The sequence below is a fragment of the Sceloporus occidentalis genome, unplaced genomic scaffold (assembly GCF_023333645.1).
Source record: "Sceloporus occidentalis isolate IW3139 unplaced genomic scaffold, rSceOcc1.0.p SCAF_62, whole genome shotgun sequence".
NCBI classification, from domain to species: domain Eukaryota; kingdom Metazoa; phylum Chordata; class Lepidosauria; order Squamata; family Phrynosomatidae; genus Sceloporus; species Sceloporus occidentalis.
Genome location: NW_028317042.1, coordinates 223838 through 295926, shown reverse-complemented (window position 1 = coordinate 295926; position 72089 = coordinate 223838). Strand labels below are relative to the sequence as shown.

General features: G+C 41.3%; 3 protein-coding genes and 1 non-coding gene across 6 annotated transcripts; 1 reads left to right on the top strand and 3 right to left on the bottom strand.

Moving 5' to 3' along the window:
• Positions 1-1169: 1169 nt before the first annotated feature.
• Positions 1170-15176, bottom strand: LOC149287243 (cytoplasmic FMR1-interacting protein 2). Of its 3 annotated transcripts, none has more exons than XM_089493124.1 (30): positions 15060-15176; positions 14510-14599; positions 13901-13978; positions 13450-13551; positions 12842-13023; positions 12565-12661; positions 11983-12111; positions 11639-11743; positions 10897-10988; positions 9526-9643; positions 9218-9337; positions 8943-9068; positions 8599-8765; positions 7957-8137; positions 7266-7419; positions 6679-6835; positions 6108-6204; positions 5848-5924; positions 5648-5756; positions 5399-5518; positions 5035-5234; positions 4601-4688; positions 4232-4375; positions 4032-4122; positions 3632-3762; positions 3178-3250; positions 2974-3068; positions 1944-2182; positions 1617-1764; positions 1170-1337 (listed from the first exon to the last, which is right to left on the bottom strand). In XM_089493124.1, exons 1-30 carry the CDS (start codon positions 15174-15176, stop codon positions 1170-1172), a joined length of 3795 nt encoding a protein of 1264 aa, XP_089349250.1. The 3 variants fall into 3 exon arrangements, with proteins under 3 accessions (XP_089349250.1, XP_089349251.1, XP_089349252.1); XM_089493125.1 differs by having other exon boundaries at positions 7990-8137; XM_089493126.1 differs by lacking the exon at positions 13901-13978 and having other exon boundaries at positions 7990-8137.
• Positions 15177-23277: 8101 nt separating this feature from the next.
• LOC149287242 (tyrosine-protein kinase ITK/TSK-like) lies at positions 23278-33588 on the bottom strand. The gene is made up of 17 exons (XM_089492985.1): positions 33424-33588; positions 32147-32251; positions 31873-31954; positions 31513-31641; positions 31192-31232; positions 30000-30145; positions 29234-29299; positions 28531-28585; positions 28296-28375; positions 27685-27818; positions 27282-27356; positions 26729-26900; positions 26108-26324; positions 25962-26026; positions 25607-25725; positions 23766-23923; positions 23278-23364 (listed from the first exon to the last, which is right to left on the bottom strand). Exons 1-17 carry the CDS (start codon positions 33586-33588, stop codon positions 23278-23280), a joined length of 1896 nt encoding a protein of 631 aa, XP_089349111.1.
• A 2067-nt stretch (positions 33589-35655) lies between these two features.
• Positions 35656-36333, top strand: LOC149287241 (mediator of RNA polymerase II transcription subunit 7-A). Its single transcript, XM_089493121.1, has one exon. It carries the CDS (start codon positions 35656-35658, stop codon positions 36331-36333), a length of 678 nt encoding a protein of 225 aa, XP_089349247.1.
• Positions 36334-38439: 2106 nt separating this feature from the next.
• TRNAS-UGA (transfer RNA serine (anticodon UGA)) lies at positions 38440-38521 on the bottom strand. The gene has a single exon. It is a non-coding gene; the product is annotated as a tRNA-Ser (tRNA).
• Positions 38522-72089: the final 33568 nt, after the last annotated feature.

Genomic DNA, 72089 nt, shown 5'->3' with positions numbered 1-72089 from the left:
AAAAAAAATGAGATGGATATAATTTTTTTTATATTTTACCTTAGTTTGCAAAATAAAAACAATGGCTGATTTTTGAAAATTTATTTTTCATATATATGTGTAAGTGGCGATGACATCGACGTAGTAAGCGATGCGATGACACCGACCCCCACCACACTTTTATCTGCTCATTGTAAATAGCCCCTGTGCATTTTGTGCTAAATATATAGGCTGAGCTTGTATGCACAATGAGCATGTCAATAACATGTATACCTGTGGCCCCTAATTGACATGTTACTTGAATCTGTGCCTAGGGGCACCTTGGTTATAAACCCAGCCTATGAGGTCATCAATGACATAAACAGAGATCCGAAGATAGCGATTATACATTTATTTTGTTCTCCATTGCATTCCTTGGGAGGTAGAGAGCCACTTAAACAGGCCATGGGCCGTATGCGTTCTCCAGGGTCCCCGACACTGGAGAATTAAATTGGGACCACGGAATCCCAGTGTCCTGCTGAGCTCTACCTCTGTCCCAAAAGGCGAGTGCCATGGCGAGTACCTTTATGGAAGATTAAATAAATGTATGTTTTCCGATCTTTTTTTATGTGATTGATGTCCCTGTGGGAGGTTTCTGCCGGCCCCTATGGCCTTTCAGCATAGCCTTGGTTCCCAGACCGTTGCCACGCCGAGCACCGGAAGATAGCGGCGGCACGAGGAGCTCGGCTTACACAATATTTATAGTGCCCTCCCCTGTTAGCAGATAAAATAAACACAACACTGTACTGAGGTACAATAAATATGAATATTCAACACATGTTATGAGGTGAAAGTTCGGCCAAATGCCCAGTTCCATGTTTGAGAGAGAGATTTTGCCAGTAGATGGATAAGGATTGGGGGCGTCAGGGGGGAAAATACTTAAATATTTGAAAAACCAATATAAAACCATCCACCCGGAGCAGAGCTCACCAAATTTACATGGGCGGCCATTTTGACCTTGGAATTCAGACGAAGCTTGGGGCTAAAAAAAAACGGGCAAACCAGAACCCCTTAACACGGCTACACCCCATTTCGTGTCCTGAAGTTGCCACGGTCTCCGGGGCATGTAACTGTATGGTGACAACTGGACAAGCATGCGCCACAATAACATGGGATCCGTCGAAGTGCCACGGCTGATGTTTGTGTCCTTCTCAGCAGGTGGTGGCCAGAGACTGGTGGATGGGTGGCTGGAAGCAGCGCACGTGTTCCACCGTGGAGCTGTCGCTTTCCACCGATTTCATGTACTTGTTCAGGACCGCAAAGATCTCGTTGTTGAGAATTTGGTATTTCCGGATTCGGTCGGCCATTTTTTTCAGAGGCTGGAATTTAATAACGAAACAATTATTAGTATCATGATTTTTTTTTTCTCCAATTGAGGGGGAAACAATTTTTAGTTGCACGCTTCACTTCCTCACCATCTGAAGCCTAAAATGTGGAAGTAGAGCGCAAAGAAAGATGGCTTCCCTCAACATGTTAAGGATATAATGCGGTCAATATTTGACAAAATTAAGCAAAATTACATTTTGGTTCAAAATCCAGAGCGAAGAACTAAGAGCCGAAATTTGGGAGACAAAGGGTTCGTAGGAACAAAAACGTACCACATTTTTTATGATTTCGTCTTTGCCGTCCTGGCGTTGCACTTTGAGGAGATGGTAGCAAAAATCGAAAAGGTCGAAACGACGCTGCTGACCCAGCAGCACGATAATGGCGCAGCCGGCCCAGTTTAACCCGTCTCCGAAACACTGTCTACAAAGCGTAGGAACGGGAAATGGGTAAGAAAAAAAGAAAAAAATCTAAATAAAATGAGATAAAATATAAAGAAACAAAAAGTCCAGAGGAAGAAGAACCTGCCTACTCATTCAGTAAGGGAATGAGATAAATAGAAGGAAATTAAACTCCTTAGACCCCTAAGGAACAACACTTACTCTGCTGTAAACTCATTGGTCCCCACCGGGATACAATACACAAACTGCATGGCGCTCCAGAGCCGGTGGAATTCCACACATTCGTCCACGTGCATGACACCGTTGGTAGGTGGTGGACCCCGCCAGATCGGGTCCTGCAGGTAACTTCGGATTCGGGTCAAGATGACTTCAAACATGGACAGTCCGCAGCACAGCCTCTCCTTTGTCAGGAGGTCTCCTTCCCGAGCGATGGCGATTTGCTTAGAAGAAAACAAAATGGTTAAGAACAGATCATGTGGATCATGAATTATAATCTCAAAGGCTCAACAAGAAGAACACAGGTCATTCATATCGTCTCTTAAGGATTAATTCGCTAACCAAATTTTGTCAAAAGTCAGAGGGCATCCCTGAGCCCCAGGATTTTACTTAACAACAAAATTCTTTATTTCAGTTCTATTGGTTTCCCCCTCCTGTAGTCCTAAATCTAATGTTATAACATCTTCAACAATATTATGAATGTAGTCTTCAAAAAATACCTTAAGTGTAGTATCAAAAAGGGAAGTCGATTGGTAAAAATATGTTTCTCCCCCAGTGCTGTAGAGAGTAATAACCCCGCCAGTCCTGTATACAGTAATATAGGTCGGCATTGACAAAACCCTGGTTTTATCTCATTTTGTGTCAATAAATCTTTATCTTCTGACCTGGAGGCCGCTATTGTTGTCAGTCATGTGATATTTTGGGTGACTTTCCCTGTACCACATTGAGCTGATGCTTTATGGCAATGGTAATGAAGTCCGTTCCTCTATTGACATTCATTAGTCTCAGTTTCTGGTGATTAGTGATTAGAAACTCTGCCTTTCTATTGTTTACAGCAGAACAAATGGCTAATATATAGCTGCCTGAAAACATCATATTCTGCAAAAACTGATACAGTTTAACGGATGACCACAAGAGGCCTCTGCAGTAAGAGTCCCCAATAAAGAGGCAGTGTGTACACCGTGGCTGGATGTTGCCTATGGTCACTATATGATTGAGATCTGAGCTTTGGTACCTGTGGTGTTCCCAGTCTCTCGATTAATGGGACCAGGTGCAGTGGGGCATACTTGGCTTCAAGTCGTTTCATCCTCACCTCCAAACGTTCCCCTTCTACAAAATAAAAAAAAGCACAAAGGTCAACCAAGATATTGTGATTACGTGGAATGGGTTCCAAATTCCAATGGTTTGTTGGCCCACTTCAGGTGAAGTTATCACTTGCCTTTGATGTAGACACGGGGTAAGATATTCTGGAAAGGAGCCGCATGAAGAAGGTCACAAACTTCTTCCTGAGACTGGGGGAGAAGAATCGAGTGTGATGGAGGTTGTGGAAACCATGGACCATGTTTACGCGTTCATCCCTAAACCTGAGTCTCATTTGATCTTGAGACACAACTTGGGGGGATGCCTAAGGTCTTGGACAGCAAGCAACCCTGAGGAAGGTTGTGTTGGCTAAGAAAAGGAAACTTCTTCCCAGTGCACAACCTTGACCAACTTGGACCTTGGTGAATAGACCTCTCTATTTACTAGCTAACCTTGATTAACTCAGGATCTGTGAAAGGATGGAACAAAGGCTACAACATCACCATTTTTTAACCAACGCCCAACGAATGTATGACCTTAATATTAGTGTTTCTCATATTGTTTTTGCAAGAGAATTTCTACGTGTATCTTACCAACGCCTGCTCAATAAGCAGACAGAAGAGTATGGCATTCCCAACCTCTCGCAGGCTCTGGAAAACATCGGTTTTTAACTCTGCGTATTCTATTATGTCTTTCAGCTGGTGGTGAAAGAACTCAAGGATCCCTGATAGAGAAAGAACAAAGTCACACACGGAAAGCAGAAGGATTTCAACAGATACAAGGAAGCAGGAATCGAGACTGATCGTCTATACTGTGGCCACCTAGCTTCTAGTTTCCAAACAAAATAAAAAAAAAAAAACACTTGAAAGATGGTAAGTAGATCATCATACTGAAAAACTATATATATTACCGAAATAAATGTTATTATACAAATTATTTACCTTATTATCTCCATTGTATTACCTTTACCGGTATATTATATTCTCAGCTTACCCGGGGACCCATACTCGTGCCTCGGCAGCCGGCAGATTTTTGGCATGACCTCAATAAGTGTTTTGACGTACTGGAGTATCGTTCCTTGGAGCTGCAAATGAAAATAAATATATAATATATATATATATATATATTTATAATTACAGTTACGTTTACAGAATCTTATTCTTGCCACCATATATTTTTCACTGCCTGCTTACCAGGCTCTTGACGATTTTTAACAGCTCCTCCATCACCACGGCTATACCCTGATACCCTAGGAGGCGGCAAATGGTCTTGAAGTGTGGGGGTCCAACAAAGTTCCGGTACGAACTGTATATGTGACTATAGGCAATATTGAGGGGCTGTGAGAGAGGGGAATAGAAGAAAGGGATTTATGAAATATCCATCTGCGTTATAATACAGGTAGACAGACATATATTGTAGATGGACATAAATAAGAAATGATTTACAGGCGAGAAGCTCCATCCTTAACACCATTAGTGAAGCAGTTATCCAACTGTTGGTCTACCGGTGGAATTCTGGTACCTCCAACAGTACCCATGGTCACTTATATGACATTCACTGACCTTTGACCCATACAGGTAATATGGCTGGACATTTGCTGGCTTGTCTCTCTGTGGCTCCTGCGTAAAGGGAATGGCAGTACGAACAAACCTGGAGATAATTTGAAATATTATGTCAGGATTTTAAAGTGGCTGGTGCTTCCGTGGAATCAAAGGCTCTGCTGTTCCTTATGTTTGTCCTCACCCCATTCCCTCAGGATTGTAAGCTTATGAGCCGAGCCTCTCCGCCTAATGTATCAGTCTTTCATACCCCTTTAATATATGTATTGTAAGAAGCGCTGCGTAAATTGTTGGGGCTACATAAATAAAAGATATTAATAATAATAATATGAATTAGGATGAATTTATTCATTTATGATGTCATATAATAATTAAAAAAAACTACTAAGTAGAATAGTATACAAGAGGTAGTCTACGTAGACTATCATGTTGCCCACCTGTTGGTCGAGCCGTTGTAACAGTAGTTAGGCAGGAAGTCGAAGTTCAGCTCCCAGAAGACGTGGAGCGTGTTCCTGCCGTAAGGGGCTGAGACATTGTGATTAGCCTCTCGAAACATGGCGTCAAAGCTGTCCAGGGTCAAGTGCTTGGAGAGCAGGCGATGAGTCAGACGATTAATATCAAGAAGCCATTCCAACTCCTAAAACAGTGAAGACAATTTAAGGAATTGGAAATAGGAGAGAAGAAAAGTCTTTATATCCGGAAACCCCAACCAACCCCTAACCAACTGTGGGTTCCAGAATGTCAACGTGTCCATCGACTCACATGAAAAGGCCAAGATAACTACTCTTTGGACAGACTCACCACAATAGACGTCAGATCCTCACTTTCAAAGCGGCTGATGGCCTGATCCAGGGACTTATACATAGCAGCCGAGATCCTCTGAGTGATCAGCCTGTTCAGGTCTATGGATCGACCCAACAACTGTGTAAAAGACAAAGCGTGTGAATAAACAAAGTATATTTCTCACAACCGTTAGTGGAGCACAATAACCAAGATAGACAATTTACCCAAACCTGTACTTTCCAGTAAAAAAGTCGAGCAGCCACCCACCTGCACGTGACGCTGTTTGAGGAGTGTTTCATAACGATTGGATGGCGGATATGGAATAATCACCCCGTAATTCTTGCACTCGGCTCGGAAACGTTTATCTAGTAAAACACTGTCGGAAAGATGAATGAGTTTCCATTCCCTAATGTTTTACCTCTCAGTAGATCTCCCGTTACATCAGATGGATCCGTGCTTAGTCTTACCTGCCTGACATGGCCTTGTAATAAGCAAAGATCTGATCCGATAGTTTGTATACAAACTGGTCAAAGCACAGGTTGACCTGTAGGAAATAAATACCAGAATCAAAATTCTTACCAACAAAGCCTTCAAACTTCAGAAAATCTACACACCAACAATGACCAAACTTTCTTTGATCACCTCTGTTATTTTATAAATTATTTTTTTAAGGTGAGTAGTGTCTATTATATAGATTTATTAGCATTGCCGGAATTGTAATGCTTACCTCGGCTTCAATCTCGTCATAAAGAAACTGCTTCTTGAATTTAGTCAGAGCATAATATGCGCTGTCGTTATACAGGTCCAGGGGATACAGCACATACCTGAGAAGACAGGAAAAGAATAATCATATATTATCATATTTAGAGCCTTCCAGGTCTGCCCTCCGAGGAGCTTTCTCTTTCTCGCTCCTTATTGGAATCGAGAAGGGAACATGGCCAAGACAACGGGCAGCGTAGAAAACTCCAAGCCTTTGGCTGGTGAAACAAATTGCAAGGATGGACTTTAAAGGGTTAATAATGATCAGGTCCTCTTGTAATACAATTATATATTATGTTATATATATAATTAATTGCTAACATATCTCAGAACACTCAAATGCTTGAAGGTGAACTGCTTTGGGAAGGCACGATCATTCAGATCCTGAAGTTGACTGCCCAATCAATTCATTGTTTATTTGGTAATAATGACAAATCTGCTTTCATGTACGATCTGTTTTTTTGGGGGGGTTTTTTGGTTCCTTAAGATTGAAAAATATGCTTAGAAATAGTAATATGAACAGGATCCCCATCTCTTACTCCATCATGGAAGGTTCCTTGGTTTCCAGGATATGGTCCGTAAGGATCCAAGGCATCGACATCTCAATCGGGAACTGGATGCGCCTTCCCATGGTGAGCTCCAGGAAGAACTCACGGAACCACAGCTGGGACAGGTCACAACACTGCTGCAGCGCCTCTGCGGGTCAGAAGCACAAGCCAAGGGCTCAGCAACGGCAAGGTGCATTCACTTGTTATGGTAGACAATCGGGATATTTCGTAACAACGGCTTGATTTACTATTTTGATCTTAAATAATTATTTTTTTTGTGATAAAGAAAAAAGACTCGCTATCCTTTATTTTTTTTCTCTGCAGAGAAACATAGAAAAAAAAACTATCCAGAATTTGTGAATTTTTTCGAAAGCCAAAAACGGGACTAATTGGATCGTAAGCTCGTTGGAGCAGGGCTCTCCTCACCTCTTGTTTCTGTAAGTTAAATTGTTATGTTATAAGCTACTAGTTATGTCCTGTCTACCCATTGTACAGCGCTACGAAATTTGATGGCGCTATATAAAACAATAAATAATAATCTTTAAAATGTCCTGCACTCAATGTGTCAGACTACGCACCGCTGAAGTTGAGGAGGTGAGTAAAGAAGAAGGAATGCTTGTGGAACTCTTCAATGGCTTGTACAATAGGTCCATCCAGGCTGCTGCGTAATGTCTTCTTCGAGCCGCTTTTATCAGCGATCAGAGACTCTAGCATTGTGCGCACCATGTAAAGCTGTTTGAGATCATAATACGAGAGTGTTCTTATTAGAAGACGAACATACTTGTGAAGTACAAAGCAATACAGATATTACATCATTTTGTAGACCATGAGAAACCTTCCATTATGTCTGGAGTGGAGGGGTGCATCTAGTAGTAAGAATAACGATGGGAAGAAAATGTAGAAATATTTATTTGAACCTTGGAGGGAGACCCTTAATATTTCCCAGTAAGAGGAGCTTCTTGGATTGGCAGGAGCTTTCACAACCCAACTTTCCATTGCTTTGTAAAATGTACCCAAAACTACTTGTGACCATTATAGAGTTAGTGAAGTTCTTCTAACTCGGTTATCGGATGCTATCAGTGCTTCAAAGTATAATTCCAACAATAAAATGATGTGGAATTATTTCAACCTTCTAATGGAAAGAGCTCACCTGTGGTATCAGAAAGGACAGTTCAGGCTGGTTTGGGGTTTAGACTACAAATGGGTGAAGCTCTTCTCCATTATAAGCTGCTGTGGCTTCATCATACTCCATGTTATGTGCCACGAGACAATGTGTGATGTGAGCTGATGCATTATACAGACCTGAGTACTGGAAGGTCCGACTGCTCTCCGAGGAACTTTGATATCAAAGCCACCTTTTGGATCTTTCTCTCCACGCAAACAAGGATCATTGGGGGGCTCGCGGCCAGCCTCCCAATCACATATGGTTTTACGTATTGCCTGCAGGACACTGAGAGACGGTAGGAGAGTCAATACCCGTAATAAGAGGCAATACTGCGTTTCTGTAGGGCTGGTTTTACGGGGACCTGCTCCTGACAATCAGCCACTAATAAAGTGCCCATATGCCCTGTATAAACTGTACTATTTAAACCTAGAACCAATGCAAGCAGGTAAAAAAAATATTGTTTATATAAAGGTATTAGACATCCATTTAAAAAAGCATATTTGGGAATAATATTTTGACTACCTAATGATACAATGTAACTGGAAGAAAATTTTTTAAGACAAAAGACAGCCAAAATGTGCTTTTGATCCACCTATGGCTCACTAAATCCTTTGCGTATTGGAAATTAACCATTTTATTCTCGAATATACCCTCAAGAATGAAAACAACATAACCGAAATCTATCAGTGCCATCAAAGCAGCCGCTTGTTACAGATTTAGAAGTAATTTGCAATCTCCTGGATTACCTAATAAGAACGTTCTTCTTCTTGCGCACCGCCTGCCGGAGGGGCTCCCGTAGGGCGCTTTGAGCAAAGTCCTGTAGCGCGGCGTATATTGTATTACGTATGGCTTGGTTAAACACACTCTCCATTCGGCCCATCAGCACTTGCAGACCCTTCACCATCGCAATCACCTATACAAAACAGTGGAATTTTGTAAATATATATATATATATAATTTAATATTTATTATTATATATTTTTTTACAGTTTGGTAAAAATTATTTACAGGGGGTGGTTATTCTCTTAACATCCCGGGACATTATTTTTTTTTGAATATTCTATTTGAAGTTCTTCTTGGATTTCCCTACCTCCACAAAGGCAAATTTCTCTTCGCTGGTGTAATTGTACCGTGTGGCTCGTTCATACTCCTCTGCTGTTCCAGGACAGTCTTTGTTACAGAACTTATCCGTCGGGTGGACCAGCTTCCACGAGTACTGGACAATGAAAAGGTTCCAAACATATATCATGCTGAGAAGGACAGTCGCGATGGCCGATGACCCCCAAAGTGATTACCCACAGGGATGAAGATTCTCCATTGGATGGTGGAGCGATAGACTTCAGAGATGGATGTATGGTCACTTACCACTTCCATGACGTGAGCGCTCCACTTTGACAGCAACTGTAGACCCCTGAGGGCCAGGTCAAACAGCTCCCGGTACTCCTCGTCGGATTTCTGGCTGTCAAGACCTGAGCCGGTAACCACCTACCAGCAAAACGAGACAAGAGAATAAACCGTCTTCCAAGACAAAATGTACAGTATAACGCACTGCCCAAATTACGAACTACATGGAAACCCACCGATAGAAACTGGAGTAATAATAGGCAATAGGCAGCTGCCTACTTTATAGGAAACAAAACCCAGCCCAGAAAGCAGTCGGCGTCGGCGCTTACCTCGCTGTTGCTGTAACGCGCGAGCTCAGATATGAAACGGATGTGGTCGTCTCGGATCTGAACCATCTGCTCGCAGATATTGTACTGAGGGCTGATGCTGCTCTGAGTACACGTCCACCTGGGCAGGAGACAGCCGCTTAAGCCTGTGGATTCTCGTTAAGAGGACAAGCGGAAAAACCCAAGTACAGCCCGACGCGTATGCATGGGTACAGGTGAAAAACATGGCATAGAACCGGATATCGCAAAACGTGGTGGTCTTAAAGTCATATCAACCAATTAAATGCTACTACTGATTGAATACTTCCATTGGTTGCTATGGTGATAAGACTACATTTCAAATTTTGCACTGGAATCACTTTTTTTTTAATCCATATCCTTCAGTGTGTTAAACTACTACATAATATAAAGTAATGTAACACAAACTCAAAATATATCTATTTTTTTTTAGATGTAATTTCAATATAATGGGTTTATTTTAAAAAAAAAAAAGGCTTTGGATCAAAAACACAGGTAGGAAAAGTATAGATCAAATACCTCTATCACTTCCATTTAACAACCCTCTCTGTAAAACGTATCTCAACTATAAGGGTGTTCATTGGATTACAGCACAACTTTAAATTGTATTAACACGAAGAAATGAATAATACAATAAGAAGTTCATAATAGTTCATGGAAGGCAAGAATAGTAGAAAAAAAGCATTCAGAAAGAGACTTAACTCTTATACAGGGCACCAAGCAATATGAAGACTTTTTGAGTAGGGAAGAGCAAAATTAATTCTCTTATACATATTAGTCCATGCTCCATAACTTTTACTCACTTTGGAATTTCATAATTTAGACTGATATCATCTCTCAGTCTGGGTGTTTCGAACATTCGCCGGTCATGACCTGTTGGGTCAAACTGAGTCTCGCAACAGCATGAAAACGATGAAGACGAGCTAAGGCTTTACTAAACGCAAACTGAGTAATGAAAAGCTTGGTCTTCTTGGTCATCTTGAGTTTAGTTACTGCTCCTGACCATTTTAAGATGTCCAGACTCTGACACTGCCCGGGATCCAGAAGAAAATATTCGGAGACGTCTTTCTCTCTGGCGCCCAAGTGTGTATAAGAGCCCGAGTACCTGACAGTAAAATGTCCAGGAGCAGCAGCACCTGTCCAAGTGGCCAAGAAGGTTTAATACTCTAAAAACCACAGGATTAAACAGCTCATGGCAGCAAATCGAGGTGTGCATTAAAAGCGGTTTTTACAACCATAAGCTGTTTAGCTCTGCAGTTAACGTTTCCCCCAAATATTCGCATGATCCTTATTCCGGCCTCAGCCTCTCGTTCTTTTTTTCCCCCAGCGCCGAGAGACATTACGGCACGCACTCACTTTGATTTGTTCTCCTCATAGTGAGCACTGGTCTTAATGTATCTGGCCAGCTCTATCTGCATATCTCCAAACAGCGGCACCACCTGTAGCTGCTGTAAGAGAGGACAAAGATGCACTGAACATTTAGAAAGACTTCATGATGGAACCTTGAGGTAACCACATGGAACTCAACGGTGTAAGGACAACCACAAGGAAATGGGGCAGACTCACAAAACCAGTGGAGAAGACATCAACACTCAACACTTTAAAAACAAGAGGACTGTCGTAGGCTTGGGTTAAATAGATAACTACATTGACTTTATGGAGTGAGGAACAAATTATATTTGTAAGATATCAGGTACAGAAAGGGCTATGTAAGCATCTTACATGATCTCCTTGAAGTGTCCAGGCCCTGGGACCATGGATAGGTGATGGCATTCAAGCATTATCAGTAGTAAACATCATGGTGTTTGAACTACACTTACCATAATGCCTGGTCAACCAAGGACATCATATTAGTTGTAGTTTAATAGTTTGGGTGGTCTAAAATACATATCTTTTTGGGAAATCTAACTTGCGTGAAGAGAACGTTTTTATGTCTCCATGGCAGGCATTCTTGTAACAACAGTAACATATAAAAAAAATCAGTCAATCTAAAGAAATTCTAACTCAATGAATAATCCTAAAGGGAAACAACAAGAAGGTCTATTAGAAAATGCCAAGAAGGTGAGATTTTTAGAACGTCTGGGATTTTCAACATCACCTTAAAGAATTTGTCGATTTTGCTGAGGTTAATTCTCTTCTTCGCATCCAGTTTATAAATGTTACTGATGTTGCCGTCCATCAGGTACAATCCAAAACCCATCACCTGTAACACGGGGAATCATTATCATATTTCAGCAATAACTTGCATATAAGAACCCAAATACATGCCCCCTTTACCCAATAAACTAAATCCTAATATCTAATAACCACTAGCATTCTTCATTTGTAGAAGTCCCACCACATAAAGTGCTAGCGGCATTGAAGCAAATGATGCCTGGAGGTATGGCTTCCTAGTGGAATCACAATTACAACTGCAACCATTACTACTCCATCCCATATTACCTTCAGTAGCATGTGTTTTTCACTTGGAGTTAGATACATTTTATTTTCGTAGTAATCGACACAGATATTCACAATGTCCGCCAGTAGCTCCTCGTATCCAGGGATCACCTCCAGCTGCTGGTGCAGGCACTGTGAAGAAACGGACGGTATGAAAAAAAAAACTAATTTGGTTTCTAGGACCCCTCCAGACTTCTAAATGAATCCTGCTCTACATTTTCTAAACCTGTTACTCCCCCACCAATCCTAATTCTATTCCCTGTTCTCCTAGGGAAAGTAGACTCAATGATGGGGTGTCAAGTTTTTATCCCAGAAAGTTCCCAGCCCAGATATTATAAACTGGAACATATTTTGCATGTTTACGTATTAATATTGTACATAGTATTATGATGACTGGAAGAGAAAAGCAGCTCTGATATTTTAAGGCCAGCAGCGGCTGGCTAGATATGCCGTCATCTGGCATCAGCCCACCAAGCTTATGCTTGGTTTGCCAGATGGCCATCTTGAAGTCTTCAAGTCATATCTTGGCTAGGATGAACTCAATAGACTTATGTCGTTCTTTTCAACCTTACGTCAACTATTTACCTGAGTAATCCTGTTGTGATTGGCCAGAAACATGGAAAGGTTCTGCGACTCCTGTATGGACTGGGGGTCCGCCATCTTTCTGAGAAACTGGGCCGCTCTACCAAACGCAAGATTCAAGTGTTTTTTATTCCGTTTGTTGTAATAATTGACAAATACCAAGCTTAGCATAAGTGGCCTGCTTACCACTGTGTAGAGCATTAAGAGAATGTGGATAATGTGCCGGTAACAAACACAAGCAAATGTATAGGTTAACTGACCACCTATCGGTCTCCCTTACCGTTTATAGGCTGAGTGGTCATTTTTAACACTGCATTTCATGTTTTTCAGCTCATCCAGGACAGCAAACATGTTGATGAACTTGCCGAGAGTGAGCAAGTACGCCTCCGACACGAAGTCCTTCCGCCGCTCTGCGTGGCACAGCCGCTTCACCTCATTACAGAACCTCTCGATGGCTTTGCGCTGCCAGGGAGATCATCGAATTTTGACATTATTGTCACGACAGCATCATTCTCCTCCTGAATCCTGAACCGATTGTGCCTAACATTTCCTGATCATACTGGCTTTGTTATTTTTTTGCCCCCCCCATTAAAAATGGCATTTTTAAATCTTTAAATATATAATAATAATTATTATTAAATATATAAATAATATATATTTAACTTCCTTCACCAGAACACTTTCTGTGAGATTCTAGAGACATTTTGGGTTGAGGGCACACATTTTAATGACCTCATTGGTTAAATATTCTGTAAATAAAACCAACATAATTACAAAAAAGGCTATAATTTTAATTACTAATTAATTTAATTTGCTCATCAGTGATAGTTATAAGAAAGTTACTTGCAATCAATATAAATTTAGTGACAGAACACAAGTTTTTCTTACCTGGAAATACATGAACTTCATCAGTTTTGTGACCTCTGGCTCCAAAACCTCCACCGTCTTCTCATAAATTTCCACGCGGTTTGGCTGCTCATTACATTTCACCTTTAATGAAAAATAACATAACGAAACGCTTGATTTTATTTATGAAGCATTTACGTTAATACAGAGCTCTAATAGACTCTAAGCGCGACCTTCTCTATCTGTACCAGTGTGTCGTAATGTGAGTTAATATTGTTATCAACTTTGTGTGTTATCAATTTGAATGTTGTTATTCTTCACTTTTCACAGCGCTATGGAATCTGCTGGAGCTCTATTAATGTAACGCCATTGTTCCCTAGCATTAATACAGTTTTAGAACCGTGGAAAAACAAGAAACCCTGAAAAAATGATGGCTCAAGGAACAAAATCCAGTGTTTCTGGTCAGATGTGTTGCTTCATCTCAAACACTCACCTGTGGAATGGCTCTGGAGCAACTTCTCCAGGTATACAACATGACCGCATACTCCTGTCCCTCCTCCAACATCTCATTCTGTAACAAAAGTAACACAACATGTGAGTTTCAGCAGGATACGTAACAGTTTTGACCACAAAAGTCAGAGTTTTCGGCTAAATGTATCGACTCAACAGATCATATGGTCACAGTGTCCTCATTCAAGACCTATGCTGGTTCCGATACAGCTCAATGTCTAGCGGTAAGTCGTAAAGCAAGTTGCAACAGGTTTGGTTTGTCTTGAGTTCTCTAAACTTAGATTTGAGACAAAGAAAATGAAGTATTATGCTCTGATAACTTTAGAGGATCTTGAGGTCAGATCCGTTTTACATAATTAACAGGAACTAATACCTCCTTTGTATTTAGTACAACAGATATAGTACAGAAAATTTTAATTCCCCAAATCATAATCACTGAATCATTTCCAGTAGAAACTAAGTATAATACTCGGAAATCCTACAACTTGAAGGCCATAATTATTTTCTCGCTATATGATGGTAAAAATGTGAACCGCGTGGGTCGTGAGCATTTCTGCAAACACAAACGCACAGATATATTAATAGAACTTACCATGCTTGAATGTACAGTCGCCTGTTCGATGTACCGGGCTATCCCTGTGACGAAGGCATTCCGGTCTTCGAAATTGGTGTCGAAGTTGGCCTGTGAAGAGGACAGACGCAGGGTTTAAGAAATGGCGGCCCTACGGTTTTAGAGGCGCTGATTAAAAAGCTTTGACGAGAGCGGTCAGTAAAATAAATCAGGGCTTTATTAACAGACAAACAAAACAAAAAATATAAAAATAACACACATTGTGAAGATTCTGTGGTGTCGTCAATAAAGGGCCCAAGGATCAGTCGGAGGTCAAGCTATCGCCTAACCTTCTGGTAGCAAAGAATTCCATATTATAACCGACGACTCATGGTTTATTGAGGTTTATTGAGGTTTATTGAGGTTTATTGAGGTTCTACACACACTGTACTCCTGTACAACTTAATACAAGAAATGGATATCTATGAACCTTGGCCCACCAAAGCCTTGTGAGCTCTGCGAGGGATGTTGGGTACGTGGCCCGTATGAGGCCTAAATCAGTGAGTGTGTTGGGACGTGACGTGAGACGGACCTGGTACATGATGGACGACGGCGGAGGTTCGATACACGGCTGCTGGTCTGGGAGGGGAAGCTCCTCAAGAAGGTCCACGTTGGATAACGCATCTTCCAGCGTTACGTGGGTGGTCATGGTTACCAAATCCGGTAGCAACAGTCTCGAGAAAGTTTAGAGACAATTCTTTGGGGGGAAAACAGTAGAGAAAAATACTATTTATTCACAAGATTTATCAGAGAGGTAACATCAGAAAGATCAGTAAGATCAGAACAATAATATTTCCTTGAAAATAGGTTTAGTTTACTAAAAGTTCATAGCCTTTTTTTTTTATTTCTATTAATGGGAAATAAATGTAGGTAGAATTAATAAAATACCTGAGAAAGTGGCCATAAAGATAATTTAGCCCTGCAAGTATGTGGTATAGTTATAAGGGTCTCTGTCCAAAAGACTGACCCAAAAAAGTGCCCCTAGACACCCCCAGGACCTACCTAGAGGGGTGCCCTGTGTGTCCTGAGCGCCTATATGATGTCATATCCTGGTGATTCACCTCAAGAGGACTCCCAGTGCTTGAGATGACATCACTCAATGACCCATTGATCAGTGGCCTAGCCTGGTTGCTCATTAGGGCAACTTACCCCAGGTAATGCGGCACGAGGGGGCTGCTGTCATCCAAGACTAGCCACACTAGACCTAGGCACGATTATGACTTTGTTAAAAAGGACTGGTTACCCTGAACAAAATATAGTAATTTCTCTATGTTGGAATATTAAAAAATAACTCTAATTTGAGAAATCCTGGGTTGCCAGTGAGTAACGAAACATACTTATTTGCTCCTGGCACTCATGGGGTTAAGCGTTACCCCCACTGTTTCCTAAGCGAATTCCACTTGCGTAGGACCAACTTGGTGAAATTCATTATTAGAGGTTGCCATGACGACTCAGACATGAATTGTACAAAAAAGCTTTCTGAGCCAATCATTTCTATTTCAGCCAGTTTCCACAATGTAGCAAAATGAGTAGCTTAATATTTTACGTTAAGAAAGTAATAAGAATATTAATCATAACGTTACCTGAATTAAAAAAAAAAAAACAATAATGGAGACGAAGAGGTTTGGTGAGGGTCTGCCTTCACACGTGAAGAAGCATTGATTCTTCTAAAACAGATAAAAGAAAAAGATAAAGATAAAGTCAGATCCGGGTGGATAACGGTACATCTGGATTAAACTTGTTAAAACAGTGTTAAAATAAAAATGATTTCCAAGGGAAGAGGAATGAGGTCCCAAGGAGTTCACAGCGGGTGGGACGGTCACAGCTGTTCTAAATTATTATTATTATTATTATTTATATAGTGCCATCATATTCTGCAGCGCTGTACAAAGGGTGGCAGCAATGATGGAAACCAATAAAATATTGCTACTTAATTTCTCATTTGGAATTTAGTCCCCAGATTGCTCTGTATTTATTAGCTTATCACAAAAACTGCAGCACCAGCCTCTATCCTGCATATCTCAACTTTTCACAATGAGTGCAACATCTATCATGCATAACTCAACCTTATCCTGCAGCCCAGGGGTGTAACTAGAAACAGAAGGGAAAAAAATTGCCTCCGGCTCCCCAACTTCACTTTTGCCCCAAACAGCCTCCCTAGGCCATCTTTTCTCCCAGCATGTCAGTGCCCACAAACAGTTTATCTGTGCCCTTTTTGCCACCAAACAGCTGATATGTGAATCATTGCCCTCAAACAACTTGTCTGTGCCCCTTGCCTCCATCCAACATACACTCTGGCCCACATAGGTAAAACTATTTTACACATGGTAACACACATACACATGTATACACATACACTTACTCATACTCACTAACACACACGTAGACACTCATTCTACCACACACTCTCCATCTCACACCACTTATATAACAAACACAACATATAAACATACATGCTCACACAAACACTTATACTTTCACATACATATTCATGCTCACATCCACATATATATATATATTTTTTTTATATACATACATTTATGCTCAAGTACACTTAAACATACACTTCATGCTCACATACACTTATACATAGACATTCATCCTCATTAACACTTATACATACACATTCATGCACACATACACTAATACATACACATTCATGCTTACATATACTCATACATAGACATCCATGCTCACATACACATTCATGCTTACATACACTCATACATAGACATCCATGCTCACATACACATTCATGCTTACATACACTCATACATAGACATCCATGCTCACATTTACATTCATGCTCGCATACTTCTCCTCCAGCTTTCGGTCCAGTTTCACCGTGCGGTCATGTAACCCCACCAAAAATTGTTTAGAAAGAGTCCGGTCCAGGTCAGGAGGGCACTTTCTGAAGAATTTAGAACGAGCACAAGGAAACAGGAACAAGTGGTCGCAGGGGTCGCCTGTTTCCCCTAGAGAGGCGAGTCCCATCACAGTTGCGATCCTTGTAGTTGCGCCACTGCTAGGAAGGAAGCCCCAAGACAGCACCCAGCTTATATCCATTATATCCCATCTAAAGTAAACTAAACAAAGTACCTAAACTCTATCTTGCATATTAAACCTAATTTCAGTACCCAGCATTAATCTTCTGTATATTTCAACTAATCGTATGGAGTGCAGCACCCGGCTTCCGTCCTGCATATCTCAGGTCATCACAAGCCTAAGATAAGCTTACTTTTTCTGTTTAAAAAAGTACATCAATCCTGATCTACGCTAAAGTGATTATACAGAATATACAGATACATCTAACGTAATAGTGTCATGGTTACCATTCAAACACTCAATAGAATATCTGTTTTTCTGTAAGTCAAGTATACGCGATTATACAGAAATCCATTTGATAAATTGAAATATATGTAAACCCCATGATGTGTCGTCTCATCATTATTAGAGGCCTGTAGCTTTTTTACTGAAGTCACTGCCAAACATAAGTAGCCTCCTCTTTTAAGACCAAGTCTGGATCTCATCTGTCTATTGGTATAAAAGTTGGTTTGCCCCTTCTGCCAATGCGGAATCCATCCTGATGCCCCAAACAACCAATGAGCACTGGATAAAGAGCATAAACTGCAAGAGACAACACTGATTGAGATCTCTTCTTCAAAAAAGATCTTGTACAGAAGTTGTTTCCCCCAACCCTTTCAGATCAGTTAATACTCCCTTTTTGGCCACTAATGGACCTATATCTTTTATTCAGAGTATCTCATCCCTACTCTATTTCTAATCAAAGGGATACATAAAACCCTGCAGGGTGTCTCCCCTGTCTATTACAGAATGAATGGGGTACAGAAAAATTCTGATTCAAGTCTGGGCTCCAGTCCCACAAGATCCTGGCCTCCCTAGCTTCACCATCTATGCTTAGCATTTATACAGATAAGCTGACCCTGAGACTCTTGAAATATTAACACTTTAATTGCCTATCATGAATACTCTACGTAATGAATCATCAAATCTGTTAACCAAAAGGCTGTAATACCGTCCTGTGGAAACCTTGACTTGCCATTATTTAGAGATACACTTAACGGAGTCACCTGTGCTCAAGCAGGGATATCAATACTAGAAAAAGCACCAAATGATCACTGCAGGGTAGAATAGGAAGGAGTCAGCTCCAGACCCTGAGAATCTGCCCCTTCACCCAGAGACCTTGAGGTTGTAGCAAAAATCCTGAGAGTTCCCGGGTATGATGCCTACCTATCATGTGCCAGTGTGGATGGGCTCTGCTGGCTGGGTGCGATGGGATTGCGTGGAGCAGGTGGCAGCCTCTGATGCTGTGACTGTTCCCTTTCTGCAAGCAATGGAGGCAGATCAGTGAGCAGCGTGCTAAGCCTGGCCCTTCCTGTTTCAGCACCTGCAGCACAACCCATCGCATGCACAGCAATAATAATGATGCCTAATACTAAGCCTGGGTGGCCGAAACAGGCCAAGAACAGATAACTCCAACCCTTGGCATGTGTGATTAACCCTTTGGGGGGTTAACCCTCTAGATGCATCCAGTTTAATGCAATGCGCTGCTTAACCCCTTCTATGCTGATGGAGGCATCCCCCTGCACTCCTTTTGGTTAGCTCTAAAACGGATGCAGAACGGTTCTGGTACTCAATGGGTTAAGAGGAGACGCTGGGTTCTAGAACGTTGCGGATAATTTTGTTTTGAAAACAGGTGGATGAGATACAATGTATCCGCATGCGTTTGTAGCGTCCGGGCACACAGATCTGTTTAAACATGGCCACCCATTGAATGATTTGGCTCGTGTAGAGTTACCAGTCCTGGGAGAAAAGAAGGGTTCATAGTGTTTCTAGAGGAGAAAAGGCTGATGCAGATAAGAGTGGGCACAGCAAGCCCCCCATCCTCTTATGACATCTGATGTCACCATTCTCTGCTTCTCCATTTCAACCCACAGGGCAGAAAATGTGAATGAAAAGCAAGGGTGGGTGTGGAAGATCCTGTTACCCAACACAATGCAGCAACAGTGACAAATAACAATGTATATAGTACAATGTATATAATGATATAAGATACACCAGTGACCTACCAGTGTGGATCTCAGGAATGGTCCTCTCTGCTGTAGGATGCTGTCTGGTCTGATGGCAGCTTCTTCTCTTCTCTAGCAGGTTTTTTTTTTTTATTTAAAAGCCCCCTCTGTTTCCCTCCTCTGTGTTATTGTCTCTTGTCTTGCAGTGTGGCTAATGTCTCCCACCCTCCATCTCTCTCCCCTCTTCTAAATTTTCTCTCCTCCCACCCACTCACAAAGAGCTCAACATGGCTGCAAGAGAGACAGATGGGAGAAGAACTGCTGATGTATGTAGAGATACCCTCCCCTTACAGATAATAACACCAGACAACCTCCACTAGGGGCCAAAAGTATTATTATTTGTTTAGGAACACCAACATTTTCAGTAGTGCAGTAGGGTGACAAGTGATAATGACAACACTGCTCTTCTGGGAAATAATAATAATAATAATAATAATAATAACATAATTTAAAAAAAAATTATAAACTAACCAAGCCCTTAGTTTTTTGGGTATTTTTTTTTTAATTGAATGCATTTAAATAAAATATAAAGTAACACTTTTAATATTAAAGTCTTAGTTTGATATAGTTAATATTAATTAATGAATCGTTGAATACCAAATTGCTCTGCTGGGAGCTATAGTATTAAAAATAAATTAATCTAATTCTATCTACTGGGTTTTTTTAAATTACATTTTTGTGGAATTTAATACATTCAAATAAAACGTAAAATAACTCTAATATTAAAAGCTAATATTTATACAATTAATATGAATGCATGAATAATTGTAATCCAGAATGACCTGCTGGGAGATATAATTTAATAAAAAGTAAATCGATGTAGCCATTAGGTTTTTATATATATATTTTTTTTTTTTTTCGGAATTCAATATATTCAAATAAAATTTAAGGTAACTGTTCTAATATTAAAAGTTTATATTAATATAATAATTGTGGAATAAATTAATTGGAAGACTTTACTTACTACAAAAGCTATGAAATTTCAGGATAAATTGTTATTGCCGAAGGGAAATTTGTTTTATACCCATGCAGTATGGATATTTTATATATTTTAAGTGAGACGTGGCCATTCAAACACAAAGAACTGGATAATGGTTTAAAAATTAGCATTATTTAGTGTTATTATGCAGTCATAATTCTGAAGTTCATTTAAAAAAGGTCTGAGTGTGGTAAACCACATAATGATATGGGGAAGTTGGACCCGGGGCATTTAAGACAATGAGAAAGACTAAATTTAACTAAATTCCATATTATAACACCAATCCTAGTACAAATAATTATTAAATTGTGTCAGATATTGGCTCATTCATAATTTTTGTTGGGAACGCTTGTCACCTGACACAACAGCAAACACTGATAGGTTGTTGCCATAGACACAGGTTTTCCCTGTTGTGGTTATGCTTAACCACCTAGAGATGAATTGTACCCTTTAAGGGGTTCTTTGTATGCACTTTAATGCATATGAAAGCTGAGTGGGCCCTTTAAATTTACATTTTAGCCCCCTTGCAAACACATGGAGGGATAGTACTGACTCAATCGGCCAAATACGTCTTACCTCCAGGCCGCTCCAGTTCTGGCTTTGCAAACGCCGAGGATGGGGGTCTATTCAGACCCATATTGATGCAATACATTGCTTTGGATTTCTAAAGGGTTAATTTGCAAACTTCCTCTTTGGTAATAGAGGTACACAGAACACGCAGCGCCGCGTACAATGCTTCTCGTCTCAAATAAACCACTCATTTCCTTACAAGCTGCAGCCTCCATGTGCGATGGTTATTGTGGTTGAAGGCGGCAGGGCTCATGAAACTGCAGCTGCACTGAGCTGCACACTATTTTTTGGCTTAAAAAGACAGTTTAATGCCCCTGCCAGCCCCGGTAAAGAAGAACGAATATTAAAATACTTTTAAATATGCATTTACAAAAAAAAAATAAAAAAAAAATACAGCACTTTAGTTAATTTCACAGTCATTTACTTTGTCCTCAGACCATCTGATTTATTAAATAAAGACTTAACTTTAATGAGATTTAATTCATGAAAATCCAAGATTCGGGAATTACTTTGTTGGAATTGATTTACCAGGTGGACAAGGAGCTGCTGAGTTTGCAGTCCATGCCTTTAATTTAGGGGTATCATTAAAAAAAAAAGTCTTGATCTCATGGAAAATTAAAAAACAATAGCCGAGCAGCCAATAACAGATATTAAACGTTAGTTGGTCGTTGAAGACATTACCTCTGAACAAGTTGTTTGCGTTTGAATTAAATTGAATGATCTTTATGTAATCATGTTATTATGTAATTATGTCATTATTTGATAATATGTGGCTTTTTAGACCTTACCTTATTTTTTTTTTACCTGCCTTTTGACATTGGCCTGCAACCCGTTCTACCCACATTGAACTTGGACTAGGACCTCAATTTTAACCAGAATCTAGAGAAAAGACATAAAAGGTTCTAATTCTTCAAATGTCAGAGAGTGTCTTCCGGTCCTCTAAAGTTTAAAATTGTTTCACTTTCGCGTGTTAAAAAATCACTGGTACATCCAGGGGTGTAACTAGAAACCACAGGGTCCCGGTACAGAAATTGCCCTGGGCCCCACCCCTGACTTTGCCAGCTTTGCCACCAAACAGCTTGTCGGTGCCAACTTTATACCCCAAACAGCTTGTTAGTGCCAACTTTGTCCCTAAACAGCGTCTCTATGCAATTTTAGCCCGCAAACAGCCTGCCTGTGCCATCTTTGTCCCTAGCTTGCCTGAGCTACTTTTTTTCCCGAACAACTTGCCTGGGTCTAGAAGCCCTATGCCTAGCCCATGTATGGTTAAGTGCCACCTCAGTAAAGTAAAAAAAGTTGTTTTTAATTGTTTCTCTTTCTTTTCTTTACTTCTCTCTAACTTTCTGTTCTGGGTTAGTATGTGGTCCGTTTATGGATTACTTTATAACTCCATGTGGTGCTATTTATGACTGTTAACTTTTGTACTTTGTTATTGTATGATGTCATATATGGATAACACACAAAGGATACAATATAACCCAATAATTTTTTTTTACCCTTAGGACCTCAATTAATGTACAAATATAGCTACCGGTCTAAACAATGTCAGACAGAATAACAAAAAAAAATATGTTCAGCTTTATTATGTTGTAAGATTAAAATAAAAACACAATAATATTATCAATAAATAACATACATAATATTAAAAGTATTATCATTTAACTTTTAAGAGTGCCATGGATAACAATTGGCAAGGGTTAATTTGGATTATAATCCAAATGAAAATATCTAATGATCATGATGTTGCCTTATAAATCACATAATCTTCCCATTTGCTGATCGTTGTGGTCATCGTTGCTTAAACAAATTATTTTTTTAAGATGTCCAAAGATAGGACAAGTAATATTATTGGTTCATAAACCTTCCATGGCTCCACTGGCTTAGGCCATAGAAAAAAAAATGGCGTTCTTCTTAAGACACTATGAAGTCCAGGTCAACCAATACAGTTCAGATTGACACAAGAAGCTAGAAGACTTTATCACTCTTACGCAAAACACTAACAATCTCCAAATCGGAAGACATAAAGCGCTGCTTGCAGCTGAGTCTATAGGAATCTTCCATCCCGACTCCAATTCTTTACGACAAAATACAGATGTCTGAATTTTCCAGTTCTACCACCACGTTCCCTGGAGATCACACTCTGCAATTTCCATGATCTCCTTCATCAGGTGGCCAAATGTTGGCCGCAATTCCGCTTTCTAAGAAAACAGAGGGAAAACAACAAAGGTTATCATTTATTGCAGTCTATTAGTTAGTGCTTCCTGGAGAAGTATTGTATATCAGTATTGGATAGAAACTCTTTACATTCCATGTACAAATCTGTATGTTATCTACAAAACTCTACATTATGGCAGAAGACAAAAATGGTCCAGTGCACCAAGGCAAGTAAAATGACTTTATGTGCAGCTGATCTCCAAATCCATCTAATCTATAGCCATGAGCTACTCCAAAATAATGGGGAGGGGTATCTACAATCATAAAATATGATGAATCTGACCATTTTACCTATTCTTCCTCTGGGCCTTTCCCTGATTTCTTTGTAGAATTGTTTAAAATGTAGGTAATTGAGGTTTTTTGTTGTTGCCACATTTGAACTTACCTCCTGCCAACACTTGTTCATTAACTGGTAAACCATCTGCGAAGCCAACCTAGGTTTGAAGAGCCTCAGCCCAGCTGATATTTCTTCTACTACTTCTGGGTTACTAAGATGCTCAAAGGGTGTTTTACCCTCACTGAAGATCTCCCAGACCAATACTCCTGCCAAACGCAAGCGATAAGACCGTCACCGCCAACGCAACATCTAATATTTCCAAGTGTTTCCACAATAATTGAAATAAATGGAATCATCACATGCAGAGGACAATGGGAACACAGATACATATGGGGGAACCCGGCCCTGTTTGATACATACTGCCTGCCAACATGGAGGTCCATAACCATCTACACATCTCTCAACCCTAGTATATTTTTTGTAGGGCTTGGGAATACCTTGTTTTTGCCGATGAATCTGGAATGTACTGTATATACTCATTCTGAACCGGGCGATTTGACATTATTATCCCTGGTTGGCTGCACGGCCTGGGAATTTACACTAATCATATTTCCCAGACAGGGTTCTGGATTGCAGGCACCGTAGGAGTTATGAATAAAAAGTTTCCAGCGCTACGTTTTACAAGGGTCTTTAAAAAAGTCGAAGGTTAAAAAATGTCAACGTGCATTCATTAAATGGAACTTAGTTTGGGAGTTGAAAGCTCTGAGTTCCTATCTATTTATCTATCTATCTATCTATCTATCTATCTATCTATCTATCTATCTATCCATTATCTATCTATCTATCTATCTATCTATCTATCTATCTATCTATCCATTATCTATCTATCTATCTATCTATCCATTATCTATCTATCTATCTATCTATCTATCTATCTATCTATCTATCCATTATCTATCTATCTGTCTATCTATCTATCTATCTATCTATCTATCTGTCTGTCTATCTATCTATCTATCTATCTATCTATCTATCTATCTATCCATTATCTGTCTATCTATCTATCTATCTATCTATCTATCTATCTATCTGTCTATCTATCTATCTATCTGTCTATCTATCTATCTATCTATCTATCTATCCATTATCTATCTATCTGTCTATCTATCTATCTATCTGTCTATCTATCTATCTGTCTGTCTATCTATCTATCTATCTATCTATCTATCTATCTATCTATCTATCCATTATCTATCTATCTATCTATCTATCTATCTGTCTGTCTATCTATCTATCTATCTATCTATCTATCTATCTATCTATCCATTATCTATCTATCTGTCTATCTATCTGTCTATCTATCTATCTATCTATCTATCTATCTATCTATCTATCTATCTGTCTGTCTGTCTATCTATCTATCTATCTGTCTGTCTATCTATCTATCTATCTATCTATCTATCTATCTATCTATCTATCTATCTATCTATCTATCTATCTATCTGTCTGTCTATCTATCTATCTATCTATCTATCTATCTATCTATCTATCTATCTATCTGTCTATCTATCTATCTATCTATCTATCTATCTATCTATCTATCTATATCTATCTGCCATCATCTATCTATCTATCTGTTATATAGCGCATGAACAGGATAAACCCTTCTTCTAGTAAAGGAGCCAGAGGAACGGAGTAGAGGGACAGGGAAAGGCGAGGTAGATTAGAAGAGGATGGATGGGAATGCCTTGTCGAGTAGCAAGCCTTAGATTTCCGTCTGCAATCCACATATTTTTCCAATCAAATCAACTAATGACTCTTTGGTATAAATATGTCTATATCCATTTTCCTTTTGTAGAAGTCATTGTGAAACTGAATATAAAAAAGGTAACTGGGCTGGCACAGTTAAATCACACTTTATGGAACAGAAGTGATCGTAAAACCAGTACCGTAAGACCAAACATCTGACTTGCTGCTGTAACGTCCGTATCGGAAGACCTCCGGAGCTGACCACTTCACTGGAAATTTGGTGCCGGTGGAGCTGGTGTACTGGTCATCAAGGACAAACCTAACAAGGAGGGTACGAAAAAGAACGAAACTATTATTTTCTGAAGCTTTTTGACAAACTGCTTCAAAGTGAAGCCTTGAGCTGCATTTCAACCCGTATCCATAATTCCAAAAAGGACGTTGCTGTACGGCTCCAGAGAAGATCAAGCCTTTCAAAGATCAAGTGATCAAGTGATCAAGAAGTTGATCCTCTGTACCAAACGACATAGAGGTTGTAACATTTTTAGAAGAGCTTACCTGGTCATTCCAAAATCTGACACTTTGACTACCAAGGATTCTCCAACTAGACAGTTCCGCGCAGCCTGTTGTTGAGAATAGGATAATAACGTTAATCAAGATGGGAAGCGGGAAGCTCTTTTTATGAGACAAGGAGTGGAACTCACCAAGTCCCTGTGGATGAAGTTAGACTTCTCTAGGTATTCCATCCCCTCACATACATCCTGACACATCCCCAGAGCGGTTTCCCGGTTCAGGGTACCCCTATGTCCACGGAGGTAGTCAGTCAGACAGCCATGCTCCATGAACTCAAAGACCAGAAACAGGGGACGCTGCTGAGCGCAGACCCCCAGGAATTGCACCAACTTCGGGTGAGAAAGCTTCCTGGACAGTAATGAGAAGGGAAAGCATGAATGAAGGAGATATAGAGAAACAATGGGTGAACCAATAGAACATGCATGTTATTATTAAGTGTTAAAGCAGCTGTACTAGTAAACATTAAAGGTGCTGTTCCACTTAGATAATACACTCATTGCACTGTAAAGGGAACCCCCTGAAAGGAACAAAATTATAAACAAGACAAAATTTTACATCAAAGACCAAAATAATAATTTATGTAAATTGACTGGGCATTCATGAGTAATAGGAAGTGTGATTCCAACTCTGGTGCAAGGTTTGAAAAGTGGTGTTATTACCATAGAACCCAAAGGAATTGCCCAATTAGAACATTTCCATTAGAATTGTTTACGGGCAGCCTCACGTACATTCTTGCAACATAAACATCTTACATCAACACCTGGGCTTCCTCCACAAAGTCCTCCTCTGACATCATCCCTTCCTTGATCATCTTCACTGCCACTTTCCTCGTTCCTTGCCAGGATGCGAGATGAACCACTCCGAACTGCCCGCTGCCGATCTCTTTATCGAAGCTCAGGAGTGTGGGGTCAATCTCCCACTTTCCTAAGGGTTCATCGAAACGAGGTCAGAAGAGAGTCACATGCTGCGGATAGACCTCCTATCTCATAGCCTATAGTCCATTGTGCTTGAAATGTACATCGGTGACCCATAGAGGTATAGACTCCAGTTGGGTTAGTAGTCATTAAAGATTAATGTATGGTCACAGTTCACGTTTCCACGTATGCAGAGGAGCAAACTGCACTCTAGAAATGGATTTGCCCTTAAATTCAAGCACTGCTCGCTGCGTTATAGACCATGACGTGGCTTGGATTACCAGATATACTGTACAAGACCATCCAAGTAGTGCTGTGAATAATTCTCCTTTAAATCCTTTATTTTCAGGGTTTTTTTTAGATGCTTAACATGTAAGGAACCAGACTTTACCATAGCTCAGTCCAGCTGTGACTGGGACCACCTCCTTCCCGCAACACACGGGATACCGAAGTCTGCTAACCAAACCTGCATGAGCGACAGAAAGAAATAGAAAAGTTCTCATTAATAGTAATAATCATAATAATAACGGTGCATAATAAATGTCAAAGTTTCAAAAGAATTAGTGGTTAAAAAAGCGCTCATGTCCTATACATTGCTGTATCAAATAATTGATGTATCATATAATGCATGATAAGAAAGCCTTTGTGGCTCATTCGTATACATACAAGGTGGTGATACATTTAGGTTATCTATTTTTATCTGTAAACAGGATTCCGCGGGTCTATTTAGCGTTTAGAATCTGGAAACATGACAGATGGCTTTGTGAATAAACCCCCAGTGAGTTGCTACTCACCCCCTCCATTATGTTGATGGTAATGAATGAGCTCGGGTATAGAGCCGAAGACGTTTTTTTCGGCCAGGTAATATTTGGGTGGGATGTCGCAGGTGTGCCGTATGTGATAGTGCTTCACCACCTGGTTTTTCTCACTGCGGAGAGAGAAGGAAATCATTGGGAGAAAATCAGCGATCAAAATCTATCCCATTAACCCATCGGTAACACAGAATCTGCCCGCAGATCAGGCCCCCTTCGGCCCCCGTCTAGTCTGCCCATTCTTCCTGCTGTAAAGACTCAGACCTTAATCAGTCGTTGGTCTTAAGGAGGGAAGGTGTTTATGCCAAAAAATACCCTTTGGATTAGCCTCTGTTCTTGTGTTCTTGCTTCCCTCGGTCAGCCAGCTTATCTCTCTGTCCCTCTGTTTTTTCCTAGTTATTTCTCTTTTTTTTTTCATTCCGCTCTGTTTCCACCCCTTGTTGCCTTTTAATGCCCCTACCCGCTGTCCCTTCTCAAGTCCCTGTTGGATAGTTAAATGGCAACGTCCTTATATGAAGACGAACAACGTTATTTGGCAGTTCTAATACAGAAGAAAATGGCAAAAAAAATGGGAATCTGGATGGGCGCGTTACCAAAGGGCTTTAGTGAAGATAGATACGGTATACGTTCCCGGCAGCCTTGAGTCTCGGACCATAAAGGCTCCTTCTGTCCCCTGTTTACAAGAAAAAGGATACTGTTACAGAATGAAGGAGGGTACCGTTAAGTTGGCAATTTTATAATAATTTAATGAATCACCCAAATATATAACATATATTATATATATATATATACTTATACTTATACTGAAAAGGTATTTCCTGTCCTTACCCGGTCACTGAGGAGCTTTTCAGCTTGCTTTCTGTTGATACTACCGTTGTACCATCTAGAAGGAAAAGTAACGGCAACTGATGTTGACGATTTGGCTAAATCCAAAAGTAGCGAAACGCGTCATATTTCAACAGTCTGAGCAGGTTCTTTTGGGATTGAATGCATTTACAATCACAAAAAAACCCAAAACATTAAAAGTCAACGTATCCCGTATCCCGTAAAAACACACTTTGTTGACATGGATACCAATACGGCGGACTCAATGCATACTGGCTATGCATTAGGAGAGCCTACAGAAGCTGCATATGGGTGGCAGCCAGACCAATTAAAGGGTTAAGCTGATTTCCTGAAGTCCTAAGAAGATTTTTAGGGCCCAGGGATCCAAATCCATATTAAAGAAAAAAAATACTATTAGAAAGAGCATTCTCTGTACTGCGGAATCCTCAAACCTTTTCCAGTAATAATTATCTAATCATGTTTTTGTCTCATTCATCATTTTCACTTAATTGCCATGTGACCAAAAAATTAGCGTTTAAACTGAAAAAGCTACTTTAATGTTTTTGATTGTTTTCCTGCATTTCGAGAGGAAACAATCTGCCCACGAGCTGAATTAATGTTTGTGGAACAGAACCTGCGTCTGGTGATAATTATATAAATTCCCCAAACGATTCTATGAGGATTGAGTTATTTCGAGGGCACTCACTCATATGCCTGGAGACTGTCTTGGGTGTTCTTTGCTAGGTAGCTGCTCGGGGCATAACCTGTGTGCCTAAAGGAACGAGAGAATTTGATATTCATGATTGCACAAAAATATAGAAATGAAGGAGAAGGAGAAAAAAAAATGAAAGAAATGTTTCCAGATTATTATTTACTTTAGCACGCTCTCCCCGGCAAATAAAGCCCCAGGAGGCACAGATATCTCTGTTCTTCCATATTATCTTATAAGATATGGGATTGTTGGGTTGTGGTTGGGGTATTGCCCATGCCCACCCATTTGCCCATTGGTGTGCCTAGACCCATCTCTCCTAACTCAGCCCTTTCCCGTGAGTCCTTATGGAGCAGGGGTACCTGAAATGTTCTCAACGATGCCATCGTACATTGTCACCTCTGGAAGAAGACAAACAAGGGTGGGCAGATGTGGGTGATGTACGCAACTTTGTGTTCTCCTGGATCTTCTGATCCGCGTGACCCATATGCATTTACACCCATGTCTGGATTTCCCATAAGTCAGACAGGGCATGCGTCATAGAACCACCTGTTGGGGCAGCCCCGCTCTATCGATGCCCTCAAACTTTGCCCCAATCATTTTTGACCATCGCCATTTATTTCATTGGTTGGACAAGAAGGAGAGAAATCATGAGAATGTGGTTGAAAAATATTGTAACACGCTGGCTTTTCTCATCTGGCATGTGTGTCTGCAGGCCATAAAGAAGAGCCCGGGGTATTTAGGAATTGGTGCTTCTCCCTACCCATTCTTATCCTGCAGCTTCCACCAGTGCACTTCCGAGGCGTCCAACGGCACATATTCCTCCCCTCTGCGGAGAGCCAGCTCCTGGGAGTTCTGTGGGTTGTAGTCGTATAATGCCTGCAGCCAGCTCGTCGGTAACTGGTTAATCTGAGGGGCAGGAAACAGATACAGATCATGAGCGGGTTCAGGTGCGGGGAGTCTGTATGACTGGAGGACAGGAAGAAACAGGCTTGTGGTTTAAGAACAATTCACGTGAATGCAATGCTAGAACCGTTTTCATAGCCGACAAAGGAAAGGATTAGCACCCCAGGTGCTGCGGACTTTAGCTCCCAAAATGCTCAGCCACCCATACGAGTTGCTGGCATCTGGCTTTCCTTCCGTTACCCGCTTTGATTCCAAGTAAAGCGGATGATTAAGTAAATGTAACAAACGCCAGGGAGCGTTACCAGCATAACAATTAGCTTCCTGCACTGATGTTATCACCCATTTCTTCAACCCATCCTTAAAAAAAGGCAGTCTGGACCAATCAGATCCTACCTAAGAGGGGTAATAACTTCATGGGGAGGAATAATTATGCAAACTCCTCAAAACAGGAAGTTAAGATGTCTGTCTATACACATAAGCATACCTGGGAAGTTTCCAGGGTGGGCTACCCAAAGCTTTCCCTCTTCTGGTGGAGCGGCTTAATGAAAGGACAGGGCTAACGGCATGTAGGGGCAGAGTTACCCACAGACAGATTTGAGTGGGTGTGAACGGGGGGGGGTAGTGGGCGTAGCCAAATACCGCTGGCCTTCCGGGAGAAGGAAGAAACTGACCCGGAGAAGCAGGACTTTGCCCAGAGACTCCGGGTCAAACCTAGAGAGTTCCCAGGTATGCGAATAAGGCTGGGTTCTAATACACATCATACAATATATGGCAGCGGCGTCCAACCTGCGGCGCTCCAGCTGCTGCAGGACTACATCTCCCATAATGCTCTTTCAGCTAAGGGGCTGGCTGAGGAGGATGGGAGATGTAGTCCTGCAGCAGCTGGAGGGCCGCAGGTTGGACGCCCCCGGTATATGGGAAAGAGACAGGTTCTTAATAAGATAAATACATTGAAATAGGAGCTCTAATTCATTCTGCTCCACGCAGAGATTAAATATACAGAGCGCAAATGCACTAAAAGGAGTTGTAGGACATGGAGGTTCTCTTACCATGTTGTCCTCTGGGATGGAGGGCAAAGGCTTCTTTGTGGCTGTAAGAGAATTTTTAACGAAATTATATAAAACATGTTAAGCCGAACAGATACCGCCCACTTCTTTACCTGACTCCACCCCTCCCGGCCTCTGGCAACACCCCCCCCAAGACAGGTGTCTCAATCCTGAAGACAGCAAGCTGTCGAGTCCTGAGCACCTTTGCCTTTAATGCAATAGGGAGCAAAAAAAGAATGATGCACATCCTCTCTGCTGCCCAAACTGCCCGCGTTACTTGTGCTAAACCATAATACGTTTAGGAAAGCTTCACTTGTTTCTCACCGTCTTTGTTGGGGTCATATAAGGCACACCCTCCTGCCATCTTCTCAGTCTGGGAGCAGCATCTCCACCTTCCGTCCAGCCAGAAGTTGGGGTGATATTTCGGTATGAGGGTTTCATTGTCCTTGGTCTCTGTAGTTAGGTAAAATGGGTTGAATAAAGTAAGACAGGGCATCTCTCCATGTCCAATGACCCTTTGGGCCACCACCACTCCTTGAAGACTTTAGTGCTTGTATATCCCCACGTAGGGAGTCCAGCTCCAGAAGAAGGGAATTGGGGATCTGGTCCTACCACCCTTCTTCGCATGATAAGGGGAAGAAAGATATACCGTTAAATAAAATAAAAAATAAAAACATGTTTTACCTTCTTTTAAGGTCAGTACCCACTTCTGCCGACTCTCTTTGTCTGGAGCGAACACATATAGAAGGTAGTTATCATGGACAATCTGGGCAAGAGGAATTCAGTATCAGAATCTTTGGAAGTGCACAATGGGCTGCAATAGTCTCAAAGGGCAAGTGGTAATACACCATATTATCACATCTCCTTATTACAGTTTGAATATCAAATGAATGTGTCTACAAATAACATATGTTCATATTTTATAATAAAAGCATCATACAGGGTTTTAAAGTCTTACCTGAAAAGGGTACTTATTTCTGCAGGCAATGCAAGCGTCAGTTGTCACAATTTCAACGCATTTAATGCGGGATAACTCAATGACGCCCCTAAGATTGCGGATTTTCTGCAGAAGGCAATAGAAATAATGGGGAGACAATTACCGAATCTTATATTGTTTGTCAAATCTATTTTATATTTTCAAGCAGTCATTACTTCTATCTATTTAAACAGAATACATATAAGCTGAACCACAGTGGCCCCATTCTGATGTCCAGGGTCAGCCTTAGGACATGTTGCCCTAGCTATACCATGACTTCAGATTAGAGAGAACAGTGTACTCCACCAACCTGCCATCTTAGACCGGAGGTTTTGAACCTAACCCTCAAGGCACACTAAAAGGGTAGATTTTAGTAATTACCACATTCTCTTCCAATAGGGAGATTCAGAAAACATTGACTGTTGGTGTGCCCTAAGAACTACTATCTTGGACCACTATTTAGGTCACCTAGGTTGGCACTGATGATGTTGCCACACAATAGCACTCATCTTGCAGTTGGTCCACCCGCGATATTGCCTTTTGGGTATTGGGTGGGGATGGAAGGAAGATGGACTCCACCATTTGACCTGCAGTAGAGAACGTGATGTATGGATACTACATAGAGAAATTGGAGCCGGGTGGCAGAGAGCTCAGGGGTGGCTAGGAGATGCTTAGGGAAATTTACAGTTTGCGAGTTTTGGGGAGATTATTCGGAAGTGTAGGGGCTTGGTATGATGATTCGGTGACGAGTAGGAGATGGGGAAATAAGAACTGTCTTGAGCAACTTGGAAAACAATATGGAATGTTCTTCCACATAAAGTTGGCAGGTGCCCATGGCTCAGAGTCAGGGAAAGGTTCCATGACTGCTCAGTTCCCACAAGTTTTTAGGCTGTCTTAATACACTTGGCTTGTTTTATAGAGAAGGCACAAGACAAGGCAACAAACTATGATCCCTTAATGGTCTCTTGTTGTATATACAGAACTCAGCTCGGGTCGTTGTGGCCCATGGCTTGCCCCGTCTGACCACCAAAACAAGCCATAGGCAACAGCCAAAGAGCAGTTAAGAATTATAGCAGTTGTAGCCCACGGCAGCTGGATTGTCAGTGTATTCCAGATTACGCCAACGTTTAATCATACTACGGACTGGATGGAAACAAAAAACATAATTAGATCCTAAAAGTTCCTATAAGCTACAGATGAAGGAAGCCCCAAAGCACCTCGCCAGACGCCCCATTCTCTGATTTCTTCCCTTTACTCACCCCTTTCCTGTGCTCGTAATAGCTGAGTGAGGAGGGTGTGAGGATGAAGACCCGGGATTTGAAGTTCGCGGGGGACGTTCTCCTCTTCTGCTGGGACTTCTTAATCAGAGGCTGTTGTAAGATGACGTTGGTATTCACCTGGACCGCACCAGCCTGCGATCCCATGGTCTCCTGGACACCATGCGGCTCTGCACACATAAAGAATTACCTCCAGCCAGCAAGTGTGAAAAGAAACTAAATTACGGGGGGGGGGGGGTGACGAAGACCGCTTTGAAGTGTAAGGTAGAGCTAATAGGGCGGTTGATTCAGCCATACAGAGCGGAGGAGTAGATTGTATAACTTTATCTATCATCACACAGCCGAGATAAAGGTGTGATGTGCATTACGACCTCAAACTGAACCACATCCTCCTTTATACTGAACTCAACCTCTGGTAAGAAGCTGCCGATGCACACAAATGTCGGCCCCCCGGCACCTAAAAGCCTCAGAATTTATTCAATGACATGCTCATTCTGCAAAAACTGTCAAATTAAGACAGTAAAGTATTTTTGTAGGTGACTGTACACATTTTTTTTTTGAAGGATAGACAATACTGTGCCCTGGAGGGGTCAAATCCGGTTAATGTACCCAATAGTGTTGGATGAAGCACAGAAAGGATACAGTCACTTTCGATTAGATTGTAAGATCGCAAGAACAGGGCCCTCTTGGGGACGGAATACGGGGCAACACAGAAACATAGGATTTGATGGTAGATAAGAACTATACGGTCTGCAGGGTTCTAGGTTGCTATCGAGGGAGGGCATGTAAGAAGTCATTTTTCCTTGATTCATGGAGGACCCAACCTGACCTCATTTATTCTTGCCACCTATCATGCCAATTTAGGAATGTTTTTGCTCTCATAATTTCTATTTATAATCATTTCTAATATTTTTTTTTTTAGTCGTACAAAAATTAAATCAATGTTGCCAATAATGTCATAAAAAGTGGCGCAACCATTAAATACATATTGGTCTGGTTTTGAGACCCCCGAAAAATGAACCACTCCCTCTAATGTGACAGAATCACATTCATAAAATAATATAATATATATATTTAATATATTATTAAATATTAAATATATATATATATATATACATATATACACGCATATATATATACACATATATATACACATATATATATATATATATATATATATAATTTATACATATATATATATGCAAATAATTGAAAATAGCAATGAAACACAAGGCATAAAGTTTTATTGACTGGCATGTATTGAAACATATACATTTATTTTCATATATATATATATATATATATATGATATTTATTATTAGTATAATTCACAATATTACACTTTAGTCCCAATGGTGGGCGGCCCTTTAGAAAACGCATCCGCAGCGCCTTCGTTAGGCTGCAAGAGTAGCAGCCAATTACCGCGCGACTCTGGTTTGGGCGGAAGTGAGGTTATATGAGCGTCTGACACAGGACCATTTCCCGGAAGTGTGTCATCATTCCGTCCGGATAGTGTAGGAGTGGATTGTGGGGTGCTTGAGTTTGTGCATTTCCTGAGTCCGGATAGTTGTAGGTATTGTATTTATATGTATGTATGTTTGTTTGTAGAATGCATGTATTTTACACGCACATCACGCGTGAAGTATAAGGAATCCCCTTCGTTGCCTAAGGGTCACGGCTGCTGCAGAACACCTTGTCGGGAGAAATCTTATTCCCACGTCCTGTTGTTTTGTTACTGAAAGCTGTGCCAAATTATTGTCCTGGTATGGATCAAATTGGTTTTGTGTCCTGAACTGCTATACAGCGCTTGTATAGGTCAAAGGCCTTATGTGTCCTATATACCGGTACTTACTAAGGCTTTCTGTCAATCATTATTTGCTGTCATTTTAAAGCTATGTCTTAGTACATATTGTATTATGTGATATGCTAAATATGCTTTATCTCTGTGTCTACCCTTTATGTGTAATATATTTATTTATTAATTATAATGCTTGTTATCACTGATTTGTAAATGATACAATCATCTGATTCCCTAGAGGGCTAGGCCAGCGTATTGTTTAAATTAATCATGCTTTTTCTTCATTGGACATTCTTTTCCCATACCTCGTATTATTTTTATTATCTCTAGCTAATGTTCCATTGTAAGAAAAATTGTGCAATACTCAGATTAACTCATATTAATTCTTTTACAGGGCACTTCTTTCCAATATCATCATGGGGGAGCCCCAGCAAGTAAGTGCTATGCCCCTGCCCCCGATGCAGTATATCAAAGAATACACAGATGAAAATGTCCGGAAGGGCTTGGTGCCCAAACCCCCTCTACCTATCAAAGACAGCTACATGATGTTTGGGAACCAGTTTCAATGTGATGACCTCATCATCCGCCCCTTGGAAGGTCAGGGAATCGAGCGGCTCCATCCAATGCAGTTTGATCACAAGAAGGAGTTGAGGAAACTCAATATGTCTATTCTGGTCAACTTCCTGGATCTCTTGGACATATTAATACGCAGCCCGGGTAGCATCAAAAGGGAGGAGAAGCTGGAGGACCTCAAGTTGTTGTTTGTTCATATGCACCACCTTATAAATGAATACCGGCCGCATCAGGCCAGGGAGACACTCAGAGTAATGATGGAGGTGCAGAAGCGACAGCGGCTGGAAACAGCAGAGAGGTTCCAGAAACATCTGGAGCGAGTAGTTGAGATGATACAGAACTGTTTGGCCATGCTGCCAGATGACCTTCCTCTTCCAGATGGAATAGCCAACATTAAGACTGAACCTATGGAGATGGAGCAGTCATGTATGGACCAAAATGAAGGGAAGCAGGAGGCTATTGCCACTGTCAAAGCAGACAAAGACGCTGCAATGTGCGCCATCATTGATGAAATGACCTAGAAAATTACAAATATTTTTTTCCCCATATTGTGTATTGTTGTTTTGTCCCAGGAGAGAGTTAATATCCTGGTCCTCAGTGTCAGTTATTATCCTTTGTAATTATTTGTGTTTTCTTGCTAATATGACTATTAATACAAACACAGATACTGTAAGATTTACATGAGCTGTCAAATACTTACATATACCATGTCAGGCATTTTTTTTAAATATTATGAAAGCATTAAATAATTGGTAAATCAAAAGCTGGTTAGATAGGAATGTTAACTGTAAAAAAAAAAAATATATATATTTTTATTGTGCCAGTAGATTTTTTTTAAGGCTTTTATAAAAGGAAAGAATGAGAATATTTTGCAATGACATGGACAATATACAGAATGACAATAAGACTGACACACATTAAGATAAACCGGTACAGAAGGAAAAGAGGGCCCTACTCTTGCGAGCTTACAATCTATGTGTATAACAGCTTATGTCCAAGTTTGTTCAAAGACTATATTGGACGATTCTGAAATAAAAGAACAGATCTGTTTATCCCCTAGAGTCCAGCACATCAGGTGGTTTGTGCCTGTGATCCTTCATACGTTACAAACCAGTTATTAGAATGTTCTAGTGGCTTGCTACACCAATATGCATCATTCATGGTCAACAGCTGCCGATTTCCACCTTACACGCTTGTTAAAAAAAAAAAAAAATCTTACCCTCCGGTGTGTATTAAAAGATTTGGGGAAAGTATTTAAGTTAACAAGAAAAGTAGAACTCCATGAAACTGCACAATTGTCATATAGTGGAATGCTTTAGATACGCACATTGTCCCCAATTCTGCGGAAATCATCTTATCTTGCAGCTCCGCAACCATGGTTTGTTAGGGTGAGACAGGTTCTTTACGCAGATCCATACAAAAGTATATACGCAATCAGCGCAAATAAAATAGAGCTCGGAGTTCTTGTAGATGATGTCAATGTTGCGATTTACAAAGGTACAAGTTGCATAAAAACTGAATTTGACGGCAGATAAGAACAGATTCGGAAAGCTTAGAGTAGTAAAGGGAGAAGAGAAGAACCAACATTCCCAGTGTATTTGGACAGGATGTAAAATTAATGCTTCACAAGGTTTAAATCATTATTTATTAAACCATATCCAATTGATGCATACTTAGTTTGTGTATAAATGGTATTTCCAGTACTTGAACATTCTTTTTATATACATCCTGGCTGTCCTGGTTCCTTAATTTGGTCGGAAATCCACCCGATCCACCCACTATCTTCGGACGGATACAGACCTACAAAATATATCACATACCAGCTGTATATGCCATAAACGTGTAATGCTGGCGACCATGGCGTTATATGTACATATTAAGCTAGTTGAATGAAGGAGAGAACCTGATGAGGGATCTCGGAAGTTATTGAGGTGAAAGCAAAGTTTCAATGCATAGACATCAGTCTCTACAACAAGGCTTGGCCAAGTTGTTGTACCCATGGTGTGATAATGAAACCCTCGTGTTGTCCCCATACATACATAACATATATATTTAATTGCTTGGAGTAGAGATATATTGGGTGGGGGATAATTTGTTTTACCCACACAATTACATAAAAAAAACATTAATAAAGAAATCACTCATAAACAGAGATTAATATTACATAATATTTGATGCAATCAATAATGGACATATATATATCTATATATATATATGTATATATGTATATCATGTGTCTAATCATGACTTATATATGTCTATCTGTGTGTGTATTTTTAACATGTACTGAGGTCTATCTCACACACCATTATCTATATATATATTATATATATATATATATGTATATATTATATATATATTTATATATATATATATACACCCTATATTTTACACTTACCACATTGTACACATTTCTGGATAAATTAAATAAATGTCATTTTTTATACATAAACTGTGTGTGTATATATATATATATATATATATATATATACGTGTAGGTTCATATCACACATCCCTATATATATATATACACATACTTAATAAATGTCCGTTTTCAGTGTTAAATTCTTTGTTCTCTATTTTCTAATACTGGCTCAAAGTAGTCATTGTTGAGACAAAAATCTATCCGCTGCGAGCAGGGTTCGAACCTGCGCGGGGAGACCCCATTGGATTTCAAGTCCAACGCCTTAACCACTCGGCCATCACAGCGCCATGTATGAGACCTGAATTTTTTTTTTACAGCAGGCTGTTTAGCAGATGGTGGGAATTCGTCACACAGCCGACTATTTCTGATGGATTATTAATAACTGTAATCAGCAATTAATTCACATTCTAAACCAAATGTTGCATCTTATCTGCAGCAATAACCCCCGCATTACCCATAATGCCAACACATATTGAAATAACTTTATTTTATGACAACCAGGGATATTTATGCAATCATTTAGCTTATAAATGTGATTATTAAACCTAACATGCATCCGGGGCAGCAGAATGGGGTTTTTCAGTACATTCGAAGAGCTTTTATTTGTAATAGGTTTCGGGCTCTGATCCATAGAGACAGCGTTTTGGCTCCCCCTGCTGGTCATTGGGACGCACTACCCATCTGGCTCCCTCTGCTGGCCATTGTGATGAACTAACCAAAGCAATGCCTTTCCTTTTTTTTCTATAATTTCTAGTAGTTTTTCTCTTTGTTTTAGGCAGGGATTGATGAATAAAAGCATTTCTAGTGTCACATAGCACACATAATTGGCACAAAATGCAAATAACCAAACACAGTAATAGGATTCTGTCTTACCTACATCTGCAATCATAGCTCCCCAGGGACATTTTTGCTTTTACTCTCTTATAGTATTATAAAATAGTTTGGGGCGGTAAAGTAAGTCCCTAGCTCTGAGTATTTCTCCCAGTATTGAGCCCCCCCCCCAAAAAAAAACAAACAGAGGAACACATGACAATGTTCTGTGCCAAAAGTCACAGAAGTCACTTTATTAAAATAAAAATTACAATCTTTAAAAGTCCCTGCAATACCCATTGTGAGTCTTCAGCATCCGGCGGCAAACCTCAGTGATTCCCGTCTGAGCCAGAAAAACCAAAGGGCAGGATGGGATTTGATGAACCTGAAAAACTAGCCGGCCGACTGCTCTGGATCACTGGTTGACGAGTCCTCCTTTCAATTTGTTTCGCTGGATGAGCTAGCCCAGTCTCAAGCTTAAGTAAGCCCAGTCTAAGTAACATTCCAGGTGTCCAAATCGGGACTGTCCTGTGAAAACCAGGACACTTGGAGGTATTCTCAGGGATACACGGGATGATGATTATTTGACATTATATTACAGATCAAAGCCCTGCTTGAACACAGGTGAATTCTTTCATGTTTTTTCCCTGACAACTTATGGTTCTTATAACCATAGGTTGTTATGGTTATAAACTTGTGGTTCCATCAGCGAGTGACTATAATTTTTTTTGTGTGATTTTTGAAGAATTCCTCTGTTCAGGTTATTTAGTTCCCCGTCACGCATGTTCTCTGATAGGATATATTTGAGTCACATTACTAGATGATCTATACTTGGTTCAATAAAAGCTTTGTCTCTCATTCCATAATATAGATGTTATCCACAGCCTTGCTGTCTGTATCTTCCAAAGCCATCTGCACGGGTCCATCGCTGCAGAGAAATGCATTAAAAAGAAAAAAAGATATCAAGCCACAGAGGTCTCTTCTTCACATGATATTATAGATCCTGATTGTGTTGAAACTGGTGGTTCCCAAGTTAGATACATACTTATGTCATGTGATGCACTGGTTGTTATGTTAAGCTTACCTGTTATACAGCGCTGTGGAATATGATGGCGCTATGTGAATAATATTAATAATGTACCTTTGTGATACCTGTGCGCATGTTTGAGTAAAGACTATTACCTGATATGAGGCTTCTTCTGAGAGCGACCTGGAGAGGACACAAGACACAATGTCTCAATAAAGTGCTTCTAATGGATGAAGATGGAAACGCTGAGCTGCTTCCTGGTAACTTAATCTTACGCCATACCAAAGAGACTCGGTTCACCTTATAGCTTTGGTTTTTTTTACTGTCTTTTTCATTATTTTTCTTGGCGAAAACCTGGTTTTATCTCATTTTCTTCCGATAAACTCCCTTTATCTGCAGACCTGGAGGGTGACTTTCCCGGCTCAAACACCACACTGAGCCAATGCTTTATGGCAATGCTAATGAAGTCCGTTCCTCCATAGACTTTCATTAGCTATAGTGTCTGACTGGGTGATTAAGACTGAGCGTTTCTACAACTGCAACAATGCAGTATGATAAGGTGTACGGGTGTTTGCCGCAGTTCCACCTTAACAATCTCCTATTATTGTCAGTATGAAGCCCTCCAAGATGTTATTAAACCTTAGCTCAATCACATCGTCGGTGTTCTAGCTCAACAACCGCTGAAGAGCATCTTATTACTAGATTTCCTTACAATTATCATTAACGTTTTACATGAATCAGGTATGAAACATGCTACCCTTGGCCCACTGGGTATATAAGTTCATCAGTAGTCATTTCTTCTTGGATCACCAAAATTCTGGAGAGAAAGGAGCATCGAGGTTGCTGAGGTCCCCCCGCTTTGGTTTTTGGTATGGTCCACCTACTGCTCTCTTAGACCTCTGCCGAGGCCTTGGTTTTATTACTGCAGAAAGTGTTGGTATCAGAGCTGGCTGGGTTTCACTAATACATGCCGAGGGTGGTGGAGGTAAAACTTTAACTACTGTAACCTAAATCCCAAGGGGGGGGGATATCTAAGCCCTTGTGGTGTACTTACATTTATATATGATTATTGCCGCTGTGATGACCAATGGAACCATGCAACCCAACGCAATCAGCAATCCATGGCCTTTACTCTTCTGAGGACTGGTGGGTGCTGAATGTGTCTTTCAAAACAATAGAAGTGAGAAGAACAATAAGAACGTTATGGAAGATACACCAAACCAAATGTGACAAAGAAGCTAAAGGAGAAACAAAATGTCTTATGAACAACATTCCAATTATTGTTCCGCATAAAACATGTGGTACAGATGAAGATATACCTGGTTCTTTTCATGGGCGATGTCTGGGATAGGATCCTCAGTGATGTTTTGCTCAAACATATAATAATTCAATGTTGATGTAGGTCCTACACAGTTTAAAAAGCACATTTTCAATACATTTTTTGACATAAAAGGAACTTTTAACCCGTATGGAGCCACCAGACCTAGACTGTCCATGACATTGAGGACTCTAAAGGACCCGTGCTGCAGATTAGATTTGGCTGGGTGTTTTTTTTCAGCTCCCTCTTACCATTATTTTGAGATGGGGTTGTTGATCCTGAAGGCTGCAAAGAAGGCTTGTAGGTGGTAGTGAAGGAGGTGGTAGTGGTACTAGTGGTGGTGGCATGTGAGCTGTCTGAAGGTAAAATGTTGGAGAATTGTTTACTAAATTGCAACTTCACTCAGCACTATGAAGGGCCGACCCCATTGAGCTTATCCTGCAAAAAAGGTCTGAGATAGCCCTGCATAATGTATAGGTAAATCAGTGAGATGACATGGAAGGATGGAATAAATCCATGGTTGACGAAAATGCTTTGGGTCTTAGTTGCCTACATACCCCTGCCGGGTATTTGCTCGATTATAAGACGAGGTTTTTTCCAGCGCAAATGCTCTGAAAAATACCCCTCGTCTTATAATCGAGGTCGTCTTCTAATCAGACCTCATTCTGCTTCGGCCGTGCTGCTTACCGAGCTTTGATCGCGAGCAGCGTCTCTGCTATTAGCCGCAGGAAACAGGAAGCTAGCACAGTCCTCACATAACTCTACCTACCCCCTCCTTCCTCTGGGGGCGGGGCCAGAGAAGTTGCTCGCACAGCCGGGCCCCTGCAGAAGTCTGCGAGTGGGAGATCTGCAGTTCAGGTAAGGGGGTGGGGGAGTGGTTGGTTTGAGCGTGTGTGTGTGTATGTGTGATTAATGGAATGAATGAGTATTTAAATGTTTGTGAATGAGTGTGTGTGTGTGATAGCATGGATGTGTAAGGGGGGTGGGGGTGGTAGCATGGCATAGGGAGGCTGTAATCACACTTCTAACATCCCCAGGTTCCAGCATGTACTGGCTACCTTGGCTTGATAGGAGTGTGATTGCTGTTAGCAGTATATATATATATATATATATATATATATATATATATATATCCAGAAATGCATTTTAACCCCCTATATGCCACTCAGCCCCATGATATGCCTTTTAACCCCCTATATGCCAGAGTGGCATATAGGGGTATAAGGCATATCATGGGGCAGAGGGGCATATAGGAGGGTATAAGACATTTCTGGAGGCAGAGTGGCATATAGAGGGTTAAAAGGCACATCATGGGGCAGAGTGGCAAATAGGGGGGTATAAGGCATTTCTGGGGGCAGAGTGGCAAGCCTGGGGGCAGATGTGCATAACTGGGGGGCAGGTTGGCAAATAAAAGGAAATAAAAAATATATTTATCATAGCTTTTATTAAATATGAAAATTAGTTTACATGAATTAATATTTACTAGTAAAACTTTTTCCTATAGGGTAGTCTTATATTCAGGCTTTTTGTTTTTTCCCTAAATTAATATTTTTATTTTGGGGGGTCGTCTTATAATCAGGGTCGTCTTATAATCGAGCAAATACGGTAATTCAGGTTGCCCATTAGGTTCCAGGTTCAGATACAGCCTACATAAGCCTGTCTCAATACCGATTGCCCCTGTCATAGTTGCCTACATACCCCGATCTGGTTTCTGCCCATCCCTGCCGAAGGTGTCTGCATATACCTGGTTGGGGGGCTCTCTGTACTCCTGGCTGACCTAGTCTTATGCTGTCTCCATAAAACATACATTTTTGGGGGGCTATGGTTTGTTGGGCAGATTTACAAAATGTTGACCATCACCCAACAATTACAAGGGTTTCTTTATACAGCAGAGGATGGAAACATTTCTAACTCATATCTTATGTTTAAAAGATTTGCGCACATGGCTTCCCTGTTCTAGATGCAGATCTCTGCTCACCCTCCTGGATCTCCACCGTTATGTCCTTCTTCATATCATTGAATATTCCCTTTATCTCCACACGGCAGCAGTAGGTTCCTGTGTCACTGGTGGTCACCCTGTGGATGGTCAGGGACACGTTCCCCTTTGCCATGTCCCCCAGTAACCGGTATCTTTCGGACTGCCTTTGGGTCACCTTCCTGCCATCCGTCCAGATGATCACATTGTCACAGCTGAACACTGAGCAGCTACCCCTGCCCCAGCACATGGATGACGCTTCTCCACTAACAGAGTATGTGCAGGGTAAGGTCATAGTTTGGCCAGAAGTGCCCCTCACATCTTCAGCTTGTATCACATGATCTTTGAATAATTAAAACAAACACACAACAGGGAAGGTTATTGAACATGAACGTTCTTCAACATTCCTTCACATGATTTATGATATGTTACCGTTTTTTTCTTGCACAATTACATGAGACTTAAAAAGCTTCAAAAACCCAAATTAAAAATCCAGAACATTCTCTATCGCAATTTTTAGAATTCCACTTATTTTCACGCAGCCTTTCAGCGTAGCTTAGAACTTTAAAATATATCCTTTTACCGTGAAGGGGAAGTGTTACCATTTTCAGAAGAAGGTTTAGGAATAGATAAGTGGTCATCAAACTGGGATACGTCGCTGGGACCTCGACCCCAAAATGTGGCAGGTAGTGAAAGCAGGGAAGATAAGCTTAAAGCGCAGGTGAAGAAAGAACATTTGACTAGTCCTTACCCCCTGTTCCCCCTGGAAAAGTTTTGGCAGCTGCCGATGATTTTTTGGCACTTACCTGAGAACAAGAAAATAATAAGAAGCCCCCACATATATGCCGAGGCCATGAGTAGCATGAAGAGATCTCAAGCTGTTTCACTTCTTCATTTGCCCATTTGAATGTAAAGTGGAAGTTCAGCGTATGCAAGCAAATTCATGGACAGCAATGGTTTCGTGTGAACAACTACGCCCTCCCCCCCCCAGCTGTTGTAATCGGAAGCAAATCTGCCACCAGACAGGCAATTGGTTTCCCGTAGTAAATCACAAGGGGTATTTCCTCGGTTCCTTAGTTGTTATTATTGTTGACATTAAACTTTGTTCTTCATTCTTAAGAAACTGATTAACCAAACTTTTCCCCTAGAAAAAGTAAGCTTTGCATAATGGTTATCTTAATTATCTGAGTAAAAAGACCATTTTGCTTACCTAACCATCAATCGCTTCCTGCTGCCCGCTCCCTCTCTTGAAAAGTGTGCCGGCAGTGTCTATATGGACAACTCTCTTCCAACTTGGACGATGAACTGGCAACGTGATATGGACACTGCTGGCCTCCATACTCGAGGAGCGATTGAGTGGGCAGTGGAAGTGCTTGACAGTAAGGTAAGCAATATGTAAGCAAATCCAGGAGCCCACCTGTGAACTGTCACAAACAACATTAACTTACAAATCGGCTAGTTCTCCCGCTTCATCGATATGATCATATAAAATGAGCACATTTTTAATTGAATACAAAGCGATTGTTGTGAATATCAGCATTTCTAATTTGTTAAAATGTAAAAATAGTATTGATTTTAAATAAAATAAGAATAGTTACTTGTGTAAATAGCTAACTGGTAATAGTGATGATGACACATCAATTAAGTTGTTTGTGAGTCAAATCTAATAAATTTATACGTGGGTAACTACTCAATGAATCCGTGTTACGTGTTAAGAGGTTCACTCTGGTTCTGTTAACCTGCATGGGATTCACGCCTATAACATGCATAAGGACACATCATGGAGGACAAAGACTCATCCACACAGTTGTCGAAGCTCCCATAAAAGGTAAGGCTTTCAAGTTCTTCTGCCGGGTAACTTTGTCCTACGTTCCATGTCTTCAAGTTAAGAGGAGAAAATTGAAGTTTCTTGAAAGTCCCTCATGTATGTGAAGAACGTTTTACTTCTGTTTTTAAGTATATATAGTATATCTTTTTTTATTTTTTACCCTTGTGTGTTATTTCGCAATTGTTCACATCCTTTGAAGCAGAAGAGACTCCATGAATATATTACAACTGGATATGCTTAGTTACTTTACCATTATGACATATTTTGTTTTTAAAATGCTTGTAGACTTTTTTTTTTGCATCATTCTTGTGTTTTTATGACTTACCTTAAGTATTAATTAAAAATGTTCTTTAAGCTTACTGTGCAGCTGCCTATTTTTATCAATTTATTTCCATAATGGTTGGAATCCCTTAAACTCTATGTGGAAGTTCTAGTACAGATAATTCCAGTATATGCTTATAATAATGTATTTGTCACTGTAGAATCTAAAATTAGTAGATCAGAGCTCCGAAGTGCTAAAATAAGCTTCACCTGAGGCCTTTTCCACCCATACCCTCAGTTTTGTCCAACTTACTGTGATGGTTCATGAAGATGCTACCCACCTTTCTTAAATATCAGTTGCTATACTACTAATATCGATTAATATCATTGGCTAGGGAGTATATAAAATATTGTACATGTTTTAATTATTTTATGATATGGAGACTAAATACCGAATTTTTCATTGTAAAATCAGATACCCTTCTCCCAAGTGAATAGACAGGATGAGGTCCATAGGTTAAACCACATGAAAATGTCACAAGAAGAATAATAAACAAGACAAGTAGTACATTTTAAATGTAAAATTGTATCATTTATTAGAGAAAGTTACAAGGTAGTACCACTTAGCATAATCTTTACAAAATGCCTGGTCAAGTAAGTTAAGTAGGAGTGAAATGTACAGAAAGCGCCCTCTGGACTCACTTAGAGTCATCCTCCAGCACTCAGGAGAGGAAAACCCCCTGTGGGGGAAACCTCTGGGGATCCATGGCTAAAAGGACTGCCCATCCCTCTGGGCAATAAGAGGTTAGTATTTCAACAGTAGTTTAAAGCACATTCGTACTGGCAGTAGAATGGACATGGTGACGATGGCTCTGTGGATCTTAATATCATGCTATTGAAACTTAATAACTTGTTCAGGTGAGTTTGAAGAACATATGCTGATCATGCACCCTTCTAAAAAAAAAAGCAACAGAAAAAGTTAGTTACATTAACAGCTCTACATATCAGCTACTGGCAAAAACATGATACCTTCAGAGTATACAGCTATAGAGAGACATAACCCTCACCCCGTTTGTGTGGGCCTTCCTCACCAGATTCTACCTGCACCTCTCCTCAGAGAGGATGTCTTGTAAGGTCTCTTGCTCACCATTAAGGTGACTTGTTGTTTCCTCATCCTTAAGTGATTGTTGTCTCTGACTGTCCTGTGGTCCTTAGGGTGTCTATTACAGAGCGCTATTTCCAGGCACCACTCTCCACGAAATCCACAATATAGGTATCTGTGTGTGCGTGTTTGTGTCAGTGGTTTGTGTTAGTGTGAGTGTCTGTGTATGTTAGCGTGTCTAGTTGTATTACTCTGAGTATCTGTGTGAGTAAGCGTAACTGCCCCTTCCGCGATCAGTCTCTGGATCTGCCTAATGTCACGTCTGCTCTCATGACAAGCACTCACCAGGAAAGCTCTTTTGCATTTTACAAACTCAAACCTTTACAGACAACGTAAGAGGAGAACCCTCCTTATCGGATTCTATCTGCACCTCTCCACCTGTCCGTGTCTCTTCAGGTTATCTGTGATTCTTTCATTTAAGGTCTCTGGGCTCATCCTTGAAGTGACTTGTTGTCTCTGACTGTCCAGCGGTCCTAAGGGTGTATAGTACTGAGCGTTATTACCAGGTACCACACAGCTCGTAATCCACCTCTCAGGAAACTTACTGTCTATCAGGTTCCTGCAACGCTGGTCCTCCAAGTGTTACACTATAGGTATTTGTGTCTAGGTGTTTGTGTTAGTGGCTTGGTCTGTGTTAGTGTTTGTGTGTGTTAGTGTAACTGCCCCTTTCTGCAATCAGTCTCTGGATGGACCATTCTTCCCGTTTGCCGTCGCCGACAAACATTTTTCAGAGAAGCTCTTTTCCATTTTACGATCTCAAGCCTTTACAGACAACGTAAGAGGAGAACCCTCCTTATCGGATTCTATCTGCACCTCTCCATGTCTCTTCAGGCTATCTGTGATTCTTTCATGTAAGGTCTCTGGCCTCATCCTTGAAGTGACTTGTTGTCTCTGACTCTCCTGCGTTCCAAAAGATGTATAGTACTGAGCTATATTGCCAGGTACCATACAGCTTGAAATCCATCTGTCTCGAATCTTACTGTCTATCAGGTTCCTGCAAGGCTGGTCCTCCAAGTGTTTGTGTCAAGGTGTTTGTGTTGGTGGCATTGTCTGTGTTAGTGTGTGTGTGTTTGTGTATCAGCCCCTTTCCGCGATCAGTCTCTGGATGGACCACTTGTCCTGTTTGTCGTCTCCGACAAGCCCTCACCGGGAAAGCTCTTTTGCATTTTACCTACTCAAGCCATCACAGACAACGTAAGAGGAGAACCCTCCTTATCGGATTCTATCTGCACCTCTCCATGTCTCTTCAGGCTATCTGTGATTCTTTCATGTAAGGTCTCTGGCCTCATCCTTGAAGTGACTTGTTGTCTCTGACTCTCCTGCGGTCCAAGAGATGTATAGTACTGAGCTATATTGCCAGGTACCATACCGCTTGAAATCCATCTGTCTCAAATCTTACTGTCTATCAGGTTCCTGCAAGGCTGGTCCTCCAAGTGTTTGTGTCAAGGTGTTTGTGTTGGTGGCATTGTCTGTGTTAGTGTGTGTGTGTTTGTGTATCAGCCCCTTTCCGCGATCAGTCTCTGGATGGACCACTTGTCCCGTTTGTCGTCTCCGACAAGCCCTCACCGGGGAAGCTCTTTTGCATTTTACCAACTCAAGCCATCACAGACAATGTAAGAGGAGAACCCTCCTTATCGGATTCTATCTGCACCTCTCCATGTCTTTTCAGGCTATCTGTGATTCTTTCATGTAAGGTCTCTGGCCTCATGCTTGAAGTGACTTGTTGTCTCTGACTCTCCTGCATTCCAAAAGATGTATAGTACTGAGCTATATTGCCAGGTACCATACCGCTTGAAATCCATCTGTCTCGAATCTTACTGTCTATCAGGTTCCTGCAAGGCTGGTCCTCCAAGCGTTTGTGTCAAGGTGTTTGTGTTGGTGGCATTGTCTGTGTTAGTGTGTGTGTGTTTGTGTATCAGCCCCTTTCCGCGATCAGTCTCTGGATGGACCACTTGTCCCGTTTGTCGTCTCCGACAAGCCCTCACCGGGGAAGCTCTTTTGCATTTTACCTACTCAAGCCATCATAGACAATGTAAGAGGAGAACCCTCCTTATCGGATTCTATCTGCACCTCTCCATGTCTCTTCAGGCTATCTGTGATTCTTTCATGTAAGGTCTCTGGCCTCATCCTTGAAGTGACTTGTTGTCTCTGACTCTCCTGCGTTCCAAAAGATGTATAGTACTGAGCTATATTGCCAGGTACCATACCGCTTGAAATCCATCTGTCTTGAATCTTACTGTCTATCAGGTTCCTGCAAGGCTTGTCCTCCAAGCGTTTGTGTCAAGGTGTTTGTGTTGGTGGCATTGTCTGTGTTAGTGTGTGTGTGTTTGTGTATCAGCCCCTTTCCGCGATCAGTCTCTGGATGGACCACTTGTCCCGTTTGTCGTCTCCGACAAGCCCTCACCGGGGAAGCTCTTTTGCATTTTACCTACTCAAGCCATCACAGACAATGTAAGAGGAGAACCCTCCTTATCGGATTCTATCTGCACCTCTCCATGTCTCTTCAGGCTATCTGTGATTCTTTCATGTAAGGTCTCTGGCCTCATCCTTGAAGTGACTTGTTGTCTCTGACTCTCCTGCATTCCAAAAGATGTATAGTACTGAGCTATATTGCCAGGTACCATACCGCTTGAAATCCATCTGTCTCGAATCTTACTGTCTATCAGGTTCCTGCAAGGCTGGTCCTCCAAGTGTTTGTGTCAAGGTGTTTGTGTTGGTGGCATTGTCTGTGTTAGTGTGTGTGTGTTTGTGTATCAGCCCCTTTCCGCGATCAGTCTCTGGATGGACCACTTGTCCCGTTTGTCGTCTCCGACAAGCCCTCACCGGGGAAGCTCTTTTGCATTTTACCAACTCAAGCCATCACAGACAATGTAAGAGGAGAACCCTCCTTATCGGATTCTATCTGCACCTCTCCATGTCTTTTCAGGCTATCTGTGATTTTTTCATGTAAGGTCTCTGGCCTCATCCTTGAAGTGACTTGTTGTCTCTGACTCTCCTGCGTTCCAAAAGATGTATAGTACTGAGCTATATTGCCAGGTACCATACCGCTTGAAATCCATCTGTCTCGAATCTTACTGTCTATCAGGTTCCTGCAAGGCTGGTCCTCCAAGCGTTTGTGTCAAGGTGTTTGTGTTGGTGGCATTGTCTGTGTTAGTGTGTGTGTGTTTGTGTATCATCCCCTTTCCGCGATCAGTCTCTGGATGGACCACTTGTCCCGTTTGTCGTCTCCGACAAGCCCTCACCGGGGAAGCTCTTTTGCATTTTACCTACTCAAGCCATCACAGACAATGTAAGAGGAGAACCCTCCTTATCGGATTCTATCTGCACCTCTCCATGTCTCTTCAGGCTATCTGTGATTCTTTCATGTAAGGTCTCTGGCCTCATCCTTGAAGTGACTTGTTGTCTCTGACTCTCCTGCGGTCTAAGAGATGTATAGTACTGAGCTATATTGCCAGGTACCATACCGCTTGAAATCCATCTGTCTCGAATCTTACTGTCTATCAGGTTCCTGCAAGGCTGGTCCTCCAAGTGTTTGTGTCAAGGTGTTTGTGTTGGTGGCATTGTCTGTGTTAGTGTGAGTGTTTGTGTGTGTTTGTGTATCAGCCCCTTTCCGCGATCAGTCTCTGGATGGACCACTTGTCCCGTTTGCAGTCTCCGACAAGCACTCACCAGGGAAGCTCTTTTGCATTTTACCAACTCAAGCCATCACAGACAATGTAAGAGGAGAACCCTCCTTATCGGATTCTATCTGCACCTCTCCATGTCTCTTCAGGCTATCTGTGACTCTTTCATGTAAGGTCTCTGGCCTCATCCTTGAAGTGACTTGTTGTCTCTGACTCTCCTGCGGTCCAAAAGATGTATAGTACTGAGCTATATTGCCAGGTACCATACCGCTTGAAATCCATCTGTCTAGAATCTTAATGTCTATCAGGTTCCTGCAAGGCTGGTCCTCCAAGTGTTTGTGTCAAGGTGTTTGTGTTGGTGGCATTGTCTGTGTTTGTGTGAGTGTTTGTGTATCAGCCCCTTTCCGCGATCAGTCTCTGGATGGACCACTTGTCCCGTTTGCAGTCTCCGACAAGCACTCACCAGGGAAGCTCTTTTGCATTTTACCAACTCAAGCCATCACAGACAATGTAAGAGGAGAACCTTCCTTATCGGATTCTATCTGCACCTCTCCACCTGTCCGTGTCTCTTCAGGCTATCTGTGATTCTTTCATGTAAAGTCTCTGGCCTCATCCTTTAAGTGACTTGTCGTCTTTGACTGTACTGCTGTCCTAAGGGTGTTTGTGTGAGTGGTTTGGTTTGTGTTAGTGTGAATGTGTGTGTTAGTGTAACTGCCCCTTCCACGATCAGTCTCTGGATGTGCCACTTCTCCCATCTGTCGTCGCCGACAAGCACTTACCAGAGAAGCTCTTTTGCATTTTACCAGCTCAAGCCTTTACAGACAACATAAGAGGAGAACCCTCCTTATCGGATTCTATCTGCACCTCTCCACCTGTCTGTGTCTCTTCAGGCTACCTGTGATTCTTTCTTTCATCCTTAAAGTGACTTGTTGTCTCTGACTGTCCTGCTGTCCTAAGGGTGTATAGTACTGAGCGCTATTACTCGGTGCTACACCGCTCAAAATCCATCGGTCTGGAAACCAACTCTCTGTCGGGCACCTCCAACGTTGGTCCTCCAAGTGTTACACTATACGTATTTGTGTCTTGGTGTTTGTGTGAGTGGCTTTGGTCTGTGAGTGCTTGTGTGTGTTAGTGTAACTGCCCCTTCCGCGATCAGCGACTTGTTTTCTCTCACTGTCCTGCGGTCCTAAGGGTGCATAGTACTGAGCGCTATTAGCAGATAACACGTCAGAGAAAATCCTCCTGTTGTGGATTTTACTCTCTCAAAGTTTCCTGCAACGCTGGTCCTCCAAGTGTTACACTATAAAGTATTTGAGTTTAGGTGTCTGTGTTAGTGTGAGTGTCTGGCTACGTTTGTGTGTGCCTGGTTGTGTTTATCTTCCCCTTCTGTGATCAGTCTCTTCATTGTTTTATCTGTAAAAACTGTTCTAGGCAAAAACATAAGTTTATAATTGTAAAGTTGCCAAATCTTTCCTAAAGATAGACCCCTCCATGTGCATGGGCAGAAAACACAAAATGTTAGACCATGGAGGAGGTGATCTGCTGCAGCTCTCTACCTAAACTGAAATCAATACCTAAAATGAAAAATCGGTGGCATACAATGCAAATAATTTTCATCACATATTCTTTTTTAAACTCTATACATATTTTTGCTAGATGTATAAAAACGTATCCAACCATAAATGAAAAGCCTTCAATTAACGCTCTTATTCTCTAAACTTTCCAACAATTTTTAGCTCTTTCTTTGAAGAAAACTAACAATTAATGAGAAAGCTGATTAATGTGGGAAAAAAGGCCACATTTTGTTTTTAAGGTTCTGAGACAATAAGTGGAATTTTGGCCACATTAAGCTTTTGTCTGGACATTAGCCAGTTTTATAATTTCCCGAGTAGCAAAAGTAAAAAAGAACATTATTAAATATCTTGACAGTGCTGACTGTTGCTTAATCTGCCAAAATAAGTCCAAATTTAAATGCAGCTGAACACTAAAATCCAATATATTTCATTCTGATATAAATTGTGCCCGTGGGCTTCCCAATGCAGGCCACCAACTGCCAGGAAAACACAAAGCTTTTCACTTCAATCATTCTCCTTACTTTCAAAAGTATCTAATGGGTGAAAAAGCTTAGTGTCCAAATATTATCAGATTCTTACTGTTTTCCCAAATCTATCCTGGAGATCTGGTGGCTTACACTTCAAAAAAGGGGCAAGATTTGTGGCCCCACCAGAGCTGGAAGAAATAGTCCGATCACTGTTATATTTACACAGGTTAAATGTCTGAACGATAAGTCTGGGTATTTCCTTCAGCGTCTTTCTTTCTTTATCAAAATGTATTCTTTATAATTTAAACATCCAAAATAAGGCATTATATACATTTAAATACAGCATCAATGGACTTGCCTTATTATCTGTGGGTGCATTAAATGATGGAAAGAAAGTATAGTTGAATAAATACCACTGGTCATGAAAGGGTTAAGCAAAAGCAAAGAATTTCCATATTATGTCTTTTTTTGTCCCAATGGAAGACTAGAAGTTAAATGACAAACTTTCAGCGGATTTCATCTAAAGTCTTGGATTTTGTCCTATGGTGGCTACCAAAAATTAAGAAATTTGGTTTTTGGGATTGGGGGCTGGTTAATACACAAAATTATGAGCTAATTGCCTTCATTTGGGACAAATTCTGACACATTAAAAATGCTTTAGCATTTTTCCACAATAAATGTGTTAAAAAGTCAATGATATATACATAAAACGGAAACATAACAATACGAAGCAGGGGGGGGGCAATAAAAACAGAAAGTAGGCAGAAAAAACATCAAATAGAAATACAGTTTGAAATAAACAACAGAGAATAGAAAGATTATCTTCCTACCCGACTTTCACCAAACAGTCAAGAAATGCACCCGATCCAGACGGCTCCATAAAATGAATCAATCATGTGTGCTTTGCATGGAGTGTATGTATCAGATATATATATACATGTATGTTGCTGATTGGCGTGTGTGTTGGCTGCTGTTACATATGCTGTAGCTGTATGTTATGTTCCAGTAATGTGTGAGAGAAAGACTAAGGTAAGCTCACTGACGTTAAGAGTCATCATTATGACATCACTGCCTAGCAACACAATTCTAGCAGGGAGGGGGAGTTAATGCTGAAGCTGATTGGTGTGTAAAAAGGGCCACATTTTGCATATGATGTTTTATGCAAAGTTCTGAGGCAATAAATGTATTTTGGACATATTATGCCTTTTTTGTAACACTAATAAGGTTTTTATGGAACTTGGCAGCCTACACTGCAAAAATAAAACAAAGAACATTAGAAAGTACCTTGACAGGGATTTCTATCGCTTAATGCGCAAAATAAGTCCAAACAACAATAAGTTTACTTTATAACACTAACTCTACTGATTCTATCCTGAAGATTCCATGGGTTTTTGTGGCTCAATATTTTAATAATTTAAATGCAGCTTAACACTAAAATCCAATATATTTTATTCAAATATAATGTATTTGCCCGAATATAGGTCGCACTTTTACAACCCACTTTAAGTCTTTAAACTTTAAGGTTAGGGTTAATTTAGGGGCAGTTATGGTTGTTGGGGTCATTAGGGTTAATTTAGAGGCAGTTATGGCTTTTGGGGCCTTTAGGGTTAATTTAGGGGCAGTTATGGTTGATGGGGTATTTAGGGTTCATTTAGGGAAATGTATTTTAACCTGTACATTATGTCGTAAAGGTACATTTCATTTTCAAAATGTATAGCTTGCGAAACCCCTTTGGAATTACCCACCAGCCGCCACTATATATATACGTAAAATGGAAACATAAAAATACAAAGCAGGGGGGAAAAAACAATAAAAACTGAAAATAGGGAAGGCAGAAAAAAACATAAAATAGAAATACGGTTTGAAATAAACAATAGAGAATAGAAAGATTATCTACAAAGATGTGAGACTTCCTACCAGACTTTCACCAAACGTCAAGAAACGCATCTGATCCAGACGGCTCCACAAAATGAATGAATCATGTGTGCTTTGCATGGAGTGTATGTATCAGATATATATATACATGTATGTAGCTGATTTGTGTGTATGTATGTTGTGTTTTGCTTGTATGTTTGTTGCTGATTGGTGTGTGTGTTGGCTGCTGTTCGTTACATATGTTGTAGCTGTATGTTATCTTCCTCTAATGTGTGAGAGATTAATGTTGACGCACTGTTATTGAGTCATCATTATGACATCACTGCCTAGCAACACAATTCTAGCAGGGGGAGGGGAAGTTAATATTGAAGCTGATTAATGTGTAAACAGCGCCACATTTTGTGTAGACAATAAATGTATTTTGGACATATTAAGCCTTTTTTGTAACACGAATCAGGCTTTTTATGGGACTTGGCAGCCTACACTGCAAAAATAAAACAAAGAACATTAGAAAACACAGGGATTTCTATCGCTTAATGCCAAAATAAGTCCAAGCAAAAATACGTTTACTTTATAACAGTAACTCTACTGACTCTATCCTGAAGATTTCATGGATTTTTGTGGCTCAATATTTTAATAATTTAAATGCAGCTTAACACTAAAATCCAATATATTTTATTCAAATATATACAGGCAGCCCTGGGAACATTCGGCTGTAAGGGCACAATGATTGGCCCAGGCAGACTGAAGGAGGAGTTAATGATTCCTGATGAGGTGGGGCTGCAGGAAAGGGGTGGGGCTGCAAGAAAGGGTACCGGATCTGACTCCAAATAAATGGGACTCATCTGAGGATTGCTGCCAGTCTGTTTGTAGGGCAAATTCCAGGTTATGTCCCTAAGGCCAGGCTTTACTCTCCATTTATCTGCTTTCTCTGGGCAAACCCTGTGTTGTCTGTATAGATCAAATGCGAAACCCCATGGAAACAGAGATCAACTGAGTAACACATGCAAACCCTGCATTGTCTTAATAGATCAAATGAGAAACATACATTTTTTTAATAAATATCCTAACAAGATCTACAATTCTTAGTAATAATATGGATGTATAATGTATAGTGTCAGAAATGGGATATATTTTGGGGAAATTAGAGGTTCCCAGATTCCGTCACACCATCTAGGGGTAAATTATTTCTGCTCATGTAGTGACGCACATAGTGCTTAGATGGTGTGCATGTAATTATGTGGAAGTGTATGGTGCTGGAGTGGCTGTGTGTGTGTATGTATGTGTGTATGTATAAGGTATTAGATTGTGTGTATGTATGTGTAAGTGTAGAGCTGCTCATCACACATCATAATTTAAATAGTCATATCCCCAACCACCATATCCGTATCTCCCACCATCATCATCATAATATTGGAACTCCCTATGACATCACATCCCCACCTATATATCATATGGCCATGGACCATGGACAGAATCTCATGTGCTGTTATGTGGTTCCATGCCTTGGAGTTGGATCCTGTAAACTTACCAAATGTGTTATTGATGCGGCAGCTGAAAGGCTGGACTTTTCCAGCATTCACTTTATTTTCTTCTACATTTAATACATAGAAAACTTACAAAAAGCACAGAAATGTATTTTTAACAAACAGATTAAGACAAAGTCTACAAATATTTACTTCCCCTGAAGTGCTGTAACTCATCTGGTGAAATGTATTAATATATTATTGATTACACAATATTTTCAGAAAAATGTTGTATTATTATTATTATTTATTGATTTATATAGCCTCGTCATACTCTGCAGCGCTGCTTATAAAGCAATAAGATTGATACAGTTTTATTCCCGTCTGAAATGTTAGCGATCCATCAAGTGTTCAATGTTACTTTATCCAATCGTGTAAATGTTCTCCGTGGCTCGGACCTTCAAGTTGTCCTCTCCTCCAATCGTGGGGAGACCTCTGTGAAAAACAGAATATTATCATACCTGGGAACACACAAGGTTTCACCTGGAGTCTCCGGGTGAAGCACCCAATCTCTGAGTCACATCGTGCACTCTTCAGGATGCGAGAGAGGTAATAGGCACGCCCACTCACCGCCTTATTCCCCTCCCACCCCATACAAACCCCGCCCACATACATGTACAGCTCCTCCTCCTTAAGTGGCACATACTGAATGCAGCATTTGAACTATCATTCTTTGTAGTATTAAATGCCCAAACTTTTCCCAGAAATAGTTATTTAGTGAGTAAAAATTCTGTATCAGATGCAAGCACTGATAGGTTGTTGTCATTAAAAAAGTCTTCAAAGTTACCCTGTGTTTTTTTACATAGTAGAATAGGAAGTTAAGATGCCCCCCCATGCTATACCCATAAGGCATATAGAGAGGTATATGCAGGCTGTGGGCCGATTAGCACTAACTCAAGGCAGTGGCCACATCACTGTCTTCTCTGGTGAGCGTCGGAATATGACATCATATCCATACTTACAAACTTTCAAAATGAGTCGACCCTGAGATGCTTGAAGTTTCTTGAAAGTCCCTCATGTATGTGAAGAACGTTCTATATAAGTATATATCTTATATATTTTTTAATTTTTTACCCTTGTGTGTTATTTTGCAGTTGTTCACATCCTTGGAAGCAGAAGAGACTCCATGAATATATTACAGCTGGATATGCTTAGTTACTTTACCATTATGACATATTTTGTTTTTAAAATGTTTTTTAAGTGTTTTGTAGACTTTTTTTTGCATCATTCTTGTGTTTTTTATGACTTACCTTTAGTATTAATTAAAAATGTTCTTTACGCTAACTGTGCAGCTGACTATTTTTATCAATTTATTTTCATAATGGTTGGAATCCCTTAAACTCTATGTGGAAGTTCTAGTATGTAACAGTGAATTCCAGTATATGCTTATAATAATGTATTTGTCACTGTAGAATCTAAAATTAGTAGATCAGAGCTCCGAAGTGCTAAAATAAGCTTCACCTGAGGCCTTTTCCACGCATACCCTCAGTTTTGTCCAACTTACTGTGATGGTTCATGAGGATGCTACCCACCTTTCTCAAATATCATTTGCTATACTACTAATGTCGATTAATATCATTGGCTAGGGAGTATATGAAATAATGTACATTTTTTGAATAATGAATTAAATATCATTATTTAATGATATGGAGACTAAATACTGTCCATTTTAAAATCAGATGCCCTTCTCCGAAGTGAATAGAAAGGATGAGGTCCATAGGTTAAACCACATGAAAATGTCACAAGAAGAATAATAAACAAGACAAGTAGTACATTTTAAATTCAAGATGATATTATTTATTACAGAAAGTTACAAGGTAGTACCACTTAGAATAATGTGGAATTTGATATTGTTTACAAAATGCCTGGTCAAGTAAGTTAAGTAGGAGTGAAATGTACAGAAAGCGACCTCTGGACTCACTTAGAGTCATCCTCCAGCACTCAGGAGAGGAAAACCCCCTGTGGGGGAAACCTCTGGGGATCCATGGCTAAAAGGACTGCCCATCCCTCTGGGCAATAAGAGGTTAGTATTTCAACAGTAGTTTAAGGCACAATCGTACTGGCAGTAGAATGGACATGGTGAAGATGGCTCTGTGGATCTTAATATCATGCTATTGAAACTTAATAACTTGTTCAGGTAAGTTTGAAGAAAATATGCTGATCATGCACCCTTCTAAAAAAAAAGCAACAGAAAAAGTTAGTTACATTAACAGCTCTACATATCAGCTAATGGCAAAAACATGATACCTTCAGAATATACAGCTATAGAGAGACATACCCCTCACCACATGTGTGTGTCTAGGGATGTTAGTGTGTGTGTATATGTGTTTCAGGGTATTTTAGTGTTTGTGGGTATGATGTATTGGTGTTGCTGCCCCTTTTGCGATCAGTCTCTGGATCTGCCTAATGTCACGTCTGCCGTCCCAACAAGCACTCACTGGGGAAGCGGGTTTGCATTTAATGAACCCAAGCTTTTACAGCATAAGATGAGGGCCTTCCTCACCAGATTCTACCTGCACCTCTCCTCAGAGAGGATGTCTTGTAAGGTCTCTTGCTCACCATTAAAGTGACTTGTTGTTTCCTCATCCTTAAGTGACTTGTTGTCTCTGACTGTCCTGCCGTCCTTAGGGTGTATATTACTGGGCGCTATTACCAGGCACCACTCTCCACGAAATCCACAATATAGGTATCTGTGTGTAGGTGTTTTTGTCAGTAGTTTGTGTTAGTGTGAGTGTCTGCGTATGTTAGCTAGTTGTATTAGTCTGAGTATCTGTGTGAGTAAGTGTAACTGCCCCTTCCGTGATCAGTCTCTGGATGTGCCACTTGTCCCGTCTGCCGTCACCGACAAGCATTCATCGGGAAGCTCTTTTGCATTTTACCAGCTGAAGCCATTACAGACAACGTAAGAGGAGAATCCTCCTTACCGGATTCTATCTGCACCTCTCCACCTGTCCGTGACTCTTCAGGCTACCTGTGATTCTTTCATGGAAGGTCTCTGGCCTCATCCTTGAAGTGACTTGTTGTATCTGACTGTCCTGCGGTCCAAAGGGTCCATGGTACTTAGCGCTATTGCCAAGTACCACACCGCTTGAAAACCATCTGTCTGGAAACTTATTTTCTATCAGGTTCCTGCAACGCTGGTCCTCCAGGTGTTACACTATAGGTATTTGTGTCTAGGTGTTTGTGTTAGTGGCTTGGTCTGTGTTAGTGTGAGTGTTTGTGTTAGTGTATCAGCCCCTCCCGCAATCAGTCTTTGGATGTGCCACTTGTCCCGTCTGCCGTCACCGACAAGCATTCATCGGGAAGCTCTTTTGCATTTTAAGAACTCAAGCCTTTACAGACAACGTAAGAGGAGAATCCTCCTTACCGGATTCTATCTGCACCTCTCCACCTGTCCGTGTCTCTTCAGGCTATCTGTGATTCTTTCATGTAAGGTCTCTGGCCTCATCCTTAAAGTGACTTGTTGTCTTTGACTGTACTGGTGTCCTAAGGGTGTTTGTGTGTGTTAGTGTAACTGCCCCATTCCGCGATCAGTCTTTGGATGTGCCACTTGTCCCATCTGCCGTCGCCGACAAGCACTCACCAGGGAAGCTCTTTTGCATTTTACCAGCTGAAGCCATTATAGACAACGTAAGAGGAGCACCATCCTTACCGGATTCTATCTGCACCTCTCCACCTGTCCGTGTCTCTTCAGGCTACCTGTGATTCTTTCATGGAAGGTCTCTGGCCTCATCCTTGAAGTGACCTGTTGTCTCTGACTGTCCTGCGGTCCTAAGGGTGTATGGTACTGAGCGCTATTGCCAAGTACCACACTGCTTGAAAACCATCTGTCTGGAAACTTACTTTCTATCAGGTTCCTGCAACGCTGGTCCGCCAGGTGTTACACTATAGGTATTTGTGTCTAGGTGTTTGTGTTAGTGGCTTGGTCTGTGTTAGTGTGAGTGTTTGTGTGTTAGTGTATAAGCCCCTCCTGCAATCAGTCTCTGGATGTGCCACTTGTCCCGTCTGCCGTCACCGACAAGCATTCATCGGGAAGCTCTTTTGCATTTTACCATCTGAAGCCATTACAGACAACGTAAGAGGAGAATCCTCCTTACCGGATTCTATCTGCACCTCTCCACCTGTCCGTGTCTCTTCAGGCTATCTGTGATTCTTTCATGTAAGGTCTCTGGCCCCATCCTTAAAGTGACTTGTTGTCTTTGACTGTATTGCTGTCCTAAGGGTGTTTGTGTGTGTTAGTGTAACTGCCCCATTCCGCGATCAGTCTCTGGATGTGCCACTTGTCCCATCTGCCGTCGCCGACAAGCACTCCCCAGGGAAGCTCTTTTGCATTTTACCAGCTGAAGCCATTATAGACAACGTAAAAGGAGCACCATCCTTACCAGATTCTATCCGCACCTCTCCACCTGTCCGTGTCTCTTCAGGCTACCTGTGATTCTTTCATGGAAGGTCTCTGGCCTCATCCTTGAAGGGACTTGTTGTATCTGACTGTCCTGCAGTCCAAAGGGTCCATGGTACTGAGCGCTATTGCCAAGTACCACACCGCTTGAAAACCATCTGTCTGGAAACTTATTTTCTATCAGGTTCCTGCAACGCTGGTCCTCCAGGTGTTACACTATAGGTATTTGTGTCTAGGTGTTTGTGTTAGTGGCTTGGTCTGTGTTAGTGTGAGTGTTTGTGTTAGTGTATCAGCCCCTCCCGCAATCAGTCTTTGGATGTGCCACTTGTCCCGTCTGCCGTCACCGACAAGCATTCATCGGGAAGCTCTTTTGCATTTCAAGAACTCAAGCCTTTACAGACAACTTAAGAGGAGAATCCTCCTTACCGGATTCTGTCTGCACCTCTCCACCTGTCCGTGTCTCTTCAGGCTATCTGTGATTCTTTCATGTAAGGTCTCTGGCCCCATCCTTAAAGTGACTTGTTGTCTTTGACTGTATTGCTGTCCTAAGGGTGTTTGTGTGTGTTAGTGTAACTGCCCCATTCCGCGATCAGTCTCTGGATGTGCCACTTGTCCCATCTGCCGTCTGGCCGACAAGCACTCACCAGGGAAGCTCTTTTGCATTTTACCAGCTGAAGCCATTATAGACAACGTAAGAGTAGCACCATCCTTACCGGATTCTATCTGCACCTCTCCACCTGTCCGTGTCTCTTCAGGCTACCTATGATTCTTTCATGGAAGGTCTCTGGCCTCATCCTTGAAGTGACTTGTTGTATCTGACTGTCCTGCGATCCTAAGGGTGTATAGTACTGAGCGCTATTGCCAAGTACCACACTGCTTGAAAACCATCTGTCTGGAAACTTACTTTCTATCAGGTTCCTGCAACGCTGGTCCTCCAAGTGTTACACTATAGGTATTTGTGTCTAGGTGTTTGTGTTAGTGGCTTGGTCTGTGTTAGTGTGAGTGTTTGTGTGTTAGTGTATCAGCCCCTCCTGCAATCAGTCTCTGGATGTGCCACTTGTCCCGTCTGCCGTCACCGACAAGCATTCATCGGGAAGCTCTTTTGCATTTTACCAGCTGAAGCCATTACAGACAACGTAAGAGGAGAATCCTCCTTACCGGATTCTATCTGCACCTCTCCACCGTCCATGTCTCTTCAGGCTATCTGTGATTCTTTCATGTAAGGTCTCTGGCCCCATCCTTAAAGTGACTTGTTGTCTTTGACTGTATTGCTGTCCTAAGGGTGTTTGTGTGTGTTAGTATAACTGCCCCATTCCGCGATCAGTCTCTGGATGTGCCACTTGTCCCATCTGCCGTCGCCGACAAGCACTCACCAGGGAAGCTCTTTTGCATTTTACGAACTCAAGCCTTTACAGACAACGAAAGAGGAGAATCCTCCTTAACGGATTCTGTCTGCACCTCTCCACCTGTCCGTGTCTCTTCAGGCTATCTGTGATTCATTCATGTAAGGTTTCTGGCCTCATCCTTGAAGTGACTTGTTGTCTCTGACTGTTATGCGGTCCTAAGGGTGCATAGTACTGAGCGCTATCACCAGGTACCACACAGCTTGTAATCCACCTGTCTGAAAACGTACTGTGCATCAGGTTCCTGCAACGCTGGTCCTCCAAGTGTTATACTATAGGTATTTGTGTCTAGGTGTTTGTGTTAGTGGCTTGGTCTGTGTTAGTGTGAGTGTTTGTGTGTTAGTGTATCAGCCCCTCCCGCGGTCAGTCTCTGGATGTGCCACTTGTCCCATCTGCCGTCGCCGACAAGCATTCATCGGGAAGCTCTTTTGCATTTTAAGAACTCAAGCCTTCACAGACAACATTAAGAGGAGAATCCTCCTTACCGGATTCTATCTGCACCTCTCCACCTGTCCGTGTCTCTTCAGGCTATCTGTGATTAATCTGGGCTCATCCTTAAAGTGACTTAATGCGGTTCTAAGGGTGCATAGTACTGAGCGCTATTAGCAGATAACACGTCAGGGAAAATCCCCCTGTTGTGGATTTTACTCTCTAAAAGTTTTCTGCAACGCTGGTCCTCCAAGTGTTACACTATAAAGTATCCGAGTTTAGGTGACTGTGTTAGTGTGAGTGTCTGGCTACGTCAGTGTGTGCCTGGTTGTATTAGTCTGAGTATTTGTGTGTTTATCTTCCCCTTGTGTGATCAGTCTCTTCATTGCTTTATATGTCAAAACTGTTCTAGGCAAAAAACATAAGTTTATAATTGTAAAGTTGCCAAATCTTTCCTAAAGATAGACCCCTCCATGTGCATGGGCAGAAAGCACAAAATGTTAGACCATGGAGGAGGTGATCTGCTGCAACTCTCTACCTAAACTGAAATCAATACCTACAATGAAAAAATTGGTGGCATACAATGCAAATCATTTTCATCACATATTATTTTTTAAACTCTATACATATTTTTGCCAGTTGTGTAAAAACATATCCAAACATAAATCAAAAGCCTTCAATTAACGCTTAGCAAAACTCTCTTATTCTCTAAACTCTCCAAAAATGTTTTGCTCTTTCTGTGAAGAAAACTAACAATTAATGAGAAAGCTGATTAATGTGGGAAAAAAGGCCACATTTTGTTTAGAATGTTTTATGTAAAGTTCTGCGACTGTTTCCCCAAATCTATCCTGGAGATCTGGTGGCCTACACTTCAAAAAAGCCCTCTATTCTAGCAGCAGGGGCAAGATTTGTGGCCCCACCAGAGCTGGAAGAAATAGTACGATCACTGTTATATTTACACAGGTTAAATGTCTGAACGATAAGTCTGGGTATTTCCTTCAGCGTCTTTCTTTCCTTTATCAAAATGTATTCTTTATAATATAATTTAAACATCCAAAATAAGGCATTATATACATTTAAATACAGCATAAATAGACTTGTCTTATTATCTGTGGGTGCATTAAATGATGGAAAGAAAGAATAGTTGAATAAATACCACTGGTCATGAAAGGGTTAAGCAAAAGCAAAGAATTTCAATATTATGCATTTTTTTGTCCCAATGGAAGACTAGAAGTTAAAAGACAAACTTTCAGCGGATTTCATCTAAAGTCTTGGATTTTGTCCTATGGTGGCTACCAAAAATTAAGAAATTTGGTTTTTGGGATTGGGGGCTGGTTAATACACAAAACTATGAGCTAATTGCCTTCATTTGGGACAAATTCGGACACATTAAAAATGCTTTAGCATTTTTCACAATAATTGTGTTAAAAAGTCAATGATATATACATAAAACGGAAACATAACAATACGAAGCAGGGGGGAAAAAACAAAAAAACAGAAAGTAGGGAAGGCAGAAAAAGCATCAAATAAAAATACAGGTTGAAATAAACAACAGAGAATAGAAAGATTATCTTCCTACCCGACTTTCACCAAACAGTCAAGAAACGCACCCGATCCAGACGGCTCCATAAAATGAATCAATCATGTGTGCTTTGCATGGAGTGTATGTATCAGATATATATACATGTATGTTGCTGATTGGCGTGTGTGTTGGCTGCTGTTACATACGCTGTAGCTGTATGCAGGCCCGGACTGGGACAAAAAATAGGCCCGGGCATTTAAGCCTGAGCAGCCCATATTTATTTATTTATTTATTGTTAAAGCCCACCCTTCATGTACCATCTTTGCATTTAATCATTCACACAAATCATTAACACATTCATTAATGCAGTCTCACAAATCATTCAAGCAATTCATCCACACATGAATTCATTAATTGTTATACGCATTCACACAATTCATCCACACATTTATTCATTCATTCTCATACGCATTCACACTACCCCCTCTCATCATCTTATCTGCCCCTTCTCACTATGTTCCCCCTTTTCACTATGTAACCCCCTTCCCCACTTCTCAATATGTACCGCCTCTATCTATCCCCTCTCCCCCTTTCTCACTACCTAACCCCCCTCTGCCCCTTCTCACTGCAGCCCCTTCCCTCACCCTATTTACCTTGTTGCCAGAGCAAGCAGCAACTGCGACCGGGCCAGCGGCAGGGCCGGATTGACTTAGGGGCAGATGGAGCTGCAGCTCCAGGCTCCTACCTTAAAATAGGCCCAGTCAGGACCGGACTGACTGGGCCTATATGGCCGCATTAAGGCAGAGCCCCTTAAGCCCGCCGCAACTGCAACCGGGTCCGCCACTCTAAGGCAGAGCCGGCCTTAGGTGCTCTGGCGCCCTGTGCGGACTACTCCTCTGGTGCCCCCCCATCCCAAAAAAAGAAAGGAATAAAAACTTGTAACAAAACTCCCCTTTCTCACTATCTATCCCCCTGTATCACTATCTACCACCTCTGCCTCTTCTCACTGTTATCATTATATACTGAGGCAGACATTGACGGTGGTACAGCATAATACTTATCACTATATACTGAGGCAGAAATTGACGGTGGTACAGCATAACACCTACCACTATATACTGAGGCAGACAATGACGGTGGTACAGCATAACACCTATCACTATATACTGAGGCACACATTGACAGTGGTACAGCGTAATCCCTATCACTATACATTGAGCCAGACATTGACAATAGTGCAGCATAACCCCAATCACTATATACTACGCCAAACATTGTTGTGGTGTAGGCCTACCACTTCATTGTCTGGCTTAGTAGTAGGGATGCACCGAAACGAATTCTGGACTGAAACAGAAAATGCAGCATTTACCTGTCCGAAACCGAATATGACCTCCCCACACCATAAAAAAAAACCTTTTATTTTAAGTAAGTAACACACCAAAATAGGACAAAACAATATTATATGTATATATATATGATTGTTAACAGCAATCACATTCCTATCATGCCCAGGCATACCCAGATTCCAGGATGTACTCGCAGACTTGGCATGATAGGAGTATGATTGCCCTATCTACCCCTTCTCACTCCCTTCTGCCCCATCTACCCCTTCTCACTCCCTTCTCCCCTATCTACCCCCTTTCCCCCGTCTCACGCCCTTCTCCCTATCTACCCCCTCCTAACTATCTACCCTCTCCCTCTTTGAAGTTCACTTACCTTTCAGGAGTCCTGCGGTGAGGGTGCAAGGCCTCTGCCTCCCAGCTCTGCCACTGTATGGAACAGTATAGAGTGATGGGAGTTATGATGTACTTTTAGAGCATAATTAGATCATGAAAAAGACATTGGAAATGGTACAGCATAACACCCATCACTCTCACACACTTACCAATCCACACATATATACCAATCCACACATATATACCAATCCACACCTATACCAATCCACACCTATATACCAATCCACACCTATATACCAATCCACACCTATATACCAATCCACACCTATATACCAATCCACACGTATATACCAATCCACACGTATATACCAATCCACACGTATATACCAATCCACACATATATACCAATCCACACATATACCAATCCACACATATATACCAATCCACACATACACCAATCCACACGTATATACCAATCCACACATATATACTAATCCACTCTCACTGAATATTTTCCTACCTTTCCTCTTTTCTCCTTACAGCTCCTTTTCCTCCTCTTCTTCAGTTCTTCTGTCTTCTCTGTCTTCTTCCGGTTCAGAGGGCACGGACAGCGGTGGGCGCGGCTTCAGTGTTGTGCGCCGGGATCTAACAACAAACCCCGGCGCACAGCAGCTGTTGCCGCGCGGATCACAAGGGAGCGGTATCGGAGGTCTTTAGCAGACCTCCGGCTCCCTTGAGTGATTTTAAGCCGGGTTGAACCCGGCTTAAAATCACTCAAGGGAACCGGAGGTCTGTTAAAGACCTCCGATACCGCTCCCTTGCGAGCCTGCTCCTCCAGCGGCGGACATTACTGTCCGTCTCTGGAGGGGTGCCGGGTGCCGCAAGTTGGCACCCCCTGATGAGCGGCACCCGGTGCGGACCGCCCCCCGCCCCCTGGAGTGTGACGCCCTGTGCGGTCGCACACCCCAAAGGCCGGTCCTGCTCTAAGGGGCCGGGAAGCCCCCACCAGGGCCGGCCTTAGGGGTTTGCGGCCGCACAGGGTTTAAATTAAAACATCGGGGGTTTTTTTCAACTTTATTTAACATCCTCCATGTTAAATAAAGTTAAAAAAAACTTTAACATGGAGGATGTTAAATAAAGTTAAAAAAAACCCCGATGTTTTTGACAGCCCCTAAGTCAATGCGGCCCTGCCGTGGCCCGGTAGCCAGTCCGGGCCTGGCTGTATGTTATGTTCCAGTAAGACTAAGAAAGACTAAGGTAAGGTAAGATCACTGATGTTAAGAGTCATCATTATGACATCACTGCCTAGCAACACAATTCTAGCAGGGAGGGGGAGTTAATGCTGAAGCTGATTGGTGTGTAAAAAGGGCCACATTTTGCATATGATGTTTTATGCAAAGTTCTGAGGCAATAAATGTATTTTGGACATATTAAGCCTTTTTTGTAACACTAATAAGGTTTTTATGGGACTTGGCAGCCTACACTGCAAAAATAAAACAAAGAACATTAGAAAATACCTTGACAGGGATTTCTATCGCTTAATGCGCAAAATAAGTCCAAATAACAATAAGTTTACTTTATAACAGTAACTCTACTGACTCTATCCTGAAGATTCCATGGGTTTTTGTGTTTTTCAATAATTTAAATGCAGCTTAAAAATAAAATCCAATATATTTTATTCAAATATACTATATTTGCCCGAATATAGGTCGCACTTTTACAACCCACTTTAAGTCTTTAAACTTTAAGGTTAGGGTTAATTTAGGGGAAGTTATGGTTGATGGGGTCTTTAGGGTTAATTTAGAGGCAGTTATGGCTGTTGGGGCCTTTAGGGTTAATTTAGGGGCAGTTATGGATGATGGGGTGTTTAGGGTTCATTTAGGGGCAGTTATGGTTGATGGGGTATTTAGGGTTAATTTAGGGAAATGTATTTTAACCTGTACATTATGTCGTAAAGGTACATTTCATTTTCAAAATGTATAGCTTGCGAAACCCCTTTGGAATTACCCACCAGCCGCCACTGAATATACATAAAATGGAAACATAAAAATACAAAGCAGGGGGAAAAAAACAATAAAAACTGAAAGTAGGGAAGGCAGAAAAAAGCATAAAATAGAAATACGGTTTGAAATAAACAATAGAGAATTGAAAGATTATCTCCAAAGATGTGAGACTTCCTACCAGACTTTCACCAAACGTCAAGAAACGCATCTGATCCAGACGGCTCCATAAAATGAATGAATCATGTGTGCTTTGCATGGAGTGTATGTATCAGATAAGCATGTATGTATGTATCTGATTTGTGTGAATGTATGTTGTGTTTTGCTTGTATGTTTGTTGCTGATTGGTGTGTGTGTTGGCTGCTGTTCGTTACATATGTTGTAGCTGTATGTTATCTTCCTCTGATGTGTGAGAGATTAATGTTGGCGCACTGTTATTGAGTCATCATTATGACATCACTGCCTAGCAACACAATTCTAGCCGGGGGAGGGGAAGTTAATATTGAAGCTGATTAACGTGTAAACAGCGCCACATTTTGTGTAGACAATAAATGTATTTTGGACATATTAAGCCTTTTTTGTAACACTAATCAGGTTTTTTATGGGACTTGGCAGCCTACACTGCGAAAATAAAACAAAGAACATTAGAAAATACCTTGACAGGGATTTCTATCGCTTAATGCGCAAAATAAGTCCAAACAACAATAAGTTTACTTTATAACAGTAACTCCACTGACTCTATCCTGAAGATTCCATGGATTTTTGTGGCTCAATATTTTAATAATTTAAATGCAGCTTAACACTAAAATCCAATATATTTTATTCAAATATATACAAGCAGCCCTGGGAACATCCGGCTGTAAGGGCACAATGATTGGCCCAGGCAGACTGAAGGAGGAGTTAATGATTCCTGATGAGGTGGGGCTGCAGGAAAGGGGTGGGGCTGCAGGAAAGGGGTGGGCTGCAGGAAAGGGGTGGGCTGCAGGAAAGGGTACCGGATCTGACTCCATATAAATGGGACTCTTCTGAGGATTGCTGCCAGTCTGTTTGTAGGGCAATCGCTGGAGAGGAGACTGCAGGAAAGTTGTTTCTTATCGTCATGTCCTCGGTTGAAGAAATGCTTTCTCAGCTGAGGCACATGGCAGCTGTGCAGGGAGAGGACTGGCTCCGACGGAACATCAGAACCATGCTGCAGACTATCTCCGTTGAGGAAGAAGTGTTGGCAGGTCATGCACGGAGATCATCCAGGGGACGAGTTTCCAGTCCTGCAACAAGGCTGAACACTCCTTATCCAGGATCCGCCAGATGCCAATGGCAGAGGGGTTCCACCTCCGGGGCTCGTCGAAGAGAGTATGCACCTTCATCCCAGAAGAGATCAGTGAGAGTGAGACCTCTGTCCCCGGTCCCTGAGCCTCCCTCTCCTTCTTACCTGTCTCTCTTCCTCTCTGTTTGCATTTTCTTTCAGGTCGGGACCCTCGCAAGAGAGGTCTGCCTCTTCCAGGTACATAACCTCTTCTAGTTCCTACGAGAGTCTAACCCTGCACGGCTCAACCCCGTCATGTGGAGTGGGAGCTGTGATGCAATCCCCAAGTGACCAGGCGAGACGGGCTGGGCCTGCCGAGAGCGATGCGGCTCCCGTCAGGAAGAGGTCAAGGCGGCCTCCAAGCTCAGCGGCTTGGCAGGCCTCGCCGGAGAGGAGCATCGCTGAAGACACATCTGGCCGGATGGATGCACCACCAGGCTAATATAAAATATATAATATAAAATTTATTTTATGAGTATGTGACGGTGTGTATGTGAATCAGTGTGTATGTGTGATATATATATATATATATATGTGTGAGATTGCATAGCAAGAAGGAAGGGGTTAAATACTTAGTTAAACTCTTACAAATTTAAATACACTTAAAGTGCTGTGTCAGCCCGGCCATGTCCAGCATGCAAACCCCTATTATGCACAGCCAGCCTTATGCCAGAGGAACCTGCATTCCAGGGGATGTCCCTAAGGCCAGGCTTTACTCTCCATTTATCTGCTTTCTCTAGGCAAACCCTGTGTTGTCTGTATAGATCAAATGCGAAACCCCATGGAAACAGAGATCAACTGAGTAACACATGCAGACCCTGCATTGTCTGTATAGATCAAATGAGAAACATACAGATTAACAAATATGCCCATGACATTTTTTTAATAAATATCCTAACAAGATCTACAATTCTTAGTAATAATATGGATGTATAATGTATAGTGTCAGAAATGGGATATATTTTGAGGAAATTAGAGGTTTCCAGATTCCGTCACACCATCTAGGGGTAAATTCTTTCTGCTCATGTAGTGACGCACATAGTGCTTAGATGGTGTGCATGTAATTATGTGGAAGTGTATGGTGCTGGAGTGGCTGTGTGTGTGTGTGTGTGTGTGTGTATATGTATGTGTGTATCTATAAGGTATTAGATTGTGTGTATGTATGTGTAAGTGTAGAGCTGCTCATCACACATCATAATTTAAATAGTCATATCCCCAACCACCATATCCGTATCTCCCACCATCATCATCATAATATTGGAACTCCCTATGACATCACATCCCCACCTATATATCATATGGCCGTGGACCATGGACAGAATCTCATGTGCTGTTATGTGGTTCCATGCCTTGGAGTTGGATCCTGTAAACTTACCAAATGTGTTATTGATGCGGCAGCTGAAAGGCTGGACTTTTCCAGCATTCACTTTATTTTCTTCTACATTTAATACATAGAAAACTTACAAAAAACACAGAAATGTATTTTTAACAAACAGATTAAGACAAAGTCTACAAATATTTACTTCCCCTGAAGTGCTGTAACTCATCTGGTGAAATGTATTAATATATTATCGATTACACAATATTTTCAGAAAAATGTTGTATTATTATTTATTGATTTATATAGCCTCGTCATACTCTGCAGCGCTGCTTATAAAGCAATAAGATTGATACAGTTTTATTTCCGTCTGAAATGTTAGCGATCCATCAAGTGTTCAATGTTACTTTATCCAATCGTGTAAATGTTCTCCGTGGCTCGGACCTGCAAGTTGTCCTCTCCTCCAATCGCGGGGAGACCGCTGTGAAAAACAGAATATTATCATACCTGGGAACACACAAGGTTTCACCTGGAGTCTCTGGGTGAAGCACCCAATCTCTGAGTCACATGAGTCAGGATGCGAGAGAAGTAATAGGCACGCCCACTCCCCGCCTTATTCCCCTCCCACCCCATACAAACCCTGCCCACATACATGTACAGCTCCTCCTCCTTAAGTGGCGCATACTGAATGCAGCATTTGAACTATCATTCTTTGTAGTATTAAATGCCCAAACTTTTCCCAGAAATAGTTATTTAGCGAGTAAAAATTCTGTAGTTTTGCAGGGAACCCTTAATTGTCATGTGACACAGATGCAAGCACTGATACGTTGTTGTCATTAAAAACGCCCCCCCCCCCCCCCCGCTACACCCATAAGGCAGTATTCTAATACATATAGAGAGGTATATGCAGGCTGTGGGCCGATTAGCACTAACTCAAGGCAGTGGCCACATCACTGTCTTCTCTGGTGAGCATCAGAATATGACATCATATCCATACTTACAAACTTTCAAAATGAGTCGACCCTGAGACGCTTGAAACGTTAAACCTTTAATAGCCCAGATTCTATGTAGTGAATCATCAAATGTGTTAACCAAGTGGTTTTAATACTGGTCTTCGTGGAATCCTTTACTTGCCATTATTTAAAGAAATGAGTCACCTGCATTCAAGCAGGGATAGTAACCACAACGTACTACCAGCAAAAGCACAAATTGATAGTCTTATGTGTGTTCAAAGCAGTGAAGAACCGCGAGAGTGTCCAGGTATGATCATACCCCAACGCTCATGTCTTAAGAATGTCAGAGATACCGCGAGGTGCACAGACGGGGTTAATGTTGTAAATAACTATTGTAGCTGGAAATGTCTGATTTTTAATGAAATCACTTCTAGGTGTACAGAGGCCCTTTATCACTCCCATCACTCCTGTGTTCCAATGGCACACTGTGTTTGCTGATCCAGGCTTAAGTTTAAAAGGCTAATTGATTCTTAGAAACCCCTTTTGTAATTATGTTACAGCCAGAAATGTTCTTGTTTTCCATGAAAAAAGTTGAGTGACCCCAAACTTTTGAACTGTCTTTTTTTGTGTGTGTGTGTAAAATTTGGTTAAAACCATAGCCCTGTTTTAAAAGTGATGCATTGCGTTTACGCTGCTACATACAGGGTTTTCTAGGAAAATGTTATTACCTGGATTTTGCGCTCTTCGTTCTTTTGTATCTATCTGAAAAATATATTTAAAAAAACAATAAACACAATATTCTCAGCCTAAATACGCTCTAAAGTATTTTATACATCACAACCAGACAAAGAAAGACTAACAAATCAGACCCCAAAACCGGGACATTTCCGGACTTCGGAGATAATTTCTGCTTTTGTTTTGTTTTGAAATCAATGAAATTGTTTATATATATATTATATATATATATATATATATACACACTGATCAGCCTAATTATGAGCACCTGCCTAATATTGTGTAGGTCCCCCTTTTGTTGGATTAGAGCACATGGGCCAGCCTTCCCCCCATGTGCATCAATGAGCCTCGGCCGCCCATGACCGTGTCCCCGGTTCACCGCTTTTCCTTCCTTGGAGCCCTTTTTGATACCGACCGCCACAGACCGGGAACTCCACAAGAGCTGCGGTTTTGGAGATGCTCTGACCCGGTCATCTAGCCGCAACATGAGTGGGACCTGGAAGGGAGGGCTTCCAGGTTCCAGGTCGCTGGTGCCTGAAAGTTCCCAGGTACGCTCGTCACTGGCTCATTGAGCGATGGGACGCCAGGGGGTCTGATCGCACAAAGAAGGCGATATAACCTCTGTGTTCGTGGCAGGAGACTGCTGCCCCCCATGGACTTGCTGCCCT

Bases quoted from the DNA above. Each gene is read 5' to 3' on its own strand.
- LOC149287243 (XM_089493124.1), bottom strand. From the start codon at position 15,176: ATGACCACCCACGTAACGCTGGAAGATGCGTTATCCAACGTGGACCTT. The intron at 9,644-10,896 runs GTGAGTGCGTGC...TCTCCTGCCCAG, and splicing joins TATGAGGAGAACAAATCAAA to GTGGACGTGTACTCAGAGCA. The intron at 3,069-3,177 runs GCAAGTGATAAC...TTTATTTTGTAG, and splicing joins ACCCCGTGTCTACATCAAAG to AAGGGGAACGTTTGGAGGTG.
- LOC149287242 (XM_089492985.1), bottom strand. From the start codon at position 33,588: ATGGGATCGCAGGCTGGTGCGGTCCAGGTGAATACCAACGTCATCTTA. The intron at 27,357-27,684 runs GTGAGTAGCAAC...TCGCTCATGCAG, and splicing joins CCATCAACATAATGGAGGGG to GTTTGGTTAGCAGACTTCGG. The intron at 23,924-25,606 runs GTACTGGTTTTA...TGCGTTTGGCAG, and splicing joins GTCAGATGTTTGGTCTTACG to GAGTATTGGTCTGGGAGATC.
- LOC149287241 (XM_089493121.1), top strand. From the start codon at position 35,656: ATGGGGGAGCCCCAGCAAGTAAGTGCTATGCCCCTGCCCCCGATGCAG.